General features: G+C 39.3%; 3 protein-coding genes across 5 annotated transcripts; 1 reads left to right on the top strand and 2 right to left on the bottom strand.

Annotated features, from left to right (window-relative positions):
- Window positions 1–8,691: 8,691 nt before the first annotated feature.
- LOC116504734 (tetraspanin-6-like) lies at window positions 8,692–14,188 on the top strand. The gene is made up of 7 exons (XM_032211983.1): window positions 8,692–8,866; window positions 9,961–10,149; window positions 10,996–11,070; window positions 12,094–12,189; window positions 13,118–13,267; window positions 13,717–13,800; window positions 14,048–14,188. The coding sequence occupies exons 1-7, from the start codon at window positions 8,774–8,776 to the stop codon at window positions 14,120–14,122; spliced, it is 762 nt and encodes a 253-aa protein (XP_032067874.1). The 5' UTR covers window positions 8,692–8,773; the 3' UTR covers window positions 14,123–14,188.
- Window positions 14,189–18,010: 3,822 nt separating this feature from the next.
- CCDC14 (coiled-coil domain containing 14) lies at window positions 18,011–43,565 on the bottom strand. 3 transcript variants are annotated; one of them, XM_032218391.1, is made up of 13 exons: window positions 43,477–43,565; window positions 39,474–39,529; window positions 38,076–38,148; window positions 35,225–35,297; window positions 34,991–35,131; window positions 34,220–34,465; window positions 34,024–34,121; window positions 25,740–26,319; window positions 23,656–23,794; window positions 22,200–22,279; window positions 20,951–21,169; window positions 20,719–20,851; window positions 18,011–19,241 (listed from the first exon to the last, which is right to left on the bottom strand). In XM_032218391.1, the coding sequence occupies exons 1-13, from the start codon at window positions 43,510–43,512 to the stop codon at window positions 18,260–18,262; spliced, it is 2,856 nt and encodes a 951-aa protein (XP_032074282.1). In that variant the 5' UTR covers window positions 43,513–43,565; the 3' UTR covers window positions 18,011–18,259. The 3 variants fall into 3 exon arrangements, with proteins under 3 accessions (XP_032074282.1, XP_032074290.1, XP_032074299.1); XM_032218399.1 differs by having other exon boundaries at window positions 34,024–34,118; XM_032218408.1 differs by lacking the exon at window positions 20,951–21,169.
- A 3,847-nt stretch (window positions 43,566–47,412) lies between these two features.
- On the bottom strand, window positions 47,413–57,071 carry LOC116523634 (ropporin-1). The gene is made up of 5 exons (XM_032238761.1): window positions 56,956–57,071; window positions 53,614–53,731; window positions 50,510–50,671; window positions 49,086–49,261; window positions 47,413–47,513 (listed from the first exon to the last, which is right to left on the bottom strand). The coding sequence occupies exons 1-5, from the start codon at window positions 57,069–57,071 to the stop codon at window positions 47,447–47,449; spliced, it is 639 nt and encodes a 212-aa protein (XP_032094652.1). The 3' UTR covers window positions 47,413–47,446.
- Window positions 57,072–68,998: the final 11,927 nt, after the last annotated feature.

Here is a 68,998-nt window from a genome sequence, read left to right as displayed (position 1 = left end):
ATGATAACAATACCTAAAAGATTTTTAATTTCACTGATATTTCCTGAAATTAAAGCGTTAAACAGTAATGTACTAGATCACTCAATAAACACATTAATGATACTGTGTTCATTAATGGATTCATATAAAGCAGAAAATATAATCAAAAGCAAAAATGCAAATTCCCAGGAAAAGGAGGGAATCCTAGTGGAAGACAAGAGTCCTTAATGGTGCGTTAATGTAATGCTGAATCATGGCTTTGTATTATGTCTGAAAAGCCTAGTGTGTCAGAAAGAAATCAGTCCACGTACCTTGAAAAAGTAGCAAATTCTATTATAGATAAGTATGATGCATGACCTTGTATAATTTTCTGCCTGTGTCAGGCTTAAAAGCAATCTGCAACTGATTCGGAAAAAGGACAAAACCAGCCTGCCCCATTTTGGCAGTGCTTGTATGAAAATGTGTGGGCTTTTTGGGAAAGAAAAATATATTTCACTCAAGCTGAGATACCCACTCTATAGAATTCCCTTTTCAGCCTCTTAAACATTATGAAGAGGCCTCCCTGTGACTTCAAGTGTTTTGTTCCACAGCCAAAGCCCGAGTCTCATTCTGACCGGGTGCATCCGTTGCTTCTCTTCCTTTGAAAAACAGCATGCAGAACTCTGCAGCCAATAGGATTTTATCACTTTTTTTTTTAAAAAAAGCATACATATAGTCCATGCATGCACCCTCATTACAGTGCTATTCCATTTTGGAATTGGTATAGAAATGAAACTAATAAATAATAAGCCAAAGAAATTAAAGGCAAGAAATTAGAAAAGAAATGGAAATACATACCTTAATATGTTAAAGTTTATGCCAAAACCATTTGCTATACTTCTCTATACATTCTTGCCAACCATTCTTACTCCTTTAACATCTGTCCACTGAACTTATATATGGTCTTTTGTTCTTTAAACTTCTCACTTCTCTCTTTCTGAAGGTTTAATCAACTGCATTCACTCAAATGTTCTTGGTTTTTCCTTTCTCTCAATTCACTCACTCTTTCTCTATAGATGCCTTGTGATTTGATCCTCATTCAGTTTTGTACTTCTTTTATACTGATCAGTAACTTTTGTGTTCAGTCATACTTATCCTATTCCTTGCTTGGTGGTTGACTAAGTTTACTATTCATTTCCACACCATTTACTTACTTCCGTCATAAACTGCTCTTATTACATTGAGCAACCAAACATCAACTCCAAATGTTTGCAAAACATGGCTTTAGTGAAGCCTGTTTATTCTAGCTTTCTTTCCCTTCCTTCCTTCCTTCCCTTCCCTTCCTTATTCTGCATTTAATCTCCTTTAGGTACAATTTAGGTACAAATTTCCTTTACGTACAACTAAAGGAAAAGCCAGAGAAAAATAAAGCCAACAAAAAAATAGAAATCATAAATATTATAAAAATGAGCATAAGTTTTTCAGTACTACTTTCAGCAAAAAGTTTGTAAAGGGTTACCTGAGCTTTACAAACCAACTTTATAGTCTTTATAGTCTTTCCTTTTACTTCTAACAATCCTGATCTTTAATTCACTCAGAAATTGTGAGAGGGTTGCTTCTCTCTTCAGTTTTTCTTTTTCCCATTCCAAAGGCTCCTTTGAGGATTTTTATTCTTCTTCAGCTTATATTATTCAGCAGATAAAAAAGCAGGAGAAATTGCTATACAGTATATTGCCTACTTTTCTGTAACACACACTTGTTGGGAAGTTAAGGAACTATATACACGCATTATGAATTATCTGCAGGGGTGAAATTCAGCAGGTTCTGACAGGTTCTGGAGAACCAGTAGCAGAAATTTTGAGTAGTTCAGAGAACCTGCAAAGGCCACCTCTGGCTGGCCCCAGAGTGGGGTGGGAATAGAGATTTTGCAGTATCCTTCTCCTGCCAGGCCCACCAAGCCACACCCACTAAGCCACACCACGCCCACCAAGCCATGCCCACAGAACCGGTAGTAAAAAAAATTGAATTTCACCACTGATCAAGGGCCATCAAGTTGTTGTGAAGCCTTAGTGGATAAATTTTCTCTGTGATGATCTATCCCTAACCTGCTTTTTCAGTCTTCTGAATACCAGAATCTAGTCTTCAGCATCCAGCTTTCAAACCCACAAAATGACTCCTTTCAGGTCATTTTAGAAATGGCCAACTGGAAATCTGAATGAAAAGATGAACGTGATAGAATGTGCTGTCATTAATGGAACCTTTCAGCCGAGCAGTTTATTAGAATGCCTCTACTGTTATACTTACCTCTCTATCACATGATCACTTTTCTCCCAAGGAAAGGGGCAAAATTAAATGTCCCTTTTCAAATCAAGGTTTAATTTCAAGTGTTGCTGGACCTTAACCCTCTTTTTTGCTTAGCCAGAGCTTGTGGGGGTTTTTCCCCTCCAGGTAGAGAACTCCTAGCATTACAGTCAGGGATCACAGTGCAGCTATTCTTTCTCTCTTTAATTGATTTTCTCTGAAAAGAGACAGGAAGGGAACAAATGGAGGACAAAGTAGGTTGAGCTCCTTGTAACATTCTTTGAATAAGAGGGGCATTATGCAATAACAGCCTCATTTTGGAAATCCATTGAGAGAGAGGGAGAATGCAAAAATTCCAATTTTGGCACACACACACAAAAATACTCTTTAGAACCTCAGGCCCAAAGAATGTTGGGGGCTGAAAGACCTGTCCCTTGCCAGGACTATCTATAACTTGTCAGCCACAAAAATTTGCATTTCAACACTTTTGCATATGGGTTGAGCTCCAGTCGTGACAATGATAATAATAGTAGCTTTGTACATTTGCTCCTTCCAAGACCGTGGCTGCCAGGTTTTGAATATAGCTATTATTGCTTTGGTTCACATACCTAAAAAGTTAGAGCCACGGATTGGGACACAGTGATAAAATGCTGGGAGCTAGTCCATAACTTGAAAGCAGAGGAAAACAGATTATGCTACAGTTGGTACAAGAGAGCCAGGAATTTTTCCATGCAGGTGCTTATGCTACTTTAAATTTTTTTTTTGCTCCAAACAGGTTGATCTATAGTTTATTGAGGATGTAAAACTACTAAATAGAGAATCTTTTGGATCTGCTTTTAAGAGAGAAAAAACCCCACCAATCATTTCTACAGCTTGAGTTCAATTGGAATTCAACCTTTAAAAATGTTTAAATTGAGCCAGGATTATTCTTCTCAGGATTACACCATTTCATATAGGACCAGCAAAACATTATCTTTCATCAGCCACAACTACTCAGTTTATTACTTAAGACAAAGCAACAGAAAATATGGGACTTGTGGCTTTAATAATCTTTAGTTGCATCCACTGCTTCCAGGAAGCAAAGGGAGCTGAGACATGTGTAGGTTTCAGATAGTTGGGGGAACGTTTTCTTGCAATATAATTCAGAATTGGTCAATGGAATATCAGATGGGGCAGCTGCCTCCGTCATTTTTAAAGCCGTACACAAATAACCATCACCAAATTCAGTAGAATTGTGACCAATCTATTTAAAACAGTGTTTTTCAAATTTGGGAGCTTTGGAATGTGTTGTGCTCAGGCTGGCTGAGAAATTTTGGAGGTTGAAGTCCACTTATCTTAAAATTGCAAAATTTGAAGATGTGGTCTAAAAAGCCTCTGTTCCAATCCATATTTACTGTTCTCAAAAACCAAGTGACAAATTTAACAAGAAACATCTTTTTTGGATGTGACAGGTTTGGGGGGAGATTTTAAATAAAGGAGGTAAGTCCTTTGGGAGGCTTCACATACTGAATTTGGACCAACAAACAAACCTCACCTTACTCCATTGTCCCAATTCTGAAAATATCAGCCCTATAACCCATTCACTTTCTAGCTTGAATTGAATCCTGCTTTTGGACTAGTTTGCTTATATTTCATTTGGGTTATACAAAAAAACAGTAGTTCTGCAACCAGTTGTACAAAAAGAAAAGAGTGACAATCTTAATCCCAGATCCATCAGCATAAATTTTGTGGGTTATTGTTTATGGGTCTGGAGAGTTTCTAGATTTTTTTAGGCTTTTCTTAAAAAAAAACACAACCATATCAGTGAAGCAAAGAAAGATCTAGAGTGCTGCAAATCTGTTTGAAAAGCAGATGATTTTGTTAATTTAAAACGTGTTTGTGATAGTTAATACAAATTACAGCTTGTAGCGATGCCACTGTGGCTTCTGGAAGAAACCATGGTTTAAAGTGGCTTTGTTCAGCTTTTAGAGATTGAGGAAAAATGAAAAAAGAAAGGCCTCTGATAGCAACAATTTTCCCACTTCAGGACAATGAAATCAGAACTTGGAAAAGTGTATTTGATAAAAGTAAAATAGTCTCCATAGAACCAAAGCAGTTAACAGAGTCCTTAAGACTCACAGAAACCTGAATATTATACTGTATTAATATAAAATACTAAACCTTTCTAGGCTGTCTTTAATACATATAAAATAAAGAATCAATTAATACTGCAGTCCAAGGCACCTGTTACTATGTATTCAAGCTTAAAGGAGAATTTAATTCAATTTCCTCTTTGGTGTGATCCCTGCCTTACTTATTTCAAGCTTTACCACCTGCAAGTTTTGCTTTTTAGCTTTTACTTGACTATTGTCTTTGTGCAAATTCTTATTTTGACATTAGCACTTCTGGGCAAAAAGGTCACTTAACAGTTGTGTTTGCACAACTTATTTATGTATGGTTAACTGAATCACACTTAGTAAAACAACACAATTCCCTATGTCTGTATGACATATTGACCCATAAACTTGCTCCAAAGGATAAGTTAGTCACACAATTGGAAGGTATCATTTAAATGCCATTACATCCAGCCTCCTATTCAATGCAAGAAACCTGTCTGAATAATTAGAACCTCTTTTTTTCCAAATTTTGAAATATGGGAAACATTGAATCACCATCATTTGTATGTATCCATTCTCCAAGATTTCTAAAAGGTTTAGAAAAGTTCAATTAAATAATCAGCTTTCTTTTCAGTTAGCTTTAAAGCTACAGCTCATGTAGTTTTACATCTGTGCACTTATTCAGAATAAACTTCCATTATCATGTTTTAAACCATGGATGTCAAACTTGCCCTGTGACATGTTTTGTGACATTTTTCCCATTTGTGGGGGTGGGCATGGCCTACACATGATGCATTCAGCCCGCAGGCTGCCAGTTTGATACCCCTGTTTTAAATGGACAGAATTGAAATTTATCAAGTTATCAATTCTATCCATTTATCCAGCTCTCCACAATTTCTTGTGGAACGTATATATTTGTTGGAGAGGACTACAACAAAATGGTAGTATAGCTCTGCCTTTTCTTTGTTACTGATTTAGATTTTGCTATGTTCACTGAGTAGCACGTAGTCTTGGAAATGTGACCATAATTTAGCCCAAAATTTATGTTGCTAAGTCAGACATTTGTTAAGTGAGATTTGCCCCATTTTACAGCTTTTCTTGGCACAGTTGTTAAGTGATTCTCTGTAGTTGTTAAATTAATAATATGGTTGTTAAATGAATCTGGATTCCCACTGACTTTGTCAGAAGGTTGCAAAAGGGGGATCACATGACCCTGGAACACAACAACACAAATATGAGTCAGTTGCCAAATGGCTGAATTGTGATCACATGACCAGGTGATCCTGTAATAGTCATAAGTGTGAAAAACAGTCATAAGTCACTTTTTCAGTCCCATTGTAACTTTGAACAGTCACTAAATGAACTGTTGTAAGACAAGGATTACCTGTACTGATTATTGTCTATTTATTTTATTCTGAACATATTTGAAGAAGGTCATTTGGACAAAGCCAACCATTGAATCCAGAGCTTCTGTAGAATGATACACAAAATTTGTGTTGTGATCTCACCCAAACAATAGCCCTCATGTATTTGTATGTAACAGTGGCACACATAAAGGTCCTATGCCTACACACATTTCATCATTTCCCCCTTGTTCTTGTTCTGCTTCTTTTGTTCTTCACCAAACTCAACTCAGTTCTACAGTTCTCTACAGTTCCAGATAATTTATCTGTATTCTTCCTTAGTGACTATCCTTCCTCTTCATCCAAATTGCCTCTTCTGCTGTCTTATATTCCTTTTCTTTCTGGAATTCTTTGTGATAGTGCTCTTAATGTTTGCTTTTTTAAGGAGCCCCCCACTCACCTTATTTTCCCATCAGGTTTCCTGGCATGAAATCAATTTATAGTTGTTCCGACTTCCTTAAAAGCTACCTTTTGAAGTTCAAGATAGTGCACACGACCACTTCCTCTTAATGCTCTTGCTAGTCTACTTCTTCAATTAAGTCTTCCCTGTTAATTGTTACAAAACAATCTTTCTCAACTGGAATTCCAGGGAATTTAGGGTTCCATGAGAATCAGGTTTGAAAAAATATCAACATAGTTTACAAATAGCACATGTTGTAAGCTGTAAATATAATCACTTTTATGCAGGAGTTCCTGAAATACTATTTCCTCCAGAGTTAAAAGCAAACTTGACAAAAATTGGTATACCATCAAAATTAGTTAATTCTTTTAGGCCTTCATCCCCTGAAGGAGGAAGTTGTCTACAAGACAAACCTAGAATTTCTTGTAAAGACCATGCTTCTTTATTCCCAACAGTAATTTGACTCCTTAGTATTATAATCATTAATACTATAAACTTTTTGAAAGGATTTGCAATTTGCTTTTGGAAACCATCTTCTGATTCTTCACTTTTTAGCTGGGGAACAGGAAATATAGGCAACAATGGTGATTAATTAATTCATCCACTTAACCCAGATGCTTCCTGCAATATCTTAAAGTTTATTCATTGAGTTTTAGCAGCTATTGCTTTACTACACTGTGTAACTTGTTCTACTACTTCTGTTCATTTTAAACAATTATATTCTTTGACTTTTATGTCCCAAATATAGGAATCTTCCAATAGGTTTCTGTTCTATTGATTACTTTATATTTGCCTTCCTGTGCTAAGAATTCCACCTCTCTTGTTTGATTTCTGAAATACTAAACATCAGCATGTGGGGAACAAAAATCTTGAGTCAATATTCTTTTAAACTTTTTTTTCCTACTGAGTGGATTAATTGTCTCCATTACTGCAACATTCCTATTACCTACTACAATACCGGAGCTTTATCTTAACTTTTCAGTTAAGGATTTTCATCTTAGTTAAAGTTTCATTTGAAAGGTCTCCTGATAAAACTCTCCATATTTAAAGTGAGCCATTTTTCACCCGTCCTTCATGAGGTGTTTATTCTGGTTCTTTATTCTTATTCTAATTGTCCATTCAGACAATGGATCCAAAATCGAAATCCTGCCAACATGATTTACATAACCAATCATCCCTCTTCTTCTTTCCTTTGACTTCCCTTATAAACCAAGATCATCCTTTAAGTTTCTTGAGCTTCCTTCCTGGCTCTGCCAAATTTATGGCAAACCACAGTTGGGGTTTGCAATATTTTTGTCCTTCTGTGGATTAGCAGTAAGGAACAAATATGTATGGAGTTGATCATCCTTGGCTGTCAAATCCTGATCCATGCCCCAGGCAGGCAGCACACTTCATAAGTACCTAGGCGAGCCTGATCAGCACTCATCATATCAGTTCTTATATAGTATTCATGTAGCAGTGAGTCACTACCTTTTTGGTTGTCTACTTGCAGGGCACAACTGTTTCTCCTGAGTTCTTTAGGAATCAATTGTCTTCTGTCCTATATTGTATCTTTTTGTTCCACTCAAGGCCCAGACCCAGCCTCTTCTGCAGAACACACCAAACCACAAATTAGCCAACTACATTTTAACTTAGAACAGTGATGGTGAACCTTTTCGGCTCCAAGTGCCCAAACTGGAACACACCTACATGCAGGCACGTGTGTGGGTGATGGAAAGTGCCAGCCAGCTGTCTTGGTTTCCAGGATGCGCATGTGCACCGGTCAGCTGGTCTTCGCATGGGCCAAAGCACCAGAAACCTGAAGACCAGCTGGCCAAGGTGCACATGCTTGGTTTTTTGGGCTGTTTTTCATGCCATTTTCAGACCATTTCCTGGGCCCAAAAAATGACCTGAAAATGCCCCCAAAACAGCCTGAAAATAGCCTGGAAAACCGCCAGAAAAATGGCCTGAGATAGGCCCAAAAACAGCATGTTTTTTTGGCCGTTTTCTGGCACTCTGGCCCCTTGAAGACCAGCTGGTTGGCACTGGAAACCAGAAGAGCAGCTGGCGATGGTGTGTGTGCCCACCGAAATGGCTCTGCATGCCATCTCTGGCAGGCATGCCATAGGTTCGCCATCAGGGACTTAGAACATTCTGCAAATCCATCTACTGATTCTAGGCACAAGAGCTCATGGTGCATGCACTGATAGGCTCTTCCTGGTTGACTGTTTATCTTCAGCTGCCTGAAATGCTTATATTTCACTTTGCATAAGGATAAGAACACTAGATAGGAAGAAAACCAATTGTACATGCATGTATATAATATATACATATACCATGCATAAACACACACACACGGGCTGCTATGGTAAAATAGCACACTGCTCCTGAAATAACTTGCTCTAGTCTACATGAAAGTTATTTCAGGACCAGTGGGCTACAATAACAGCCTGATTACTGTTTTAGTGAGGCTGCTGAAAGAAAGAAAAAACTGTTTGAGAACATTAGTAAATGCATTCCTTTTTAAGGTGATGTCACAAGCTGTAAATGGAGTTTTTGGTTGAAATTGAGGACACCTGTAATAATTGCAAACATTTATTAGCACAGGGCTATTGATCCTCATCATTAGTCTCATTATGGAGGTAGCCAGCAAAATGAGAGCAGAAAGAAGGATTACATGGAAGCGGTGCATTAAATTTGCTTTATGGATGACTGTTTTACTTTATTGGGTAAAGTATTGATTTGTTTATGTTTTTGTGTGTGTTTTAAATTTGTAAACGTGTCTCACTTTGTATGTAGAATATAAAATGTTACATTTGTTTTGGACCAGCTTCTAAATTCTGTTATGTGTTATAATAGTACAGTTATCAGCCCTAATAGGATAACTGGAAATATAGTAGTTTAGTAAATAAAGTTAATAAGATTGTGGTTGTGCTTGCACAACATACTAAATCATAAAGCAGTGTTTCTAAACCACAGTGGCAAAACTGAGGTTTCTCCCCCAACTTTCATAATTTAGCAATTAAAACTTATTGAGAGGCCACAATTTTTCCAAGGTGTAATATTCTAAAGAAAATTTACATTTTTCACTAAATATAAATGACTTAATTTAAAATGCTTTGCTTAAATGTTTCCTTTTCTTGTAATTCATACTATTTAACTATAATTTTTCAACCCTAGAATAAGTAATATATAATGACCTGATTCACTTGCACTAAACATGGTTTTTCTGAATTTGTATATACACAGCTGTGTTTTTTTTTAATAAACTCTGTTTAAATTGGTATAATGTAATGCTTAAGATAGCCTTGAGTATTTTACAAACAGTGGGTGGCTTTGCTATGATCCTTATAGAATATTTTCCTAGAAAAATCCATACAGATCTCCTTTTTACTGCTATTTTTTAGAATTAATTTCTTTTAAGAATATAGTAGCCTGATTTCTTCTACACTATTGATTTATGTGTGAAATTCTAAACATCCCTCCTAAAACTTTAAAAAAGTAAAATTTGTTATATCATGGCTTGTTTAATATGTACTGAATAATCCATGAACCACAGAATGGATTAGAAACCAAACAAACCGCATAATGACCTAGCTTGATGTTTAAAGCCTAGCCTTGGTCAGAAAGGGTTAACTCTACTATGAGCTTGGAACAAATGTCTGTGCAAGTAACAGTCAAGATTTTTAGCTATACTTCTTTCCCTTGCATGACTTTGAACATCCATGTTACAAGTAGTTTGAAATTAATTTGACTAAAAATACATTTGCCTTCATGAAGAATAACCTCTAGCTATTTTTCTTAATTATGCTTTAACCTGTAGGTTGCTGGAGTTGTGTTAATAATCACAGGTGTGTGTTTTCAAGTGAAACTCCACAATGCTTTTCTCGTACTGAATGAAGCTGCTTCAGGAGTAGCTGTGACCATAACAGTTATTGGTGCGCTTATTATCATTCTGTCTGGCTTTGGAGCAATTGCTTTATTCAGCTCTAACAAAGCTATGATCAAATTGGTAAGTGCAATTCAAATATTCAATTAAATACAACATAGAACATGTATAGAGTTAATCATGATTTGTTTAATGCATTTCAATGTGGTTAAGATTGAACCTCAATCTTCTTTGGAGTTGCTAGATGCCATAGCAATATCTCCTTAAGTTCTGATTCTTTCACAGATCAGCTCGTAAGGTATGACTGGACTAAACCCATTGCAGTCCCAAGCTCATATACATGGAAATAAATTGTATTGTGGTGTCAAAAAATTAAGCTAGAAATTCTGTAAATATAATTGTCCATTATTGAGTGGTAGTAAACCAATGTTTAATATATTTTTATTTGAATTGACTATAAAAATTCTATTTTGTAAGAAGCTACAATTATGTTAGATGGTTGTATGCCATTTATATTCCAGTTCTGTTAATGTGTTGGGGAAAACTATCCAATTATGCTGCTTGTTGATTTTAGTGCTAATATGCCCCAAAATATGTTGGCCTGGAAATGAAAGCATATAAAGCAGTCACTATATAACCAAAGCCAAGTTTTTACCATGTATGGTTCTGGTGGCTCGACTTGGACACAATCGACCTCTCAGTTACAAACTCTTTCTAATGGTGACTTCATCATTTTGACCTATCTGAGAAGATAAGTGACCGCAATAATGGATGAATGTTGTGTTTGGCTTTGCAGTTGTCCCAGAGTGAGGTTGATATACCAAGTAGGCTAAGAATTGGACCTCTGAATAAGAATTAGGGATGGATATAGAAGGGTAAAAATAACAGTGCTGTGTTCTAAAAAGCAATTCTGATAAATTGCTGGCTTTTAAACTAAACAACTCTTCCCCCCCCCCTCTCTCTCACTAGTTCACAGGTTTACTGGTGTTGCTCTTGATCACTGAAATCCTAATTGTTGCCACTGCCTATGCGTGCAGACTAAAGGTAAGGTTTGGGAAAGAAGGTTTCTGGTTCAAAACCCAAGTCTTATCTTCAAACTGGAGGGGAGGCAAAATCTTTTGCTTCTTGAGGTGTGCATTCTCAAAAGAAATGGAGAATTGCCATAATGGGAACTAATACTTAATTTCTGCTAGCTACCTGTATGTCCAGTACAGCATTCTGGACTTTGCCATTTCCTTAACAAAGGATGATTTTTTTTTATTTTGGTCTTCTCTGTCACTCTAAAATAGAGAAATGGAAAGAGAGGAAGTGGGTGACAAGATTTATACAAACAATGATTATCTGTTAGCTAATATTGTATGATCAGTTATTTTCCAAATCACTCTGGCAGACGAGGCAACTGCAATGGAGAAGAGCTTGACCTGATATGTAATTTAATATTCAACTGATAATAGTTCTATGCTAAAAAAATATAAAATAGAATGGGGGGGTGTGCAGTGTCAGTTGGCTGCTTTTTTCTGCAGAGTTAAGTACCCCAACGTTAAAAAGTAATTGACTAGAACAAGCTACCTTAAAAGGAACACCCCTGCCAATCATGTCAGGATAGTGTTCAGAACTTGCAGATAAAAGACATCTTTTAACATTATTTGATTTCAGATGAAGCAATCACCTTCTCTTCAAAATAATAATTGATTAACCTAAAATATAAATGGCTTTTCATTGCTATCAGTGGTGCAGTTTTAGAATATAGTTCATATGTCAATTGGATTCACAGCAAAAGGAGTATAAACAACTTCGGGTCATTTGTAAGCATAAAGATTTTGAAAATTGTATGTTCTAGAATTTCCATTTTCTTTCCTACCCAACAACTGAGAAAAGGGTAAGTAATATTTAGTTACTTCAATTTTAAGAATGTTTAATTCAGCCCCCCCCCCTACTAGAGTATTAAATTCCCAAATGTTTGGGGAGGCAGAACAGGAGAATAATAATTATCTATGAAATCAACTTGCCTCATCTTAAACTTCCAATACAATCTATGGAATAGTTAATTATCCTATATCTCCACAGCTACACCAGACTATATCCAAGGATTTCATGAGGATACTGAACAAATATGATAACAAAGTGCAGATCACCAAGGGGGTGGATACTCTCCAGGCAGAGGTAAGGAATCTCCCCCACCCCAGGAACAACTGAACCTAATTTAAGACAAACATTGATAGCACGAATTCTCACTTGCATTAGAGGAACAGCTTAGAAATTAAATGCTGATTCTAGTAAATAGGCTCAAACCTTTAGAATCAGTGTTGCTGCTGCCGCCGTTTTGTTGTTTTACAATTTAAAAGTTTGAACTACACAGTTTGATTAGACTACTGATCTGTATTCAGAGGCAGGGTTTCTAGAATCTCACTGGGCTAAACTGGAGCTAACTAGCAAATGGCTCACTGCCCTTGGTCTCAAAACATGTTTTCCAACTCAGTTAAAAGTTCAATATATTCTGCAGCTGGGTGATTACTGGGTAATGTTCAAAGGGAATGTTCAAATAGAATTGCTCCAAGTAAATCATCTCTGCGGATTTTATTTTTCATGCCTGTAGATATGTAGGGAAAATGACATGGGCATCACTAATGTGAATCTGAGTTGCGTCTAAGAAAATGTATAAGAAAATGAGAGTTTTCCAGAACTGCAAAGCCTTTTGGAATTTTGTCCAAGAGTCTTGTTCTCCATTTATCTACTACGGATGTTTAGATTATTTACTTAGCTGTTGTTGAGGCAATGTAAACCAATATTTTGACGATTCCAGAAGACATTGTAAATATTTAGTGAGGATGACACTTTTCTTATAGGGAAAATTGGAGTGGTTTACAATTCCAAAATCTAACACTAGTAGGGAAACAAAGAAAGGAAACTATCTTCTATTATCTGTATTGATTACATCATGTTTTCATCTTCCCATTTTCAAGAACTTTAAGAAAGATGTATGGCTAGACTGAGCAGAAAATCTCTGCATTTAGTTAAGGAAGTGAAGCTAGTGACTCATGAGACCCTATATTATCTGTTACCAACTCATATGCTTTCCTCCCTACTGTAGTTTCAATGCTGTGGTGTGGAGAACTATACAGACTGGCAAAACACAACCTTTGGACTGCTCTCTTCATCTGTCCCCAAAAGCTGCTGTAAAGTGCCCATGGAAAGCTGTGTTACTGATCTAAACCAAAATATAGTTGGCATTAATCAGGAGGTAAAACTCCATATTGCCATCATTCCTTTTGTTCAAGAAAGGATGCATTTGAATCTAAAGTGCTTTTAAATTGGTTACGGTTTTTACTGGAAATATATTGTAAAATGGATTAAGTAAGGAACCTTCTTGTTCAGGATGATTCCTTCCTAGTTGCTACATCTATGTAGTGATGATAGAATCTAACTCATGACAAATCTTGGTTTTAAGTGGATTTTTTTGCTAAATACCTGCTCTGATTAGAACTAGTCATTAAAAAAGGAGTAGAACCACTATAAACCCTCAATCCCAAAGTAAGCATAACATCTAACATTTATAGTCTATGCCTGTAGGTTCTTCCTTATGGCTCTCTAATGGTTTATCAATTTAATTGTTGACTGAATTTAATTTGATTAGCTTTTAAGAAACATCAATTGCAGTTATTAGAATGCATTCCCCACCTTCTTTCTCAGGGCTGTCTTCTAAAACTAAAGACCTGGACTGAAAGAAACATCTCTGCATTGGGAGGACTTGCAGTATTTGTAATAGTTGGTCAAGTAAGTATAAAAGACTTAAATAAAGAACTATATAAATAGCATTTAGTGCTTGGTTGGAGAGACAAATCAGAATGCCCAGACTTTCAAATAAATTTTTTTAGGGATCCTCAATACTGTTTCACTTGTACAATCGCTCTATCACGCTATTGCTTTCAGTAGAGCTTAGAGCTAAATGCCATGTAACTGGAATGATCTATTTCATTTTCCTACAGAAATCACTTTCTGCATTTTTGTACTTTCTCATCAGGTAACAGGGATCATGCTTTGCTATATTCTGCTGAAAGTAACAAATGAAGACTATGATATCATTGAACAAGCTTAAGAAGACAATATTCATTTTGTGACTGCAAAACTGAATTGAAATTGAAATATAATTTTTTTCCCAATTACGAAGAGCACCAAATAAAATGTTCTAAAACACAATTGTTGCATTGGTATTATTCTTCCCTCCTATTTTCGTGACCCCTATGGATTCTGCCTTGCTAAAGGCAATCTGCAAATATTTAAATTGCTAAAATGTTGAGATCCTACTTTACACAGGACAATCCCACTCAAATTTCCATGTAGATACAGTAACTCTCTTGTATTCAGTAGGGTATGTATAGGATGACAATCTTTAAAAAGAAGTGTGGGTTCAATACACTCAGACAACTGGGGTGTATAATAATTAGCAAGACAAAGCCTGGTTGGTTAGGTAAATGAATGTACAAGTATTGCTTAGCTGGGCACTTAAAGGAACTCTGCTAGTCATATAAATAGCAAGGGAAAATGGTAGATAGTAACATACTAAGAAGTAAAGTCAATCGAAATTTACACAGATATAGCCATGCAATTTTCTTGGAATAAAATGGGAATTTACCTCCTCAAAAATTTCAGCAATGGCAATCTATCCCACACTTGTTTTTTAGACTTGCGTCTACTTAGCTTTCTAGATCAATCAAAGTTGATCAGATGTTGCCTAAAATGCTTCATTAATGTAAAGACAACTAATAAGCTGGTGAACATTGTTACATAATTTATAGTGTTTTTAGATAGCACCAACCTAAAGTGATATTTTAATGACAATAAATCCCTTCAAAGTACTGGAGTAAATTAATAAACTCCAACTTCAAAAGCCAAGTATAGTGCAATATGTAAATAGTACATAAAGGACATCCTAAACCCATTCTTGTAATCTAGTGCAGATGCTTAAATTTTGAGTAAACATAAACGAGGGACATTCCTTCTCCTTTGCAGAAACAAGGTCAGCTATCTCCCATATTAATCTCTCTGAAATGAAGCCAGGCTCCTTAAAGTGACTTGGATCATAAATTCCACTTTTGACCTTCAAAGGAAATTGTTTCAAATCACTTGCTATTTTCACTCTTGTTTTCTACCATTACTTTTCTGGGTAGAAATTCCAAACCCAGATTATTAGAAAATATCTATACTAATGTCCCCCCAAAAGAACTGCACCGGCTGTAGAATTTCCTTTATGGGGCTAAATTAATGCCTTAGCATTTCTCCTTCCTGGCCTCCTGGAAAATATTCATTTGTTTTAAGTATTTGAAGAAGTCTGCAAATCTATCTGCTAATCAACTAGAAGGGTGGAGAGGATCTACTGTTTTGTTATAGCAACAATTTTTAAAGGAACACTAGAGTAAAGCATCTGATGTGTGTATGAGTCAAGAGATATTAAACAAATGTGTTTTTAGAGAAGACAAAGCAGTCTGAAGAGATTGGTGGTAATTCCATAGATTGTGAACTGCAAACAGAAGTTAATGAAGGTTTCCTAAATTCTGGATTTCTATATTTAGCACCAAAAATCCAGGTGGAATTGTCTAGCATTTTAGTTTTCAGAGAAAGAGCCCATTTCTGTTTCTAAGATGGTGATACAATTATGGCTGATGCTGGTGAAATATTTTTGAAGGTGATTTTTGTTAACTATAGTTTCACTATGGATAGGATTGGATTGGTGCTTCTGGGCATAGATGCAGATTAGGCATCCATGAGCAAAGCTAGAAGTAATTACACTCCTAGCTATCAAACTGAAAGACATTTTCCTCTATTAAGAATTAGTGGAACTCTACAATTGCTTAAATCACCAGTCAGGAGTAGCTGGGAAATTACAAACCTGTCAGTATAATGACCATACTGAATTAAGGCATCTAAACAGATTAACAAGCAGCACATTTATCAGTGCTTAGATAAGGATGCTACAATTAACAGGAACCAGCATGGGTTTGTTTTCTATCTATCTATCTATCTATCTATCTATCTATCTATCTATCTATCTATCTATCATCTATCTATCTATCTATCTATCTATCTATCTATCTATCTATCTATCATCTATCTAATCTATCTATCATATCCTATCTAATTTTATCCACTTTATTATTATTTTTAAATAACTGGAAGTTGCTAACACACAACTACGCCTTCTCCCGCCGCCTTGGCATTTCTCCCACAAACCTGTGAGGTGAGTTGGGCTGAGAACTTTCTTGCCTAAGAAAGTATCCTAGCTTCTAGTCTGGTGCCTAGCCCGAACAAGTTCTTGGACTTCAGCAAAGCCTTTGACATGGTGCTTTCTAATGCTGTTTCATAAAATATGGAATCGATGATACTATTGAGAGATGGGACTCACGTATTGACTAAATTACTAAACTCTAAAAGCATATATTAATGACTCTATTTAAGCAGCAGTGGAATTGCTGAATGGAGTGCCATTGGGCTATCCTCTCCTCAGCTATTCAACATTTTATCAATCACCCGGAGTTAAGGGAATACTTCAGTGGTGGGTTCCGGATTCTGTTCCAACCGGTACAGTTGGAATGGCCCCAGAGTCACCCACATGCATGCGCATGCTGCATGCGCACACACGCACAGTGCATGCGTGTGTCGTACTTGCCTGCAATGCTTCTGCAAGCCTCCGCAATGCTCCAGCTGCTCGGCGGAGCATCGTGCAAGCGCCATATGCACCCTGCGCGTAAGCGCCAAAAGCTTAAAGCACAGGTAAGGAGCGAGGGCGGGTGGGTAACCGTCCAGAGCACCATACCAGAATGGTATCCGGTGCTCCGGGCTGGCTCCGGTACACCCGTACTGGGGCGTACCACCTGCAACCCACCACTGGAATACTTATAAAGTCTGCAGATGACACAAAATTGGGAGGAGTGGTGGAAATTTTAAAAGATCTAAACCGTCTTGAACAGTGAGCTGATAGGAATAGGGTGGAAGATATATAAAAGAAAAATGGGTATGAGAAATGTAAGGTACAAATGTAGGAAGGAGTTGGTAGTCATGTATTATGAAGGGGATCTGAGGATCCTTGTTGACTAGAAATTAAAATTAGCCAGAAGTTTGATGCAGATGTTAAAATGATAACTGCTGCATTAGCAGAAACATAAGAACCCAGTTTGCTGGAAGAAATTGTATTGTGCTTAGTTCCAGCCTCCAGAAATTGTGTCTGATCCTGAGCAACAGGCTTCAATCAGACGAAAAACTGGAGAAAATTCAGAGGGGAATTGTCCAGATGGAGAAAGGTCTGGAAACTAAGCCAGAGGAAGAGCAAAGGATTTGGATGTTTTTTAACCTACAGAAAAATGTCCAGACAGATATGATCCCTGCCCCATTCATGTTGGAAGCACCATTTATGGCACTTCTAGGTTGAAAGGATTAGCCAGTGACAAGGAAGATATGATTACAATCTTCAAATATTTTAAGTGTCACATAGAAGGAGGAGTGGACTTTATTGACTTAGAGGGTAGAACTAAAACCAACAAAGTACAAGGAAAAGATGTTCATAGTTGGATATCAGGAGGAGCATCTTGATAATACAAGCTGTCAGCCAGTGGAAGAGGCTGCTCCATGACATAGTGAGTTCTCTTTTATTAGAAGTCTTCAGAGAAATAATCATCTTGTACACAATTTGCAAAAATCTTCTGTAGAGAACCCTGCACTGAGTATGTGAATGCATGTGTCTGCAAACATTTGTGGACTAGATGAAATATTTGGCTTCTCCCATCTCTGATTCTAAGCGTATAAATATGAAAGCACGGTAAGTATTTGCAAGATTGCATTTAAGTTATGGACCATAATCTTATTAGCCAAATCAACAGATTGTAATATTGAAATTTCTCTATTATGACATCCAGTGCAATATGCACATTCTAGATAAAATTACACTCTTTTTGTTTGGCCTTTATCAATCATTCATGAAAGCCACAAGAAAAACGGATTCTATTCCTTTAATAATACATTTCAAAGCAATTGTATATCTTTAAATATTAAAATTTGCAGATCCATTTGAAATTCACCCTGATTTTATCAGTAGGTTTTCAGTGACAAAACAGCCTTTTAATTAACAGCTGTTAATTTATTAGTAAGATATTCACTGACAAAGTTTTGAAAGATAACTTACTTATACAAGGAATTAAAAAAGGGTTACAAATCACAAGGCTTTTTAAAAAGTACATTTTCCCTAATTGTTCTGAACTATTGAAGTATTTTCAAAGTCTCCTTGTTTTTTCAAGCTATTCTGCAACGTCTTTTGCAGTCTTGCTATGTTGGCATCCAATGCTGCTAATCCATTTTTGAAGTCTTCTTCGTCTCTGGATGTGAACGTTGAAAAGGAAGATATAGTCCACTCAGATTTTCCTGACATCCAGTCAAGAGTTGAAAAACTGGAGTCAGCAGCAGAAATTCCAGGGTTCTTTTGCCCATTTCCTTTTTGAGCATAACAGTGTTTATCAGGCTGAAGTCTGTCTGGATTGTTCAAAATCACATTAGCAGACCCATTAGTTCTTTCTTTTGACTGCATTTGGAGTCTCTCGCTTTCCAGTTTCTCTATCTTCCCCAGAGTTTCAGATTTATTTTCAACAGTCATTTTTTGACCAAAGCTACCATAGAATTTATCACCGGTCTTAGTACTGCTCAGCATCCCAGCCTTGCTTGGCTGCTTAGAGTCACACTCCAGTTTGTGGGGAATCGAGTTCTGGTGTATGACTGTTTTCGTTTCAGTTGCTGTGACTGGTTTTTGAGATGGACTGCTACTCAGTGGAATGTAAATAGTCTCATCCAGCTCATGACTCCCTAAAGTGCTTAAGCAGCTGGCTGCTTCTGCATCAAGCTTTTGGAAGACAGGAAGATTTCTTGAAGTCACAGTTTCCTCCACTACCATCTGACTCTCTTGGGCAGGATGCTCATCTGCCCTCAAATCCAATACTTCCTTGGGCTCCTTCATCCCACCCTCATTTAAGAAGGGTTCCATGTTGGTCAGAACAGGAACCATTTCTAATTTCTTTAGATAGTTTATTATGGAATCACTTAGAGGGTATGCATTAGGCTCCAACTGTTTTTGGTGAATTTCCAAGAGAGCTTTCGACAGACTGCTGACTTGTCTGGGCTTCACCATATCCCCAGTGAGGTCTGACAGTAGTTTGGACATACTCCCTTGAAGAGCCCTGTAAAGCACATGATGTCAAAATGAGACAAAGGTGTAAGGGCTTGTACATATCTGAAAATCCAAAGCACTACTAATTGGGCTCATTTCTGAATAGATATCTATTCCAATCAGGGTATAATCTAATCAATATTTGAAGCATCAGGGCATCTAACTTGAAGTACTGTACATTCCACTGAGGAGAATGGGAAACCATTTTACAGCCAGAGCTTCCCTTTTATTTCTATTTTTCTCCATCTCTAAGGGCTGGAGAAAATGTATTCAGAGATGCCCAGATGGTAGTAGTAGTGGTTCTCAAGCATTGTTTTGCTGCTTCATGGTACTGTAGTGCAAGAAGTAGAATTTTAACAAAAATATGTTGCACCTTTTTGGAGCTAAAGCACATGGGAGAATTTTCAGCTAATAATTTGTGGTTTTCCTGTTGGCCTGGCACTCTAGGGGCAAACACATCAGGTAAAGGATTTACTGTATACTACTCACAATTCCCCATCTTTCTCATAGAACGGTAAATCATATATATTAGTCTATATATTTAATTTATTTTTTGATTTTGCCTCTCCTGTAGGAGCTCCTTATCTAACATCTTAACACCACACCATCCTTAGAGAATTACCTATGCTAATTTTCAAGACAACAAAATAAGGTTGAAATTTAAGGTGGACTATGACTAGAAACAAGTTCATAAATTAGTTTATAAACCCCAATTAGGAAGACATGAAATGTTTCTGTTTTATAAAAAAGTAAACACAAGATAATATGATCCTTTAATCATATTTGATTATGATTAATTATGTCACTATCAGACATAATTAAAGCCATCTTCCGTTTAATGCATACCTTCCCTCATCCTTTCTACTAGTCCTCTTTAGAATTGCTAATATTGTAACCTTTAGAATAGGCTTCATTAATATATCCCCAACGTTCAAGTCAAAATAAAGAACTGTATGCAGGATCACTTCCAGAGAGGATTTTTCATCTAACTGGGGCTACAATGTGCATTGTGGGAGCCTTGGAGTATTCTAACACCACTTGACAGCATTAATTAATATACCTGTATTGGAAATAAAATAGGGGACTAAAATCCACAACATAACTTAATAGTATTAATATACACTATTATTACAAAAGTTTTCTTTTTCTCAATAAATCAGGTTTCAATTTTCTGCATGAGTCACTGCCACCACCTTGTGGCTGACTATTATATTGAGAATTCATTTATTAGTAAAATAAATAATATTTCCGATCCTCCACCAATAATTCTGAGATATTGTCCAAATGTTTAGAATGTGAAATAAAGAAATCAATTATTATTCCATTTAGTAGCTTTTCCTTCCCCCAATCTAAATTTATTGAGGTTTTCATTTTTTTTTTTAAAAAAAGATGCATTTCTCAATGTATTATTCTAAATCTATGGGGCAGTGTACAATTTTGCTAAGGGGATTTGAAACACTAAGAGAAATAAACAAGGTTAACAGTACCAGGTCAATTCACGCAGTCTATTCACTTCTGCATCTCGCTGACGCAATGTTATGCCCAAAATCTGGTTTTCTTTCTCAGCCGCTTCTAACCTGTACTGGTAAGTCTTCACATTGGTCAACATTTCATCTGCTTCTAGAATATATTAATAACCAATGAAATTTAATTTCCATGATAAATGCATAAAGATTGGACGGACACACACACACACACAATTTGTCAACTCACACACACCTATTTTGAGTTTGGTTGAGTCAATATCACGCTGTTGTTTCTTTTCAAGTAGCTCTTGTTCTTTCTCATGGATTTGTCTAGTTAGCCTTTTATTTTCTTCTTTTTGGTTTTCTAGGATTTTAATGAATTCTTCATTTTTATCCTGCAACAACTCAATGCTTCTCATGGATTCATTCAACTGACTCTGCAATGTCATATTCAAAGACTGGAGGGACACAACTATAGGAGGAAAACAGTTCTTTCAGAAATATGGTCCATGGACAAATATTTCACTTGTTTGACTGAAAAAAAGGCACTTTCTTCTGATCTCTGAGATGTGGTCAGAAGAAGTCTGCATGAAATACATTGCTCCAGCAATACACATGACCATTACTGTGGTGGCAATAATGGGCATTTATTGCCTGGGGCGGGGGGGGGAGGCAGACTTTTAGCAATATGTATCATGAATAATGAATTGCAGACTCTTTTATGGTTGAGGATTTATGGTTCTATTTTATTATTATATTTCTCAGTACATTACATTGCGTTTTATGAGATGGAGGTAGTAAAACAGTATAAAGTACTATGGAGCCAATATTTTATGCCTAATCTCTGGAATGACACAATTTGCCAATGACATTCAATGCAAGTCAAGACAGTATGACAAGTGATAATCAACTCCTCTTTTTGCTGTTTTCAATGCATCTGGCAGATATTAATATTCTATATTACACTAGCAAGGTTTCTAGTCAAGGAATATAGTTACTCTGAAGGTAACTTCTAAAAAGCTATTAGTAGATATTATTGCTTTGTTTGTATCCAAACACAAAGAGGTTTTTAAACTGGGTGAAGAATAAGGTCATACCTGCAGTCTCTTTCTATTTTCTCTAATCATCATACACCCATCCAAAACTCTGAAGAACACCTGCTTTTACTTGAACTTGAGCATCTCTCTCTATACAACCCATAACTAGAATACAACCCAGTCCCACTATGTTTGGCTAGCTGCACTCAGAGACATATATAAATACAGAATTCTTTGAGATAATTGAGATTCATGTCAATTAGAAAAAACAAGTGGGGCCAGAGTGTTAACTCCATTGTCTTTCCAATCTGAAACATTTCACTCACCCAGAAGAATGTCTGGAGATACAGTCTATAGTCCAGAAAAGAAAAACCATTTCTGGAAATATGTCAAAATATTTCCAGTTCTCAGATGCTATTTAACATGATTTTAATACATGCTAAAACATTTATACTTGCTACTTACCTTCCAAGTTGCTATCCAAGCTACATTCCTTTTCAGCTCTGTTTTGTTCCCTCAGCTGTTGGTTCAAAATTCTTAGTCGTCTACAGTAAGAGGCAGGATTTTTAAACAAATACTTTCTTGTTAACAAATACATTTATTAGATTCAGTTTTAAAAGTGCCTTCTACAGCATTTTTTCCTCACTCTGACTGAAAAAAAAATAAAGTTTGCCCATCCTGAGATAAACTTTCTTTCTCCAAAACCTTCTTTCAGCAGAAAGCTTCCATTGGAATAATTTCATATTAAATAATAATGAATGAATTATATGAAAATAATTTCATATTAAAATCCTGCCTCCCATTTTCTAGTGCATAAAACTCTCCCAACTCACTTAAAGGGCTGGATCCAATTGAAATGGCCCACTTCTTGATTCTGGAAGCGAATCATTTCCTAACTTCTTGAGTTAAGCAAATTAAGCCTGTTCTTGGTGGATGGAATCTCCTTGTGGCCTAAATTCCCCTTCTCCATCAGATATGTATGTGTGTGTGTGTGTATGTGTGTGTGTCTGTCTGTGTGTGTATAACTGAGAAAGCGGTTAAAGTCCAGCCACTGCAACGACCTTCCTCCCCACCAGCCCACACTTCAAATTAAAGGCTTAAAAAACCCTACTCCATCACCATGTAGGATCTATTTCAAGTCTCTTGAGAAAAGTAGAATTGGCAATCCACTTGCAGATGGAGGATATTATTCTCCTGAATCTTGGTACTCATTCTGTTGTCATCTTCAGATAGCAGTGACCCTGGTGTCTCCCATGCCTGATTGCAATTTCCTCTAAATCTGATATGACTGGTGCTTGGATGCTTATTCACTTCCACAATGTTCCCAAAACCCTGAAATGTTACTTTGGAAATAATCTATTTGAAAGCAGTTTGATTGGCATTCACCCCCACCTTGCTCTCTTTCCATCTTCCTGAGCAGCTGCTGGACTATTCAATTGGGGTCTGAACAACTCTCCCTCCATGTTCTTGTTACTTGTCCAGAAAGTTAAAACTGCAGCAACTTGGGTAGTTCACTGCAAGGATGACTCTGAACTGAGGACAGACCTCAGTCATTGAATGCAGTGGTGCTGCTTTTCTTCTCACCAGCATAATATATACAGTCAAACACCAAAGCCTCCCTCCCCTTTTATTACATATCTGCCATTGTCAGAATGTGGCCTGGATTCAGTTTTATTCTGAGAAGAGAAAAATCTGGGAGTAGATTTGTTGCTATGCTCAAGAAGATACGGATTCACATCAGTCCAGATGTGATATTTGATTTTCAATTTTTTGAAAGTGCTTGACATCGAGCCAAAATAGCAAAGTATCTATGTATTCAGAATCCCAACACAATGCTCACTGTATTATAATTAGATTGAATTTGCAATCTGGCGAACCACCACTTTGCCTTAAGTACGATATTTTTCTCTTGTTTACTGACCTGCGCAACTGGGCGTTTTCACTTCTGAGAGGCTGAAGGGCAAGTGCTATTTCAGCTTGTATATTTGTATTCTCAATAGTTGCGGGCAAGAGTGACGTGGTGTCATCTATTTCATCTAGCACCCCTAATGTTTCTGAATCTTCAGTGAGAAAGAGGAAAACAAGAAAAAATGTATTTTCACAGATACCCAAATAGCCATTCTTCAAAGTATTATTGTAGACAATCAAGTTTATCATCCTAATATGAATGGGGTGAGCAGGTTTACAAGTGCATGATTCTTGGCATCTATGTTAGCTTTCTTCATCAACTGCCATATAAAATATGAAAAACGGCCCATTCTTCAAATAGGTTGCTTTAAGATGAGGACCAAGAAATGTGACAGGTTTCATTTATAGCATTGACAGTTCTTATCTGAGGTTTCAACACTCCCTCACCATCTTATACTTTTTATTTCAAAATGGTAAAAACATCACAGAACTGCAGCTTCAATAGTCTTTACTTCTATAATGATTCATTTTTGCAGATGGTGTAAGCTCAATGGGAAAGTAAAGGTGAATTCAAAAGTGCAAAATTTTTGTTTTGTCAATATAAAATCCTCATGATAGATTTTAGCATTCATTGGTTTGCCAAGAGCAGGGCAAGACAGGAACAAAGTTAATGTTTGTAATTGCCTATTTCCAATCCTCATCAAGTTTTTAAAAATGCTGCAATTGTCATATTTACTAGAAAATGATTTATGATGGATGGATTTAAATAAGATTATTAAATGAACAAATAACCCAAAATTATTTTGGTAAGATTACAAGTAAGTGATCTCAAAATAAGGAAATCAAATTAGGAAAGTTAAACAGAAGCTTATGTTGTATTAATAACAAATTTGTCTTTCTTGATGCAACAACCTGGGGTAGGTAGGGCTAAGTGGTCGTGATTGGCCTAAAGGCAGTGGTGAGATTCAGCCAGTTCACACCACTTCGGGAGTACCAGTTGTTAACTTTCTGAGCAGTTTGGTGAGCTGGTTGTTGGAAGAAATCATTAAGGCAGATAACCGGTTGTTAAATTATTTGAATCCCATCACTGCCTAAAGGCACCCACAGTGCTTCCATTTTGAGAATGAACTTTAAATTGGATCTCCCTGATTTTAGTTCAACAACTTAACCATTACATTGGTTATTTTGCTGCAAAGCAAGATAAAAATTATCAAAGAATATGTTTAATCCAGCATGCTATTTTTATCAGAAGATTCTGCTGTTTCATCAGTTTATTTTGAAGTTATCATGTTTGGCAGTGTTTTCTACTCACATTTAACTGAACACTTGTTCTGTGGGGAGTTGCTCTAATATGATGAAAATATCATTATCATCATTTTATCTCACCTTTATATAAGCAGTGAACATCCCTAATATAGATAGTCCTCAATTTACAACAATTGAACTCAAAATTTCTGTCATTAAGTGAAATATCTGAGTTTTGTCGCATTTTATGATCTTTCTTGCCATAGTTAAGTGAATCACTTCAGCTGATAAGCAAGTAACCCAGTTGTTAAGTGAATTTGGCTTCCCCGCTGACTTTGCTGGTCAGGAGGTTATAAAAGGTGATCACATGACCTTGGAACACTGCAACCGTCATAAACATGGACCAGCATCTGAATTCTGATCATGGGGATGCTACAACGGTCATAACTGTGAAAAATGGTCATAAATCATATTTTTCAATGCCGCTGTAACTCTGAATGACCACTAAAAGGACTACTTGTACTCTACAACTACGAGCTATGAACAAAGGGAGAGGGAGAGAAAGAGAAGGGGAGGAAGAAGGAGAGATGGAGGGGGGGGGAGAGGGAGAGAGCCTGGCCCAAAGTCATCCAGCTGACTTTCATGCCTAAAGAAGGGCTAGAACTCAGTCTCTCCTGGTTTCTAGGCCAGCACCTTAGCTATTACACCAAAGCACATGATATGAGCACCTTAAAACCATCTCTAACCAAGTCAGCAAGTGACACTAGTAGGCCATCTGGAGACTGATCATATTCACAAGTAACAAAATGCCCCCCCCCCCCCAGCAAATCATAATAAGAACAATCATATTACCATGGTCAGTTAGCAAGGCCTTGAGCTCTGTCAAAAGATACTTTACAGTTTTCACTTTTTGGACTCTTTTCTGCAGGCTGTTTTTTTGAGGCTTTAAGATTTCTGTGCTGAAACTAGTTTGGCAGCTTGTATCTCTCACAGGTGCCACATCACTGCCCTCTAAGGTATCCTCTTCACTTAAAGTGCCTTCATTGTATTCTTCAGTTATCTCTGGTTCTTTGGAAATGGGTGGCTTGGATTGCACTGGGTCAACATCTGGGCAATTTCTGACAGCCTCCTTCAACTCACGCTCCCTTTCCCGTGCTTGCAACAGAGCCAGCTGTGTTTGAATGCATCTGATCAACTCTGCCTCATTAAACTGTTCTTCGTGGATTCCTTCTGACATGGCCTCTCTGCCAGGAGATGGAACGAGGATGGCTGAGGATGGGAGGTTGCTTGGACCAGAGTGGGCCACATGCGGTGGAGCAGAGCACAAAGCTGATGGTTGTGTCTGAGCCAGAGAAGCTGAAGTCCTGAAGCCTCTGGATACAACCGGCCCCATTCGTGAGACACACTGGCTGCAGGTGTCCACAGAAAGGCCCTGTGACAAGTATATATATATATATATAAGCAAAGTTCTTCCATGCTGAAATCATACTGAACTTATATTCGTTTAAGTTAATTATAATTCAAATTACATTCTTACAATTAATTACAACTTTAAAAGGGAATAGGCGTTGGTCCTTACCTGATACGCTCATTTTCTGTTAGAGTAGAGACAGCAGCCAGACTGGGTATGCTCTGTCCATTAACCAATCGGACTGAGTCTACACTTATGATGTCATTGGGCCCTTGTGGCTCCTCCCCAGTTTCAGATGAAGGAAAACTGTAGACTCAAGTGAGAATTGTGAGCAAAAAGTGAAACAGTGGAAACAGCTATTGACCTTCGGTATGAATGTTGGGTCCAGTCTTAAGATAACTCGGTCTGGATGGAACATGCACAAGTCATGCCTGACTGAAAGAGCAGCCAAATCAGAAATACGTCTGGCTGAGGTTACAGCCACCAAAAACAGCGTTTTGAAGGACAACAGTTTCAAAGAAGTGGATCTCATAGGTTCAAAGGGCGCGGAAGTCAAAGCCTCTAGGACACGAGGTAAGTCCCAAGTCGGATATCTATGTATGGCAGGGGGATGCAGGTTGGACACTCCACAGAGAAATCTCCGGATCAAGGGGTGAGAAGGCAGATGTTTGGATGCCAGGCCGTCCAGAACAGAGGCCAGAGCGGCCACATGTCGGCGTAGCATGTTAGGGGTAAGTCCCTGATAAAGCCTCCTCTGCAGGAAGTCCAATATCTGTGGAATGGATGCCCTAAGTGGGTCAACAGTCTGGTTGAAACACCACAGAGCAAAGGTACACCATGTGGCGTCATAAATGCGGTTAGTAGAGCTTCTGCGTGATGCCTGAATGGTAGCAATGACGTTGAGGGAGATGTTATTGGCTGTTAAGGCTTGCTGCTCAATCGCCCTGCTGTTAATTGCAGCCACTGGGGGTCGGGATGACAAACTGACCCTTGGTGTAGAGACAGGAGAGACCATGGGATGTGCCATGGGGTGGAGATTGACAGAGTCACTAGGTCAGCCTACCAAGGCCAGCGTGGCCAATTCGGCACTAGCAGCAACAGTTCTGGCTCCTGCTCCAACATTTTTTGAATTACCCTCTGAATGAGGGGAAGAGGAGGAAATGCGTACAGGAGACCCCTGGGCCACTGGCATCTGAGAGCGCCTACTCCTTCTGCCATGGGGTCCATGAACCTCGAGTAATACCTGGGTAGCTGGTTGTTGTCTGCGGTTGCGAACAGGTCTAGGACTGGGATGCCGAACCGTAGTGTCAATCGATGGAAGAAGTTTGGATGGATGCTCCACTCTGCCTGATCTATCGTTGTCCGGCTCAGCCAGTCTGCTTGGACATTGGAGACCCCTGAGGTGTGTTCTGCCCTGAGAGATGACAGGTGAGATTCCGCCCACTGGCATAACAGGTTGGACTCCTGCATCAGGGACCAGGAACAAGTTCCTCCCTGTCTGTTTATGTGTGCCTTGGTTGTGATATGTGTCGGGCCTGAACTCTGTGATGGAAGTGTCTGAGGGTGAGGTGAATTGCCTGCAATTCTAGCCAATTTATGCTGTTTTGGCCCTCTTCGAGGGACCACTGACCCTGAGCCACTAGATCCCGCATGTGTGCCCCCCATCCTATCAGACTTGCATCCGTCATATGAGATGGCACGGCTCCCTGAACAAGATCCCTTGCAAAATCACCGGGGACTGCCACCATTTGAGAGTGTGTAATACCTGTCTGGGAAGGGGGACCCGAGAGGAGAGCTGCCCCTGTCGGCCTTTTTATGTGAAAGCATGAACCATTGAAGCCTCCTGCTGTGAAACCTGGCCCACAGGACAATCCTGAAGCAGGATACCATCTTGCCCAAGACTTGGGAGAGAAGAAGAAGGGATGCCTTGCATAGATGTAGCACCTTCCTGACAAATTCCCTCATACTGAGAATGCATCGTATTCATCGGAATTCTTTGGTACCACAAACAGGAGGGAATAAAAACCCTGCCCTACCTGATGGGGAGGAACCGGTTGGATGGCCCGGATCTCCAACAGGTGCTGAATGGCCTGTTCCTTCAGTGCCCTCTTGCGAGGACACCGAGAGACTGGGCATGGCACGAAGTGTTCCTGGGGGGTGGAGAGGAATTCCAGCATGAGACCAAATTTGACAGTTTTGAGTACCCAATTGTCTGTTGTGGTCTCCTCGCAGCAGTGGGCAAAGAATGCCAGGCGGCCTCCGATCGGAAGAGAGTCCAGATAGTCATTTCCTACGTGAAAAATGGCAGTTGCCTTCTCCACGGTAAGATTTCTTGGTGGGGAAACGCTGTGTGTTTCTATTGGACCAGTCCTGGTGAGATCCCTGTCTGGGAGTGTAGGATTGAAATTGTGGACAGGGAAGGAAGGTCCCCGTCCGCCGGTCGAAAGGGCGACCTCCTATAGAAGGGAGCGGGCTGACTGTCCTGTTTCTTGTAGATGGATGAAAGGACCTTGCGCTTGTTTTTAGATTCCGTGAGGTATGGGTCTAAGGGATTACCAAATAATTGGGTGCCATTGAATGGGGAGGCTGCTAGGCACCACTTGGTACGGACATCTGCCTGCCATGGCTTGAGCCAAAGCAGATGCCTGGCCGTGACCGAAGAGGCCATGGCTTTAGAGTCAGCCGCAAATTCAACCGCTGCCCTGATCTTGTTGAGATCCCTATGTGATCTAGTGTCAGTAGGAGCGATGCACTCCTGAAGCTGTTCAATCCAAACCAGGGCCACTCTGGAGAAAAAGGAAGTGGCCATATAGGTCCTAACGGCCCAGGCCCCAGCCTGATAGTTTTTGACTAAGGTTTGATCTGACCTTTTCTCCTCACGCTTGAGAACCTCCTCAGGGGCTCCAGAGACCATAGTAGTTGAAGACAGGGCTGCAACTGGTGTGTCCACTGGGGGAGTCTCGAAGAACTTGGTGAGGTCTGGTGCAATGTTGTAGAGACGTTTGTCAAGGTTGGTCGGCTGTGGGCCCGTGCCTGGAGACTCCCACTGCTTCTGGATGATGTTCAGGAATATCTTGGGAACAGGGATCACCTCTTTTTTCCACCGTTGGTTCAGTGAATGGGGTACTTGGACCCTCAGTTGAAGCCGGTTCTGCCAGTTTATCCTGTGAAGTGGAAGCTGAAGATTGTAAGTTAGCAGCTTTAATGGCCTTAAGTAGAAGGAACTTGAAACAATCAGTTTTGAATAATTCGGTAAAGGCAGGGATATCTGGGGTGACCATCTCATCATCAGACAGGTCTGAGTCTTGCAGGTTATCTTGCTCCCCGCCAATTGAGGCCTGAGAAGTAGAGGCAGAGGGATCAGGTTGCTGAGCAGCAGCAGAAGATTTATGTTTATGGCCATGTGATGGAGCAGGTTGGGGTTGCTGTTGTAGGCCAGCAGCCATGATCTGTTTAATGGTTTCAGCAATGATGGTTGCCATATCAGCAGGAGAGGTGTACATGATGTGGTGGGGCCCAGAGCCATGTGTAACCGGGAGGGAAGCCTGTTCAAAGGTGCACTCCCTATTGAGAGGGACATCAAAGAAATTGCTTCTGTTGTCAGGTTCCATCGAAGATGAGGACTCCGAAGAAGACAATTCCCCTTCTGAATAGGCCGGGGGTGTGTGTCAGGGCCCATGGGAGGCAAGACAGGTGGAGCTGGGGACGCCACTTGGTGATCCTCGGAGGGAGGGAGGGTTGGGCAATTAGATTATGTTGTTGTTTTTGGGTCCTGAGAAATTCTTCTGCCTGCGCTCTTCTGCCTGGTAGTCACTTTAGAGACCTTGGGGTTTACTTCTGAGGAAGGGGCCTCTTTGGCTTGCCTCTTCCTGCTGCTCTTTGCCCCTGATGGCCCTGCCTCCTCCTCCATAGCTGGATCAGCCATTTCCCCAAACATAAATGAACACCCCAATAAGATAGGCAACAGTCTCACCCATTAGCTGACCAGGCGCTCTTGATCCGGTCCACCTGGGGTGATCCCGCGTTGCTGGGCATTCCAAATGGCTGCTATACAGTTTGCGCCTTTTTTAAAAATGTCCAAAATGGCCGACTTTTTTTCTCTGAGGCTTTTCTGAGCCTCAAAATGGCCGCCGCTATCTTCACAGGCTTTTTCGACCCGCAAAATGGCTACTAATACTAAGTGTGGCCAGGCGATCTGCAGAATGGCCACTGGGCTTGTCTGGAACCGCTGCGCGCGAAACGGCTGGTTGCGCATCCCTCCGAGTGCCCAGAATCAAGGAGTGCCGCAGGAAACAGCCGTGGAGTCGTAGCTCCTGAGCTGGCCGATCTGATTGCAAGGCAGGCTTCTTGAGTGAACTTGTGGCCGCAGGCTGAGGAGAGGCAGCCTGTCGAATTTCCCTCCAATTTGTAGAATAAAGGATTATTTAAGGAACCAGTTTCAGTTTCAGTTTTGGTTTATTTGTCTGCCGCCCTTCTCCAGGAGGGACTCAGGGCGGCGAACAATTCAAAGGGGAAAGGGAACATAAACAACAGTACACATAATTAAAATACACGAAAATCACACAGCCATACCAGTCGAGAGGGGAGGGGAACTCATCAACCCCAGGCCTGCCGGCACAGCCAGGTTTTGACGGCTTTCCGGAAGGCCTGGAGAGAGGTGAGGGTCCGGATCTCCGCGGGGAGTTCATTCCAAAGGGCCGGAGCTGCTACAGAGAAGGCCCTCCCCCGGGTAGTAGCCAGATGGCATTGGCTGGTGGACGGAACCCGGAGGCCGACCCTGTGTGATCTGACGGGTCTTTGGGAGGTAATTGGCAGCAGGCGGTCTCTCAAGTACCCAGGTCCAATACCATGAAGGGCTTTAAAAGTTACGAGTAGCACTTTGAAGCGTATCCAGAGACCGATTGGTAGCCAGTGCAGCTCGTGGAGGATAGGTGTAACGTGGGTGTACCGAGGTGCACCCACAATCGCTCGCGCGACTGCATTCTGGACGAGTTGAAGTCTCCGAATACTCTTCAAAGGCTGCCCCATGTAGAGCGCATTGCAGTAGTCCAGTCTTGAGGTCACGAGGGCGTGAGTGACTGTTGCGAGTGCCTCCCGGTTCAGGTAGGGGCGCAACTGGTGCACCAGGCGAACCTGGGCAAATGTCCCCCTGGTCACAGCCGAAAGGTGATGTTCTAAAGTCAGCTATGGATCCAGGAGGACTCCCAAGTTGCGCGCCCTGTCTGAGGGGCATAAATTTTCACCCCCCAGCCTGAGTGATGGAATAATAGCCAAATTCTTGGGAGGAAAACACAACAGCCACTCGGTCTTGTCTGGATTGAGTACAAGCTTGTTAACCCCCATCCAGACCCTGACAGCCTCCAGGCACTGGCACATCATGTCAACCGCCTCACTGAGTTGGCACGGGGCGGACAGATACAGCTGAGTATCGTCTGCATATTGATGGTATTTGATCCCGTGCCGTCGAATGATCTCACCCAGTGGCTTCATGTAGATATTAAACAGAAGGGGGGATAGGACCGAACCCTGAGGAACCCCATATTTCAGGGGCCTAGGGGTCGACCTCTCTCCCCCAACTAACACCGACTGTGACCTGTCCAAGAGGTAGGAGGAGAACCACCGGAAAACGGTGCCGCCCACTCCCACCTCTCGTAACCGTCGCAGAAGGATACCATGGTCGATGGTATCGAAGGCCGCTGAGAGGTCGAGGAGCACCAGGATGGAGGAATGACCTCCATCCCTGGCTCTCCAGAGATCATCGGTCAGTGCGACCAAAGCGGTTTCCGTGCTGTAGCCAGGCCTGAATCCAGACTGAAAGGCGTCCAGATAATTGGCTTCATCCAAGGACCGTCGGAGTTGAGAGGCTACCACACTTTTTCAACAACCTTCCCAATGAAGGGAAGATTGGAGACTGGACGGTAGTTGGGTCCAACTAGCTGGGTCCAACGATGGCTTCTTCAGGAGGGGTCTCACCACCACTATCTTCAATGCCGGTGGGAAGAAGCCCTCCCGAAGAGAAGCATCCACCATCGCCTGGACCCAGCTCCGCGTCACCTCCTTGCTGTTCGTGACCAGCCAGGAGGGGCACGGGTCCAGTACACATGTGGCAGCACTCACCGCTCCCATGGCCTTGTCCACTTCATCAGGAGCAACAGGTTGAAAGTCAGTCCAGAGGTGGTGTTCAAGACCTTCCCCCGGTACCCCGGCTGGCTCTGCGCAATTGGAGTCCAGGTCCATCCGAAGCCGAGCAACTTTGTCTGCGAGGAACTGGACATATTCCTCTGCTCTACCTTGTAAAGGGTTATCCGCAACCCTCGTATTTAGGAGGGAGCGGGTCACCCTAAACAAGGCGGCAGGGCGAGACTCAGCGGACGCTATCAGAGCAGCAATGTGATTGTTCTTAGCTGTCCGTATTGCCGATAGATATGCTCCGATGCAGGTTTTCAGGAGTGCTCGGTCTGACTCGGATTTACTGGCCCTCCAGCGGCGCTCTAGGCGTCTCTTTTGGCGCTTCATCTCCCGGAGGTCCTCGGTAAACCAAGGAGCCCTCCTGGATCCACTGCTGCGGATCGGCCGTAAAGGCGCAATTCTGTGGAGAGTGTCAGACGCTACCGAGTTCCAAGTAGCAACTAAGGAACAACAAATTTAAAGGAACAACATTTTTTTTGGGAAAAATTCACCAATTAAAGATATAATTAAATAATTTGGAGGAGAGATTAATTCTCACAGCCAGTCCAGGTTGGACTGAGTCTGAAACTGGAGAGGAGCCACAAGGGCCCGAGGATGACGTAAGTGTCCATCAGTCCGATTGGTTAATGGACGGAGCAGACCCAGTCTGGCTGCTGTCTCTACGATAACAGGAAAATGGGGTGTAAGGTTCTCCCACCTCAAGCACCTATTGCATGTGCAAACAAGTTGGTATTATTAAAAAATATGACAATGGTCCAATACCCAGAGAATAATGCATGCTAGAAGACAGTGTTCTTTAGTAACTAATTAAAATTGGTAATGTTCAACAGTAGAAATGGCAAATATGGATAGGAATTCCAGTACTGGTGCAAATTAAAGAGAACTTTGAAAAATGCTGGTTCTTCTACAATAGCACGATATTATCTTTTACTTTTGTGTACAACTAAGAAAATGACTTTATTTTTTTCTCCATGGCAAAAATAGATGACATGGAATAGAGACAATGGGAATAGGAAAGTGTTTGGGCTTTTAAAACAGTTTTACTATCTCTCCCCCATTTCCTTTAATTGTAATGATCAGAACTGAAGAGGCAAGAGAAATTTTAGAAGTAACCAACAAATTCAATTTGCACATCTTTGAGAAGTTGCAGAATTTAGATAAACTGGGGGTGGGCAGGGAGAGGAAACATTCAGGAACAAATGAATAAATACAAAGAGCCTCAAAACAACTTGGTACAGGGAACAGCTGGATTTCTGCTTAAGAGGACATGTTGAATTTAAAATGAAATGTATCCCTGTTGCTTCTCATCTGAAGATAAAGATACAGTATCTGCTTAACTTGTGGATGAAAGCCCAAAGGAACTGAAGTTCAAGTGCCTTTTCTTTACCCATCCCAAATTCAATCACAAGTTCAGTCATGACTAGTGTGCGTTGCTTTACAGCAGTTCTATTTTAACATTTTGCTCTTAGCAACATGTTTAGGATAAAACAGGGAAATACAAATTTGACCATTTACTTCCAGTAGGAGGTTACTTACAGGGTGAACGACAGAAGGATTAACTGCCTGCTGTGGTGATCGTGCTGGTGTGGAGGTAGGTAAATGGCCGTTGAATGCTGTAGCAGGTTGATATGCTGCTAAAAGGAGGACAATCGCCCAACAGTTAACAACACTAAGGTTAATTTGAACAAATGAACACAGTGTATATCGACAGCCAAACTGCTTCCCTACTTACCCTCTTCAGGAATGGTGGAAAGTGGGACATCAGGAATATCGCTGGATTTCACTGGAGTGTGGCTATTTAACAAAGGCATTTGGAACTGTGCATGCTCACATAATTTCTGGTGCATTACAGGAGAATGCTGAGTGCAAGGTCCATGAATCGATTTAACAACAAAGGCTTGTTTGGTGCTTAGAGGAGTTACATCTTTTTCAGCAACAATTTCGTTACCTGAAACTACCTTTCTATTTAACTCAGATGCTGCAAAAACAAAAAACCCAGAATGGAAAATGTTTAGCTTGTTAATACCTTTAATATTATCCAAATGCATAACTAATTGTTTGGGTTCGAGAATCCTGTTGTTGCAAGTGTTTTTATAAGCTCTGGATTTTTACAGCTCTGGATTTGTAGCTATAGTTAAAAAAGCTTGAAGTAACATATTTATAAAGCAGAAACCACCATTATTTTTGGTAAGACATAAACTAAGATTTATGACTGTTATATAGTGATTTACATCTAGCTTAACAATGTCACTTAACCTCTTCCTATAAATACAAAGCATATTCAGTTGGTGGATGAAGGCACACATTCATGAAACAAATCGTAAAAAAATCCCTATGGAGTATTTTCAATGGTATGTTATCTATAGACAAAACCAGACATTCAGGTTTGGGAGGCAAAAATTATATCCTATAACTATTACGTAATTGAAGGCGAATGATGAATGAATGAATGAATGAGATAAATGCATGGAAAATAAATTAAATTTGAAGAAAAAGCATATACCTGTTTCTTTTTGCACATTTGCTGAAAGAGTTTTTTTCTTTATACCTCTCTTCTTAGCACCACCCATTTTATTCAGCAAAGGTCTGGAAGCTGCTCTGAAAGTAGTTGTTTTCACTGCTTTTTGAGAGCTGCCCGCCATTCCTAGCATCATTTGAAAAAAAAAAACCATTTAAGGCACAAGGTAAGCTATCAAGGATATGAACTTTATATTCAAGTAATGAAAAGGATCGTTACCTGGGGACTCATTCTGAAGAATGTCCCTTAACAAAGATGCACAGCGATCAAGGCCATGATGAATATTTGCAACCTCAGAAAAGATATTAAGACGATTACAAACAGAAGCTTCTAGCATAGGAAGCAAGCTCATTAATTTATCTTTATTCTCAAAGTGAATATTCTAGCAATAAAAAGATTCCTCCATTAAATTAGCTGAGTTCCAGGATCTGATTTTGATGAAACTTCAAATTGTTTAGGGAAAGTAAGGGAAAGTGATAGGAAAAAGGAGCCAGACAAAAAATATTCATTTCTGGATGACTAAAATTCCTGTTTGCATGATTCTTTTATTTAGAGAGAGAATCCAATTATATGGTTGAAATCAAATGTTTAAGAATATGCAATCTAGAAAAGGGACACATAAATATTGTGTTCTAAACAATTTTTTTGTTTAATACACATGTACTAAACAAAAAAACCCTCACGGCTATTGTATACAAACAATTCTTAGTTATCCATGGTATTCTCAGAGATTTTTGCCAAAATCCAAATTCAAAAACATTAATACTCTTTCTATCCTACTTCTAATTTCACTTTTCATAAAGCACATATGTTGCAGAAACAAAAAGAGTCTAACCTCTCTCCTTTGCTGACCTGTTACAACCTGCTGGCTCTAGACTATGACTCCCTGTCCTGTGTACAGGTAGTCCTCAACGTACAACACAATTGAGCCCCAAACATATGTTAAGTGAGAAATTTGTTAAGTGAGCTTTGCCCTATTTTATGACTTTTCTTGCCATATTTGTTAAGCAAATCACTGCAATTAAGTTAGTAACATGGTGGTTAAGTGAATCCGGCTTCCCCCTTGACTTTGCTTGTCAGAAGGTTGCAAAAGGTGATCATATCAGATTATCAGATATCAGATCAGATTATCTGGATCCCTTTCAGTCGGGTTTCAGGCCTGGTTACGGCACCGAAACTGCTTTGGTCGCACTGACCAATGATCTCTGGCGGGCCAGGGATAGAGGTCATTCCTCTATCCTAGTGCTTCTTGACCTCTCAGCGGCCTTCGATACCATCGACCATGGTATCCTTCTGCGACGGCTGCGAGAGGTGGGAGTGGGAGGCACGGTCCTAAGGTGGTTCTCCTCCTACCTCTCGGACAGGTCGCAGTCGGTGTTGGTTGGGGGAGAGATCGGCCCCTAGACCTCTCAAATATGGGGTGCCGCAGGGTTCGGTCCTGTCCCCCCTCCTGTTCAATATCTACATGAAGCCGCTGGGTGAGATCATACGCCGGCACGGGATTAAATATCAATATGTGGACGATACACAATTGTATCTGTCCACCCCGTGCCAACTCAGTGAAGCAGTTGAAGTGATGTGCCAGTGCCTGGAGGCTGTCAGGGTCTGGATGGGAACGAACAAGCTTGCACTCAATCCAGACAAGACCGAGTGGCTATTGATGCTGCCTCCCAAGGATGGTCCTGACATTCCACCTCTTAGCCTGGGGGGGTGAAATTATTCACCCTTTGGAGAGGGCTCGCAATCTGGGTGTCCTCCTGGATCCACAGCTGATGTTAGAACACCATTTGTCGGCTGTGACCAGGGGGGGTCTTTGCCCAGGTTCGCCTGGTGCACCAGTTGCGGCCCTTTTTGGACCGGGAAGCACTTCGAATGGTCACTCACGCCCTCGTCACCTCAAGACTGGATTACTGTAACATACTCTACATGGGGATGCCCTTGAAGAGTGTCCGAAGACTACAGCTAGTCCAGAATGCAGCCGCGCGAGTGATAATGGGTGTACCGAGGTACACCCATGTTACACCTATCCTCCGCGAGCTGCACTGGCTTCCTATTGGTCTCCGGACCCGCTTCAAGGTGCTAGTTGTTACTTTTAAAGCCCTACATGGTATTGGACCTGGCTACCTGAGAGACCGCCTCCTGCCATTTACCTCCCAATGACCAATAAAATCACACAGGTTGGGCCTCCTCCGGGTGCTGTCGACCGGACAATGCCGGCTGGCGGCTCCCCGAGGGAGGGCCTTCTCTGTAGCTGCACCGGCCTTGTGGAATGAGCTACCTGCTGAGATCCGGACCCTCACCACTCTCCCGGCCTTCCGTAAACTGACCAAGACCTGGCTCTTCCAGCAGGCCTGGGGCTGTTGATTAATTTCCAGCCCCATTTGATGGAATGGATGTTGTATTGATTTTAATTCTGTATTTTTAAATGTTTTAAATACTTTTTACTTGTTGTGAGTCGCCCAGAGTCCCTAGGGAGTGGGCGGCATACAAATTCTATTAAACTTTAAAGTTTAAATATGATTCCAGGACACTGTGATAAATGTAAATCAGTTGTCAAGCATATGAATGTAAATCACATAACCAATGGTCATAAGTATGAAAAATGATTATGTCACTTTTTTCAGTGCCATTGTCACTTTGGTCACAAAAGGAACTGTTGTAAGTTGAGGACTACCTTATAGATTTCAAATGAGGAAATGAGATGCTCTGTAATTCCTATTTTCTTAATGTCATTCCATAGCTTGACTTAGTTGATGCAGTCTAAGGCCTTTCTAAAGTCAGTGAAGTACATGCTAACTTCTTTTTGGTATACTATGGCTACCCAATAATCAATTGTGGATCAGCAGTATCTCATGTTCATGGCCTTTTCTAAAACCAGCTTGAACATCTGACATTCCTCTTTTCATGTAAATACTAATCTGCATTGGATAAATATAAATATTACTTTTAATTAAACCATTTAATTAATGTACATCTATGATACCATGTATCAGTTATAAACTATAACACAGATGAAAAGGTTGCAAACAAAATTCTTAGGATAGATTTTTGCATTACATTCTCTTTTTACCTGATCCTCTGAATCCGTGGAATACAGGGAATACCCATCAGATTCTGTGTATGCCACTTTTTGGGGAGTAATCCTGAAATATATAAATGATATCCTGATAAACTGTTCAACCAGCTACCAAAGAATAATTTGTAATTATTATAGAGAACCAGCTTGATCTAGTGGTTAAGACACCAGGCTAAAAAGTGGGAGATTGTGAGTTCAGTCTCACCTTAAGCGTGAAAGCCGGTGGGGTGATTTTGGGCCAGTCATTCTCTCTCAGCCCAACCCACCTCACAATGCTATTGTTGTGGGCAAAATAGGAGAAGGAAGGTGCATTTGATATGTTTGCCACCTCATGTTATTTGTAAAAATAATAAAGGTGGGATTTAAATAAATAACATTTATTATTAGGAAATTAGACATACTAACATTCAATTGCAGAAGAAGCTCTGTAAGCAATTATATTAGAAGAATAGTCTGAAGGTACTGTAATATCTTTTCAAGCATTCTACATTGTGTAATCCATAAACACACTTATCAAGAAGAGGACTATCTGTAGCAGATAGTATTGTGTACCTATCAAGATTTTTTGGATAGTTTAGAATCTTGAAAGGTACAGGTTTTATGGAGATAGGAGACTCTTTAAAGTCTTCTTTAGTTTGGTGCCCTGTTCTCAACATTTATTATGATTGCATCTTTGCCAGTGTCAGTATAGCTAGAGATATTAAAGTTGAACAAGACTTCTTCATCACTTTTGGAAGAGCCACAAAGAAATGATGGGGCAAAACATATTTTGTTAATGAATCTTAAGCATCTTAAATACTTTTGTTATCTGCAAAAACTTGGATTTTGCTAGATAGTAGGAACGATATCAGTAGCAAGCCCTGGGAATTAACAATCCTGGAAATATTGTTGGATTTCATCCTAGCATTTTAATCTAACACAGCCAATGATAGGACACATAAGTATAGCTTCATTTCTGACCTTGAAAACTAATAATTAGCTACTTTACATGCCAATGATAATATCAATATATACTAATGAAGATTTTGGTAAAGACTCCTGTGAATTCTTGGGAAAGCAAAAGTGACAAATAAGTAAGCATTGGAGCAAATAAAACCAGATATATTCCTGGAAGGAAACATCACAAAATTTCACCTTACTTATTTCAGCTATGTCACGCCATCAAATTTACTAGAAAGGGCAATTAGGCTTGGAATGATCAGTGAGGTTGCAAAAAAAAAAACCATGGTGACTAGACACCATCAAAGCTGACATTAGCCAGAGCATAAAAAAAATTGAAAGAGCCATAAAGATTGGAAAATGTGGAGAAAACTGATCCACAGAATCACCAAGAATTGGACACGATTGAACAAATAGCATCATTATCATCATCATTAATGAAGATATTCTTACTGTTTTTTCCTGTTTGTCAGTTTAGTTGATCCCGTCAACCTTCCTGAAGTCAATGCCTGTTGATTGTATGAGAAATGACTCATTTTCACATAATTTTTCCAACAAGACCATCACATCTGGTTTGCAAACAACAGCAAAGTTGTTTACAACAGCATAGTTATTTAAAATAAATATTTTATGAAGAAAAATTCCATGCCAGCATAGTAAATAATTAAAAATGCATGGGTCTATAGTGAAACATATATGACAGCATAATGCAAAGTAACCTCTAAACACAACAATCTGTAGCAATTTAACATCTCTGAATATCTATAAATATGGGTTAACTTAATTCACTTCTCAAGAGGGAATTAATTAAAAAACAAGTTTCTCATTTTAAATTAACATTTTCACAAAACAGTATGAATAATAATATCTTGTATAACAGATAGTACATATGAATTGGCAACCAAACTTCATGCTACAACAACTAAATATTCCATGCTACAACAAGAAATGTGAAGACCTGGGTAGGGAGGAAATATGAGGCAAAACAAAACAAGGAATGTGGTAAGTTTTTCCTGAAACTTTCTGGACCTTCACATTTTTAGCCTCAAAAAACAACTCTGCAATCTCTAATCGTATAACTAACTTAAGTGATAGAGCTTGCAGTTTTCATAATGTGTGGTTGTACCTACATAGTGAGATTCACATTAGATAAATATGAAATTACCCAGAAAGGCCATGGTGAGCCTGATATGCAGATGGCACTACTGCTAGAATGTCACCCTGCAATTATCCAGCAGATGTAGAAGGTGGGGTTGAAAGGCAGCTGGAAAGGATTATACTGTGTTTTTTTTTTATATTGGCAATTCCTGATCTGAATGTAGATAAACAACATGTATTTTAGGTAGTTTAAGTAGCCTAAGCAGTACTATTTAGTGTTTCAACAAATGGGATGCAAATGCCCTACAATCCTTTAAAAGCTGTTTGTTTCTATCTTTAGGATTGATAGACCTAAGGATCCTGGATGAAATATATTTCAGGTTGTCCAAATGGTTCTCTGAGCTGCTCCTTCACGAATACATTAATAAATGTGATACAAATGTGGTAAATTTATATATATGGTTTTACAGAAAACTAAATAAACTTATAGAGCTTTATAAAGTTGCAATTGTTTTGATATTTGTTTATTTGTTCTTTGTAAGCTGATCAGAGTTGCCTTATTGGTGAGAGGGGCAGTATCTAAATTACCGGTAAATCAAATAAAGTCAAGCTTAATGAAGTGTTGTGCTTCTGCAAGAGCTGGCTACTTTTGTCAGGATGACAAAAATAGCTTGATAATGTCATGCCACAATTAGTGCCCCTTTTGTATAACTATCATATCATGTCATGGACAAAAAGGGCAGTCACAATATTGTCATGGTTTTATTATTATCATGCCAAACTCAACCTCATCTCCAATGTGATAAATGCAATAGTTAAAGGGTCAAGAATCCATCGTCAACCAGACAAAGTTACTAGGGACTTGGGAGTAGTCCGTCTCTTTCTGATCTCACAGGGTTGTTGGGAGGTCCCTGTATAAAGTGGCCTGAACTACTGGTACCACTTCTAGATGTTTGTCTGATTGGCTTTTCTCTGGTCCTCTCATTGTAGACACTAGAGATCAACAGTTGTAGATTTTATTTTCTTTCTTACCAGAAACTTGAGATCCAACCAAAGGCAAGTGCCATATACTTAAAACAATTTTGAGTCCAACAATTTGCTTCCAACTGGTGAAATTTCACAATCCTGTCCAAAAAGTCACTCCTGGTTCTTGCAAATTGTCTGTACTTTAGCAACACAATGTTGCAAATATTAAAACAGGTGGAGTCAGAACTTTCAGTTGCTTAAACTTTAATCCCTCACTCCAGACACACACACACACTAGTCAATTCATTAATTTTACATGCCACACATCCAGTGACGTACGGTGAGGTTTATGGCTGGTGAGGCAGCAATTTTTTTAGACTTGTGGACTTCAACTCCCAGAATTCCACAGCCAGGCATACTCAGTTCCGATTTAAAGCGACAGCATTTGTTTTTCTCCTTTGCTAAATAAGTTTCCTTCTTTTTCTTCTCCCTTCCCCTCCTTCCTCCCTCCCCCCTCTCTCAAACACACACACACAAAGTTGCATCAGGAGGATGAAGTTTGAATTCCTCCCCCTCCTTCCGACCCACACGTACCTTTTCCAGCTGTTTCAGAGAGGATTTCAACTCTGCTCTTGCCTGCCATCATGAAAAGAAAAAAAATGTAAAAGGAAAAAGGCTGAGCTAGTTGCTGCCAGAGTCACAATGGATGACTCTGCTTAGTGCTTAACTGTTTAAAAAAGCCTCTAAAAAAGCACCCTCTACAGGAGGCGGCAGGAGTACGACGTGCTTCATCTACGTCAGGAATTTTTTCGGCTTTTAACCCTTGCTTAACTCTGCTCAAGTGATCATAAAAAGTCAGACTAGATGAGGCACGTCGTTCTCCTGCCGCCTCCTGTAGAGGGCGCTTTTTTAGAAGCTTTTTTAAAACAGTTTAGCACTAAGCAGAGTCATCCATGGCAGCAACTAGCTCAGCCTGACCTCAGCTCTTGCCTTTTTCCTTTTACATTTTTTTTTCTTTTCATGATGACAGTGGTGAGGCTCTGCCTCCCCTGCCTGCATGTCCCTGCGCACATCTCACTATTAAAGTAACCCTGAGCGGCTTACAAAAATAATTCACCTTATTTTTACCATTATTATTATCATTTTTAAAAGGTGTTGAATCCAGGTTTCCTCCCCCTGAAAAGAGACACTGCCTGCTGGAAGAAATCCAAGACTGTATCTCACCCTAAACCCTTTAAACCCTTTGTGTCATTTAAGGACTTGCTTTTGTTTCTTTCAATCCTGCTCTAAGTGCCATATCAAAAATGCATTGCATACCCCATTCAGAGAGTTAACTGTTGCTGTTTTGGCAATTAGCTTTCGTTCTCAAAAAGTTGAATAGATTAGAGCTGGAAGGAACCTTGGAGGTCTTCTAGTCCAACCCCCTGCTGAAGCAGGAGATCCTATACCATTTCAGACAAGTGAGTATCCAGTCTCTTCTTTAAAACCTCCAGTGTCTGTCTGTCTGTCTGTCTGTCTGTCTCTTTCTCTCAACTTCTGGAGACAAGTAGTTACACTGGAGGTTTTTAAGAAGAGATTGGACACTCACACCCACTTCTGGAGACAAGTAGTTACACTGGTTAATTGTTCTCACAGGAACTTTCTTGTTCTAGGTTGCTTCTCTCCTTGATTAGTTTCCATCCATTGTTTCTTGTTCTGCCCTCAGATGCTTTGGAGAATAGCTTGACTCCCTCTTCTTTGTGGCAACACCTGAGATATTGGAACACTGCTATCATGTCTCCCCTAGTCCTTCTTTTCATTAAACTAGACATCTCTCTCTCTCTCTCTCAAAAACTAGATATACATACCTTAATCAAACCTAAGGTTAAGGAAAACGCAAGAAGACCTCCAAGTTCCCTTCTATATATTCTTACATATATTACACAATAGAGCTGGAAGGGACCTTGGAGGTCTTCTAGTCCAGCCCCGTTCAAACAGGAGACCCTATATCATTTCAGACAAGTGACTGTCCAGTCACTTCTTAAAAAACCCCAATGATGAAGCACCCACAACTTCTGAAGTCAAGCTGTTCCACTGGTTAACTGTTCTCACTGTCAGGAAGTTTCTTCTTAATTCCAGGTTGCTTCTCTCTTTGATTAATTTCCAACCACTGTTTCTTGTCCTGCCCTCAGGTGTTCCGGAGAATAATTTTACCCACTCTTCTTTTTGCGGCAGCCCTTCAAGTATTGGAAAACTCGCCACCCTTTCTGCAACCAAAGGGGGGTAAGAAAAAAACCAAAGCAAAATATGTCTAGCACTTATTTCCTTGCACTCAGTGGAGATCTTCACACACCCCAAACGGGCTTATTCTTTCTTGCAATTTCTGTCGCTCCTCGAGTAAAGAAGCTTTTACCTTGTGGTGCTTCAAGCAACCTGGTCTCGCCATCATCACTCTGGGGGGGGGGGGGGGAGGAAGCAGCGAGGTAGTGCCGCGTCCCTAGACACGATTAGCAGTCCCAACGGCTCTTGGGGGGGGGGGGGGCGTAGGACAGGCTCCGCCCATTTAACATATCATCATTACGAGACGGCGGCCGTCGGAGCGGGAACGGGGCGAGTGGGCGGGGAAATCGGATTACCCGTGCCGCTTATTGGTGGGGAACAGCGGTGACGTTAGGCCAATAGAAGCAGCGGTGTGCAAACTCGCTGTGCTTAGTTGAATTTCTTAGCGGGTTCTGAGCGGTTTCGTTCGCAGTTTTAGAGGCGGTGGTTTGTCTGTTCTGTATTCTGAATGACTATGAATTGTCCGTCCTATATATGAATGCATATGAATTGTCCGGCTGTATATATGGATGGATTTTGCTATTAAAGGGATGCTATTATGTAGCGGTGTTTCGTATGTGTCCAATGAAAAACGATAGAAGTTCACGTCGTAATGCACGGAAAGGCAGCAAAGTTATTCAGATGCGAAATTTTAAGAATGAATTCAGTCGAGCTTCTGCGGAGGGAAATAAAGTTCAGCGTACGAACATGCTGTTTCTCTTTAAGGGACCAGAACGTTGTTATCCTTTGCTGCAAGTTTGTTACCCAAAGCCGGGTTCTGTTGCTGAAATTTCATTTTAATGTATGCCGATTAGTGTACTTTCAAAGTGACAATAAAGTAAGTCTAAAAGCGGGTTCATAGTTTCAAAGTGCTTCCCTTAATTAGATTAATCCAGAAAGCGATTCTTTCCAGTATGTAAAATAGAGTTGTTTTGCTAATACTGAAATATACCATAAGAATGTTTGGTTTACCTTTCTTTTAAAAATCTAAATTGTCAGATAACGTTTTTCTTAATGTTTCAACCTAAGTACTTTTGGGGAAAGTTTGGAACAAAATGGTGTGTTCAAAAGTTAAATGTGCCTCAAATCAAGCTTGATGCTAGTGATTGTATCCATGTGGATTCTTAGACAGCATTGGAAAATTAGTTTGCCACTGCCATTTTGGGCAATTTTTTCCAACTTCCCAACAATTGCTGGAATTCTCCAAATACAAGTAATGTTTACTAATGCTTAACTTCTGAGATAAACCACAGGCAGAGTGTTAAAATAAATAGTGTGTAGGTAAGATGGCAGTAGCAGCAGTTCTTGAAAGGTTAAGCAGGTTAGATCTGGTAAGCCTGTGGATGGACAAACCCCTAGCAATAGACAAACCCCTAGGAAACCTCTAGTAGGCTACAAAGCGGGGGGGGGGGCGCATTCTGGAACAATGCAGTGCTAAAAGCACACCTGAACTGCAGGGATATGTCCATGAAGTCACTGGGAATTAAGCTTGACTTAGGAGATTTCGTTTTTTTGCAAATGAATCTGTTTCAATATTGACTGCCCCTGTTACTAGCCGACCACGGAGCTGATCAGGCATCGGCAGGAGCACAAATGTGTGTGATTTATCAACTCTGATTCACCATTTAAGGAAGAGCCTAATGTAAGTGAAATATCCCAAAGAAAGGAATGAAGAATCAGTAGGGATGATATTTCAACACCAAAAGCTTAAATCGGTACCAGTAGATATTTGCTGACACTGCTCCCTTTCGTTAACAATTGACTTTGAAGAGAAGGAGCAGATACAAGTTGGTGTCATAAGTAGAAATAATGGGGTGGCTTGAAGACACACATTGGGTTGTATCTGGCCAACATCCACTCCCTCCAAAGAGGTATGTATGAGATGATTGTGTAATGCCATTAAATCCTTTATTAGTCTTTCACTGCATTTACAGCATTATTCTATAATTGTTGTCCAAGATAGCATGGAGGAGGACAGACTTATATCCTCTCGATGGTTGGTGAATACTGAAAGATGTTAGCATTAGTAAGGAAATAGTTTTGAGAGAACATAACATCTCACATAAAGCATTGCTTCCTGCCAAGAGGCCATTTTTGCTGACAGAGCACTCTGGCCTCCACAGGCACCCCCGACATGAGTGACATGCCCACAATGGCCACTTGCAGCCTGCCCCCCCCCCCCCGAGGTTAAACACAACCCTGATGTGACCCTCAATGAAATCGAGTTTGACACCTGCAATAGAGGGGGCTTCCTGAACGTAAAGATATAAGTCCCAATTTGTATAGTCTGTATAGTCTATTTGTATAGTCTGAAATACTGAGACCAAAAGATGAAAGAACAGCTGGGCATTCTTACAATAGATACCTTGGGAACAAACCCAATATTTCCAGGTTACCATTCTTACCTGTAGAAACTCTGTCATTGTTATTGTCACTTTATTATGAAGGAAAACGCTTGCTTAAATGGGAATGCACCAAATGATATACCTAATATGGCTAGATACTAGGCTCTATCATATTTCAATGCCATTGTTTATTAAGCAAGACTCAGGTATCATTCCTCAGAGGGTAAGATTTAGAACTCATCTGTTCACCAAAACCCAATATACCTATAATTCTGCTTTCCTAAGGCCTAGGGGAAAACTGTCCAATCTCTTCATTTTCAGCTGATTATAAGTAGTTCTCAACTTTACAATAGTTCATTTAGTGACTGTTCAAGGTTACAACAGCACTGAAAAAGTAACTTATGACAATTTTCCCCACTTATGACTGTTACATTATCCCCATGGTCACATGATCAAAATTCAGATGCTTGGCAACTGACTCATGTTTATGACGGTTGCAGTGTCCCAGGGTCATATGATCTTTTGCGACCATCTGACAAGCAAAGTAAATGAGGAAGCCAGTTCGCTCAACAACTGTTACTAATTTAACAACTGCAATGATTCACTTAACTATGGTAAGAAAGGTCATAAAATGGGGCAAAACTCACTTAACAAATGTCTCACTTAAAATTTGGGTGCAATTGTCGTAAGTCAAGGACTACCTATATTCATTTGCCCCTTCCATAGCCAATTTGTAAAAGATGTACTATAGAAAAAAAAAGCGGGAATGGAATATTCAACCTATACTTTGTTCACCATTGTTTAACTGTGGCTTAAAAATTACTGTATTCATACGATATAATTATCCATAGACATGGTTACAAACACAATACAGTATCTCAAATCCATTCCAATTTTGTTGTGAATTTGTGATTCAAGCAGAGCATTTAGAAGGATTACTTTTTCTCCTCTAGCTTCTCTAGTTTGGCATGAAATCATCAGAAGTAGTTTTTTTACCGGTTAAAGGGATTTACTGTGGAAAACAACTGCAGCACTATTTTTATGCTATTGTTTCACAGTACATAAAAATAGGGAAAACCAATACACTTGTTGCTATAAAACTGCCCATGGTTAACTACAAAATGAGTAGCTATATAAATGTTTTAAATAAAATAATATCCTCGCAAAATACTGGTATATGGAGAGAGCCCACAAAAAGTTTTAAATATGAGGAACTTTTAAACCATTATATTTTAGATAAATGATAATAGAATAGTCACTTAGAAGTATTAGAAAAACAAGCTTACAGCCTGATCCCAAGTTTACTCATTTCTACAATTGTAGACACCTTGGGAAAAATCCTAATATTCTTCTGTAAATAAAAGTTTTGAAATTCCCAACATGTTTGCATGGCAATGCCAGATAATTTGAATGCAAAAAAGGGGAGAAGGATGGACCTCAAATATATTCAATAGGTTTATACTCTTTAGTAGTCTGTGATATTTATTTGGGTGGACGTGTGTATATCAAAACACTATAAAATTAACAATAGACTGTGCTGTATTTCACTGGCACCTTCTCAATCTATGTTTTCATCTTTCTTAGTGGTTGCTTAACCAAACTGTTTATTAACAGACACAAAGGGAAAAAGTGACTGAGTGGTTGGCCTATTTGTTTAAGTCATTCTATTCTCTGTTTCTTCCTCCATCTAACATTGATAGTGTATGATGTACTGAGAATCTACTCCAGCCTGACTCGAGGATTCTGGGTAAAATCAGTCACCTTGATCAAGCCGTCTGGCCCGATGCTGTATGGAAAACATGGGGAAAAATGGCTTAGTAGTACTCTTGCTTATGAAATACACATTCTAAATGTTTCTCACATAAAGTTGTAGCAATATCCTTATTTTTTCTGTACTATTTTGATTCCAGGTTTTTTTGTTTTAAATCAGGCATGAAACTATAATCAATGTAGATTTTGCCCTGATCAGTCTTTGGCATCCCTTAAGTCTTCTCTTCCCCTTTAAATCTTTAAATTATAACCATATAAACTTCAGAATATCTGCATGGAAACCATCTCCTCTCTATTCCTCTCTTAGTTCTGATTATGAGTTCTTAAATACATACCCATATTTTTGGGCTATGGATTGTTGGAAAGGATTTTGTAAAATTTCTTAGGAAAGTAATTTACTATCAGGACACCGATTTTATAACTTCATTAAGCATAAGTCACCTAAGAATATTTAACTTAATATTTAAGAGCCGAGGTGGCGCAGTGGGTTAGAGTGCAGTACTGCAGGCCACTTCAGCTGACTGCTATCTGCAGTTCAGCGGTTCAAATCTCACCGGCTCAGGATTGACTCAGCCTTCCATCCTTCCGAGGTGGGTAAAATGAGGACCCAGATTGTGGGGGCGATATGCTGACTCTGTAAACCGCTTAGAGAGGGCTGAAAGCCCTATGAAGCGGTATATAAGTCTAACTGCTATTGCTATTGCTAACTTTTTTAGCTGTAAACAAGCAGTAGCAAATTCTATATCTCTCTATCATCTCCTAACTGAGACCTGTCTAGATAACATTGTTCTGTATCAATCCATATTTAAAAAGTTACAATTCAAAAATAGTTTTAGAAAATGTAATTATATAGACTTCTTGCTTGCATTGCAGATGCCTGTTCATTCTAACTCTTGCTAACAGAATGGGGCCTCACTTTCCTGGGCCTTTTATTTCCTCTCTCCTTCCATGCCCATCTCCTATTTTGGGGAAGTCCTCCAATCCTTTGGAGCAAATTTGAAAGTTAGAGGAAAAAGTTAATTGGATTGGCACTAGGTGACAAGCATAGCTGAAAACCACCACCGAATACCAATGCATTAAATGTGAGGTAAAAGATTTGCTCAGAGTTCCCCAAGTTATTGAGTAACATTCAAAAATGGATCTGCACGTCAGTTAGAAGCAGTAGTCTATGCCAGGGGTTGCCAACTCCCAGGCCATGGACCAGCATCGGGGAGCAGCATGCCAGAAACTGGGCCTTACAAACAAGCAAAGCCCCCTCTGTGAGATACAGGCAGTGCACAAAACCACAGCCCCTTCAGTCCCCAGAAAAGCCTATTTCCACAGAACCTGTCCCTGGTTGGGGGGCACTGATCTATACAGTTATTCCTATTTAAATAAATGGAATATGATTTCAGGAAGAATTTGTGAACATATTAACAAGAGTCAATGGATGTGTGAAATTTCTATGTACAAGCCTGTAAATGAATTTGGTATATAACTTAGCTATATGAAACCTATTCCATCTACTGCACATTTATGTTGGTTGCCTGGTATTGCTAACATAAGCTACATCTCTTTGACATTTACCTTATATATTAATGTTACTTACATCTCTTGTTCAATATAATTCAGCATTCGACTGACATGAGATGCGGAGATTTCTCCATCCACTTCCGCAATGTAAGTGTAGAGAAACTGGAAAGTACTGAAAGGGATACGAGCTGGACCACTTTCATTCTCGTTAGATAAAACTTCACATATTATCTTCAGAGTTTTTGCAATAGTCTTATTTTCAAAACAGAAAGGATATAACATTTGTTAGTATTAGTAACTGAATGAGTAGTCATCACATGTGTAACTCAACTACCCTTTAAAAAAATACTTGGGAATTCAAATTCTGTGATAGGTTAGGCAGGGCTAGAATGGAGTCTATAATTATGAAGTTTTTGGCATTAGGTATTTCCTTGGTGCTTTTCATTTGGGGTTTTTTTTTCTGATGGGCTACATCCATCATAGTGAAATGGCAAGTATTTATTTCCAAGTATCCAATCCCCTGCTTGCCCATCTCCTCCAATACCGCTAAGGAGATCCAAAACCATGATCCGAACATGCCAACGAAACGATTCGGGGAATTAACAGCATTATTGTGGGGAAAAAAGGACAGTGTTGTGTAAACAAAATATAGATATAAAATGATTGGGAGAAACTAATAGATACCATGATGGGAAGCTCAGGGATGCAATTTAATTTAAATATCTTTATATTACATGCACACCCACACATAATTCACAATTAATTCACTATAAATGAGGTTGGAAATTCGTATAGCTTCCAAGATTTTGCATATTTAAAACAGATCTTCAGCATAACCTATTGAAGACCAAATTCCTTATGAAAATTTATGATCTTGATAGATGAAGCTCTGGACAACCTGAATAACCTCGCTAAGTGAGGCTTAATTTCATTTTTTTTCCAGACTAGATTATTCTCCCCTCCTGATTTTGGTCAGAAGGAGCATGAAGCATTTTTTCAGATTAACAAATGCTATTAAAAGGCATGAGCTTGATGAATGTTTACTTCATTAGATTCATGGAATGACAAAAATAGAATTTAAATCTGGATAAGATGGTGGGGAAATATTTGTAAACTGTCTCACATGTCACATACATCTGCATAAACAACCTATCTTCCATTCACTCCCCTCATCTTAATTTAAATCCTACATCTGTTTAGCCATTCCATGCATCTGGTGCAGTGAGCTGTAGCTCACTGAAATAAATGTTTGTTAATAAGATGTGTTAATCAGAAATCATTTTGATTTTTGGTTTCTATAGATTAACATGTCTCTTCTCCTATTGACTAAATCTAAAATGCTAATATTGGACAAGCAGTTTCAGGGAAGACTGTTTAAAAATCTTAATGATGTACGATACGTTACACTATGAAGAACAGACAAATCACCTACCGAGAATTTAAATACTGCAAACATGCTAGACATCAAAGAAAAGGAAACAACTAAAATAATAAGCTTACAACTCCAAGAGAGCTACAGGCCAGAGCTAAAAACTTGAGCCATTCAATTTCTTCAGTAAAACGTCCAACATTCATGATACTTTCAAATAAATCTGTAGGGAGATTCAGCACTTTCCACATCTGGGCTAGTTCATCAACATGGATGATTAGCCTCCCACCCACCTGAAAAGAAATAACAGCCATTATAAGTGAAGAAATTAATGTGGGTTTATAGTTGCAAGCATTTCTTAAGGTTTTAAAAATGCATTTTAAGGATAGCAGAACTGAGGTATTATTAAGGAAATTGGGATATATATATATAACTGTTGATCACTTTTGCAATTGTGTTAATTACTGTTTTGAAGCAAAGAATGGGGCCGAAATACCATAATGAGCAAAATGAAAGTGGTCTGCACATAAATGTACTAAGTCATAATGTATCTCATTTCTTTGTCAAAGCTTAGCATCATTGTCACCCATGCCTGGAGGAGAGTCCATTCAGAATATGGCCCCAAATTGAAAATAAGCAGCGGGATCAGTACTTTTCATCCAAGGAAATGAAACAAATCAATTGAGGTATGATCTCAAAAGTTATTTCAGTATTTGAGATTTGGTTTCTCAGATAGAAGCAACAACCCAGAGATTTTTGATCAGCTGTGGTTGATATAACAACCATATCCCTTCTGAAAAGAAAATGACTTTAAATTGTGATCCTTGTGTTGCCAGCTTGAAATTAACTATTGTCGTATTGTTTACATGGAGCTGGAGCTGGTAAAAATTGGAATTGATATTGCTTTCTTTGTAATTCTTTGTAATTTGGAAGAATTACAAAGATGGCATTATATCAATGCTAAAAATATTATAGCACATTTTGTGATAGAGGAAAAATATGTGCTATTTATTATTTTTAAAGCTTATAGGTTTCAGGTTCAAAGACTTGGGAGAACATCTGTTTTAGGATGCTCCTCTTTTATTCACAGAAAACATCCTAGGAATAATTTTCCTACAGTGGCTCTGAGCTCATTTCATGACAACTTTCAGTCACAAATTGACTTCCATGGACCTTACTTCATACTTAAGTGGTCAGTAGAGGAAACGTGCATAAGTGCACTAACGTGCCTATCGTCCCTGTCATTGTATTTTTATTCTCTCATTCTTGTTCTCATTTTGTTTGACAAATTCCAATGAATAAATAAAATAAATAAACTTGGAAAATCCCAGTTCTTTCGGAGACACGTTTCTTTGGTTTAAAATCTTGCTTTTTAAAACCGGCTTTTATTTTTTAATTATATGTGTCATTATTACTAACAATGCTGGTTTTAATTTTGGGTGTATATATATTTTAAGTATCAAGCACCAGTGGTAGTCCTCAATAAGAATTACAGTCTTCAATAAGAATCATAGCAAATAAATACATAAGTTCATCTCCCAGCCTTGCAAAACTTCCAGAATTTTAGAAAGTTCCAGATTTGTTCAGGATGAATCATATGTGTTTTCACATGCTAGAATGATATATATGCACTACATAGTTTTCTAGGAAGGACCTTTATGACTGAACATTGGGATTTTGAATGAATTTTCCACTCTGAAAGCTACAACCTCCAAGAACAAATTAACCAATAGTAAACAGATTTATACATGTACATTAACATAGGATTTAGAAACCAGGAGGTCCTAGATATACACAAAATGCTTCAGGCTTATTTCTCTTTTCCCTCCCAAAACATGTAAAGGGAACAAATTCCTTGTTCCAGAAATATCTACAAAAAGAACATTAAGGCAGTCAAGATGATGTGAATACAGATGAAGTCCAGTAAAAACTTTGAATGGACTAGTTGAATGGAGATGTCTGGTATTCCCAAATATCCATTATTTTCCAAGTATGTGATTTTCATCAAGATACACCATTTTTGTGATGATATCATTATGGAAGTGGCATAAATTTTGGTAAATGAGTTCAATAGCTGCAGATATCATAAAATTAAGATAAAATTAATGGCCTCGCTGGACTACTTTGGATGGGATAGCCATATTTCAGAGGATATGTCCAAACAGAAATTTTATCTATTGCATCCAAAATTCACTACATGAGCATCCATTAGGTTTTATTGCACAACATATGACCACAACTGACCAAAATTTCTGTTGCTAAGTGAGGCATTTGTTAAGTGACTTTTGCCCCATTTTACGATTTTTCCTGCCACAGTTGTTAAGTGAATTACTGCAATTCTAATAACATGGTTATTAAATTAATCTGGCTTCCCCATTGACTCTGCTTGTCAGAAGATCGCATGACCCCAAGTCACTGCAACCATCAGAAATATGAGCAGTTGCCAAACATCTGACTTTTGATCACAAGACCACAGGGATGTTGCAATGGTAATTCAAATGTGAAAATGGTCATAAATCAGTTTTTTCAGTGCTGTTGTAATTTCGAACGGTCACTAAATGAACTGTTGTAAGTCAAGGACTACCTGTAATTATAACTTCTCATACAATTGCTAGTTAGTTATGATTCAATGTTAAAATAACTTAAAAATTATTTTGGTTGCATGTGTTAAATGTGTTAACATTGCCTCATCTAGAAAGTATTTTTTTCTTTTATCACATAAATGCCAAACTGTTAATGAGTACAGATCATCTGTACTAATCTTTGAATATAACCGTGTGATGCCCAAACCAGTAGAATGCTGCTTTCCCACATTTCTTTCGGGTAGTTATGATCAAGTTTTATATATGAGCTGCCGACCCCTATGAGGTTATTATATAATTTTGGTGAGTTCTCATATGTATTCCCTTTTTTCAAATTGGAAATTGCAAAAAGAATTTCTTTTCTGTACTGTATATTAAAAGCTGCACAAGATGCTATTAAACAAATGTTAATGAACTCTATGAATCTTTTAAAATAATATTTAAATATGGACTTTAACCCTTTAGCAATGCTCTTAGAACTTCTTGTATATCATGTATACAAGAAAGGCAATGCACCTAACATTAGTTCTAAAGCAGGTGAATGAAATTCATTAAAAAACACATAAAAGACACAAAGTAATTGGATGCATGTACACACAAACACTCAAATCTCTTATGTTCTTGCCCCTAAATGGAAAGTAGATATTTCTTACTCTCTGGTGTAAGACCTTCAAGAGCTCTGGAGTAAGCTCTGCATAATTTGATAAAGGCACCCGATCTGTTCGTTCTCTTACAGGAGGAGCCTCTCCACGGGCCATGGCATTAAAATAACTGGACACAAAGACAAAATAGTGTTTTCCTTTATCAACAGCTCTTAGCATAAATATGCATGAGACATTGGCTGATTAGTTGCTTAGACACCCAAAGCTTCCACTTGTTTGTAATTAAGTTGACATTAAAATTGTTGTTCTTATGTCAAATCTTTTGCATCTTAGTTTGAAGATTGTTTATTTTGCTATAATAAAAAAATATATCAGTGAAGTTTGATTGGAGACCCACTCATTGTGAATATAAATAGTACATATTTTAACAAAAGAACATGGTCTGAAGTATTGATGCTGCTATGGAAAGGATTACGAAGGATCATTTGTACATTATAAATGGACCCAATAATGTAGCAGAGATCAAGTACTTCAAGAAAATTGAATTATATGAAAAACATTAAAATTACTGGTGATAAAACACTACAAAATAAACGTCACTAAAAGTGAGGGACTTCCCCCCCCCCCTGCAAAAGTATGCTGTGTGCTATAAAATCTCCTGTTATTTTCTTCCAAAGTTACATTATTTAGAAATGTGAGATATTTGGATTGGAATGGTGGCTATTGGGAGATGGAAGCAAGAGTTCCTGCCTTGCTTTATCTTTTCCAATCAATATTGTCTCTTCAAGATGCTTTTTACATGATGCAGGAATCAGGGAGGGAAATTAACATACATCTGAAAATATGGAAAGGCACTTCTTCCAAATGGCAATATTCAAAACTAGAGGCTTCTCTGTATTTATTAAAGCAGGGGGAAGAAAATATGTTTCTTCCAGTAGCAACTCTTGTACCATATAGGTGCTTCTCTACCACAATCTTGTGAGGACATTTTTCAAGAGACACTCAGGCTACCCATGAGATTTTCAGCAGAGTGAAATAATTTTAGGAAGACAAGTCTGGAATATAAATGGCTTGTATCAGAATTTTTGTTGCCTTATAAAGTCCTAATCCCAGCACTGTACTCTACTGGAATAAACTGGCGTGAATATAACAGATACTCAAATAAATGTATTCATAAGTGATTTTTATAAGTTCAAAATAATTTGAGCTATTATTTCTTTTTCGCTTTTTGAGACAAGTAATACAACTCAGCTTCCTTTTAAATTCCATAGAGATTTCAGAACACATTTTAAAATGTAACAATAAAAAAAGAATAAGTAGGTTAACAGCCTTAGTCATCCTCATGCAACACTCAGTATTCCCTGCTAATAGTACAAACAAAATATTGGTCTGCTTTTGGAATATTTTGCCTAGTGTATCACAAGCACAACCAAAGTCCAATTTTATCACAAACATGTTCGAACACTATTCTGTACAAATTGTGATATTATACATCAATGACTTAGGTGGAAGCTGGTTGCTGAATGAATTAAAAACCAATGAAAAAGGAAGTAAGACATGTTGATAATAAATACATGGATAGCAAATGATTCTGCATTAAAATATCTCTTTAGATTGTTTATGAGTAAAAATGTAAGAATATCTGTGATGATATTATGAGTGTACCCTTTGGGTATGTGAGTGAATTATATATGTTGTAACTTATGTTGTTGATTTAAAGACTTAATGATGCATAGCAAATGTTAAATTTTATGATGCAGTAGAGAGTGTATATCTGAAAATTATATACACTAAGTATGTATCTAAGAAATGTACAATATGTGATAGTGTACGTTTTGTGTATTTTGTGTGTGGGAGAGGAGAGAGAGAGAGAGGGAGGACGGAGGGAAGAGAATAATAAATGCAGGGACATATAAGAATGATGTGCAAGATACTATAACCGATACAATTTAGGCTTGAGTAATTTTCAGTCGGGTTTCAGGCCTGGGTTATAGCACAGAAACTGCTTTGGTCGCGCTGATCGATGATCTCTGGCGGGCCAGGGATAGAGGTCACCCCTCTATCCTTGTGCTTCTTGACCTCTCAGCGGCCTTCGATACCTTCGACCATGGTATCCTTCTGCAACGGTTGCGAGAGGTGGGGGTGGGAGGCACCATTTTGCGGTGGTTCTCCTACCTCTCGGACAGGGTCGCAGTCGGTGTTGGTCGGAGGGCAGAGATCGACCCCAAGGCCCCTCAAGTATGGGGTGCCGCAGGGTTCGGTCCTGTCCCCACTCCTATTTAACATCTACATGAAGCCGCTGGATGAGATCATACGCCCAGCACGGGATTAAGTATCACCAATATGCAGACGATACGCAGCTGTATCTGTCTGCCCCGTGCCAACTCAGCGAAGCAGTAGAAGTGATGTGCCAGTGCCTGGAGGCTGTTAGAGTCTGGATGGGAGCAAACAAGTTGGCACTCAATCCAGACAAGACCAAGTGGCTTCTGATGTTCCCTCCCAAAGATTGTCCAACTGTTCCATCTCTCAGGCTGGGGGGCGAAATTATACGCCCCTCAGAGAGGGTTCGCAATTTGGGAGTCCTCCTGGACCCACAGCTGACTCTAGAACACCATCTGTCGGCTGTGACCAGGGGGACCTTTGCCCAGGTTCACCTGGTGCACCAATTGCGACCCTACCTGGATCGGGAGGCCCTTCAGACAGTCACTCACGCCCTTGTGACCTCAAGACTGGATTATTGTAATGCGCTCTACATGGGGCTGCCCTTGAAGAGTGTTCGAAGACTCCAATTAGTCCAGAATGCAGCCACGCGAGTGATTGTGGGTGCACCAAGGTACACCCACATTACACCTATCCTCCGCGAGCTGCACTGGCTACCTATTAGTCTCCGAATCCGCTTCAAGGTGCTGGTCGCTACCTATAAAACCCTACATGGCATCGGACCTGGGTACCTGAGAGACCGCCTCCTGCCGATTACCTCTCTCATACCAATTAGATCGCACAGGTTGGGTCTCCTCCGGATTCCATCTGCCAGCCAATGTCGGCTGGCGACTCCCCGGGGGAGAGCCTTCTCTGTTGCAGCTCCGGCCCTCTGGAACGAGCTCCCTGTTGAGATCCGGATCCTTACTACCCTGCCGGCCTTCCGCAAAGCCAACCAAGTCCTGGCTGTTCCAGCAGGCTGGGGGGAGCTGAGAAGCATCTACCTTCACAGAAATTGTGAATGTTGGTTTTGTTTTTAATATGTTGTCTTTGTCTCGTTCCCCTTTCCTTGTCTTTTGTGAGCCGCCCGGAGTCCTCCGGGAGGTGGGCGGCATACAAGACAAATAATAAATAAATAAATAAATAAATTTTAAATAAGCATGATACTGAAGTTGGCAAAAACATTCAACTTACTCAGAAGACCATTGAATCAGGTCTGGAGGTTGAGTTCGAATAGCAGCTTTTGTAAACTGCTTCAGCAAATCTGGAAGCTCTGGAGGAATACATACTTGTTTATCTGTCTGCGGCATAATTATTGTGCCTGTTAGGAATAACAGCAATTTTGGAAACATTGTTTACATAGAATAAGAAAACTCAGCTATTAAGAAATATACAAAGTACAGAATCCTGATTGTGAAAGACATTGCAGAGACCACATGTGTATGATCTGCATAGGCCAAACTTATATCTTCAGAGTCCTTGTGAAGATTTAGGAGCAAACAGAGATCATTTCTATGTTCAGTATACACTTTCATGGAATATTGCAGATTACTGAGTTACCCAAATACACTTTTCAGGGACAGCCCAGTTCTTGCTTTTAAAGCTATAGATTATATTTTAGTTTGATTCAATTCATCAGAATAAATTCTGGATCAAACTACCTGTTACATTACACACAAACAGAAAAGTAACTGAAAAAGTCTGGTTGCAAAACATGAACTACTCCAGCTAGGTATAAAGGAGGATAGCTCTTTTCTACCCTTAATAGCTATTCACAAAACACTATACTTGCTGAACTTCCCTCTTGAATGAACAAATATTACAAGTAAAGGAACTCTATATATCTGTTGAGGAAGAAGCATTATTAAACCAAAATCAGTTTTATATAACTATTGCATATTCATGGTTTATTTAATTCAAATTTCTAGCTTTGCATGAGCTACTGAACTGATCCCATGCTTTGATTTTGATAACATGCTAAGTAACCCGTATTTGACTTCCCTGTAAGTTTAGTGTTGTAAGAACCCAGCCAGTGTGGCTTATTGAGGAACATGGCCACCATTACAATGTTTTTGTATTTCATTTTATCACAGCATACTGATCCACAAACTAGTGAACCACATCCATGCGATGTAGGCAATTTTTCCTTGAGGATTTGATGAACAACGAGCAGAAGTTCACATATTTTAGATTTGGTGGAGAAGTTGGTAAACTTTGGCAACATTATTAGAAGCAGAAAAATAACTAAAGTGGACAGACAGGAACAAAGAACTTACAGGACTGTCCTTAGAAGAGCTTCAATTTATTACTGAAAATAGGCTGAAATGGCAAGCATCTGTCCATACAATCATAAGTTTCACTCAACCTGCTGGCATCTAATTAATTATTGGAAATAAACCAAATCAATAAAACATTCTCATAAAGTGATGTGATAATTCTTGTCCATTTGTTTTCCTGCTTGGTTTCATATAACTTCATATATATATTTTTTTGCTCTCATAGTCATTCAGATTTGAAACTTTGCATAACCTTTCAAGTATCCTGTCTGTGAAATATCTCCTTTGTCACACTTTAATCCCTTTTCAAAATATTTTAGATTAATCAATTATGTAAAGGGCTATGGAAGTTTCTGCAGTTAAGCTGTACAGGTGGAATTTCAACAAGATGTGGAATAAATGGGAGGAATATTTTTTGAGATTTGCTGCAGCTGCTTGGATGGAACAGCTTTATGGAGAGGAATGTGGATGAAAAATAGATATGCAGAAATGATTATATGAATATATGAGGCAGTGCTTTCAGGTTTACTAAAAGGAAAGGTATACAGTTATTTCCATGACTAGCTACTTTCCTGTTGAAGAAATAGTCTGTTCTCAGACAAATGTACCTCTAAGCTAAAAGACGTAAAATTTCTGAATGGATCTTGAACTATCCAAATGCTGAAATGATGAGGAGTGAATATCCCAATACTTGTTACAAGGAAGGATACTAATAATTGGGTTTAAAGGGGGGAAAAGAGAACATGTTCTGCTTTTATGCAAAATGCAAAAGCCAGTTGCTACTTCCTTTTTATAGAGAACCTTGTCTATTTCCAGATATATGTTATGATTTGGTTTGTGACTGAGAAAACAGGAATCCACAAAATCTGAATGATGAATTTGGATGACTGCATGCAGCAATCACCCAACCCTACAGCCATCCTAAAGATACCTAAAAGAAAGGTGGTACTCAAGAAAATGAAAAATATGTGCAATATGGCGAAAGAATATTATGCAATATGTCTGAAGTGGTTTTTTGCAGATTTTTTTTCCAGTGCCTACTTAGTATGACCCATTTACACTTGCCCATTTGCACATGTATATTTTCCAGGTGATCTATCCCGTTCTCAACAACCTGTCTTCCTTAATTCTATCCAGACTCTGGCAGCTGTTCCACCACCTCGGCATACTATCCCCCAATGATAAATCCCTCCTCAATGCCTGCCATAGGCTTTGCGTTCAACAGGTTCTTTTACTTCAGGGAGAAGCAAAGCAGGTTAAGAATTTGATCCAGATGGCTAGTTTCCTTCCTTTTTCTCAATTACCGGAGGCTGAGACGTCTCAGCCTCTTTGCGAAAAGTGCCCAGCTGCTGTTTTGGGACAGTCACACCAGGCTCAATCGGGATCTTCACGCAGCTCCCACTCACGATGGGCCCTTGCATTAAGTCAGGACTGGGACGTTTGTTTAACTGCAGCTCTAGGTATCCTAGCAACTGAGACTGTACCTCACAAAGGGCCTGATTCTGTCAGCTGCTCTTGCAACCAGTCAGGAGAAAGACTTGTGGAATGCTCAGCAGGCAGGGCAGGGCTTTTAATATGGCGAAGAGACCTATGTGCCCTAGACTTTGAGTGGGACCAGCCCCCCCCCCCACTTTTAGCCTTAGTAAGGAAAATAGTTGGGCATGTTCTGCCCCATCTCATGATCACTTGACATTTGGGGATCCGGACTGAGAGGATGATTCATGGGAAAGGCAGGGATCTAGTAAGAAGACAAGGAAGAAGAATTGTGATGCAAAGTAAAACAGTGTCACTTGGAGGGAGCAAATGAGTTGGCAGCATTGTTGTAGGCCATAGTATTCCAGTGGGCGGTGTGGCAGTCTAGTCCTCAGAAGAAGTTGCCAAATTTGGCCAGGGAGAGAATTGTGGCCAAGGCTGCGTTTTGAAGGACAGTTTGGCTGATGGATTTTTCTGCTCAAGCTGACAGTCTTGATGAAATGTGAAAAGCCACACATTGTTAAACTCCATTTGTATAACACTTGGGAGGAAACAAGAATAACTGGCAAATGTTTGCCTAACTGGTTGAAAATGATCCTAAAATGCCTAGTTGCTATAGCAGGTGCGTGCAACAATCATTGGCTGAAGGCTGCAATGAGGTTTGGCTAGAGTTAAGGACCTCAAGTATTGATGGGATTACAAGACTCAGAAATGAAAGGGATGATGCCTTGAATACTCTGGACAAGATAGGCAGCATATAAATCAAATAACATGCCTGCAAAACTCAGGCACTCATTTTTCTTCTTAAACTCTACAAAAGCATCCCATTTATGAAAGAAGCGGGTAAATTTTGAGTTCCTCTGAGGACCCAGAGAAGGGATTCTGGCACACTGGATTTTCTGCACCCTGAACTACAAGGGAATATGTGGAGTGAATCTCTGCAGCTGAACCCTTTGGGAAATTAAATAACTCCATCACTGATTCCCAAGGAAATCTCTCCAGCAATAATATATTTATTATGCTGTTGACAAACTGCAGAGGCCTAATAAATGCATGTATACACAGTAGAAAATAAGTTTCAAATACCCTTCCAATTACATTCAAGTCACAAAGGCCAGCCCTTCCAATCTGGAAAATAAAGACAGCCTGCGGCAAAACATATCAGTAAACTACCATACACATTTCTCTAAATTAAAAGGCAGGCTCCAGATGCCTCTTATAAAATAAATACAACAATACAAGGTCTACTGATCTATATTGTTGGAAATATAGAATACAGGTGAGGCTAATTGTATTTTAATACCTGGTAGAAGTAATTAGGATCCTCCATTTAGTTTTAGTAGTTGGCAACAAAGACTGTTTGTTATCCTATCAGTTTATGTACAGGTGTATTTAAAAAGCTTAAAGTCTTAGCTGCTGGGACAACACATTGTGTTCTATTGGAAAAGAAGATGGGATAACCTTACCTTGTAAGCCGTCCAGAGTTACCTTGTGAAGAGATAGGCAGCAAATAAATTTAATTAAATAATGGATTACATGAAATGGATGACTGTCTATGACAGTATGCTGTCATAGACAGCTTGCTTTCATAGTTCTGTATGAAAGGAAGTATATTTTTTCCAGGGCAAGAGGTAGTGTTCAACATATAAAGCCGACAACTTTCAACGAGCTTATATTCTTTTAAAAGGCAAAAAATGAATATGAAACAGAACACAACACTTAGGCTTATACTGCAAATCTATTGGCAAAAGAATGTGAGCAAAAGTTCTAACAGAAATATATACACTGTAACTTGAAGAGAAACAGCTTGGCAAAGCACACAGAAATCATCCACTAGGTTGAGCAGGTGGAATAATATTTTTCATTTGTTATGGGGAATAAGATTGAAATGTCTCAGTATTCACTCTCTTTCACAGAAACTGTATGATAAACTGACAAAGCAAAACAGGTTTGGTAGAATCCATTTGGAAGGATTATTGCCAAGAAAGCTGCACAAAGCTTCTATAACTATTGTGCCCTTAACACCCCACTACGAATAAAGATTATTTTATGGGGGAAAGGGGGGGGGTGTTCTTCATTTTCCGGATCCATTTGATTTAATCTCTGACGGTGTTACACTTAGAAGCTGGGGATATGAGGGCAATACAATACAATAGCAGAGTTGGAAGGGACCTTGGAGGTCTTCTAGTCCAACACCCCTTGCCTAGGCAGGAAACCCTATACTGTTTCAGACAAATGGCTATCCAACATCTTCTTAAACACTTCCAGTGTTGGAGCATTCACAACTTCTGGAGGCAAGCTGTTCCACTGATTAATTGTTCTAAGTGTCAGGAAATTTCTCCTCAGTTCTAAGTTGCTTCTCTCCTTGATTAGTTTCCACCCATTGCTTCTTGTTCTGCCCTCAGGTGCCCTGGAGAATAGTTTGACTTCCTCTTCTTGGTGGCAACCCCTGAGATATTGGAACACTGCTCTCATGTCTCCCCTAGGCAAGATACACATTTAGAAAAAGGGGATTGGGGAACCAATTTAAAAGGCAGTTTTGACATTCTACCCCCACAGTTTACAATGAACCACAGGTGGAAATTCAATATGTGGTTTATGTTATTTTAATTTATTTAAATCCTGCCTTTATTTTTTTTTATAAATAACTCAAGGTGGCAAATATAATGAATACTCATTTCCTCCTCCAATTTTTCTTCAGCACAATCACCCCTATGAGGTGAGTTGGGCTTAGAGAGAGTGACTGACTTAAAATCACCCAGCTGGCAGAGCTGGAACTACGTCTTCTGGTTTCTTGCATGGTGCCTTAACACTAATTTTTATGCCAAGAAAAAAAAGCACTCTGTGTGTGTGTGCGGGGGCTGAGGAGGAGCTGGAAGGAAGAGAAAGCAGTTACTAAGAACTTGGAAATAATTGCAGTGTTATTTTGTTCTGTACAGTGCACAGAAAAAGGAGAGCAGAAGGGCAAAAGAAGGATACTGATACAAGAATACTTTGCTGATCATCATGCCTTAGTAATTAGAGGCTTTCACATATATTGTTTTAAATTCAGTGTACCTTGGTAACAGTGCTAGCAGTTTAGACCTATTTTGGCCAAACACGTGCAACCAAACCCAAGCATGCTTGCCCTATTCTAATCAAACTAAGATCTTTAGTCCGCATAGTGGGCAAAGCCCACTATGCCACGGGTTGTCAAGTAAATAAGTAAAATCTTTTTTTTTTTTTTAAATATATTTTATTCATTTTCACATTCCATTTACAATCACTTATATACAGGGTATTTGCTATAAGAAAAAAAAATAAAAAAATAAAAAAAATAAAAAAGAAAACACAACTCATCATTCACAACCCCACCTGACACTTCCATCCTCCATACACCCCATCTACCCCCTCATAACTTCCTTTCCTCCCTCAACGCTCCCCTCCTACTTCCTTTCCCCTCAAACCTTCCTTCTCCCCTTACTCCCAACACGCCCTCCTTACATTCACCCTTACTCTTCCTTACTCCTCCCTCCTCTTTACCCTCTACCTCCCTCCTTGGGTATTCCTTATTCAAGTGTTGTTTATTAAATTAATAAAAAGTAAAATAAAACAAGGAAAAAAAAATTTAAAGAAAGAAAAGAGAAAAGAAAAGGGAAAAAAAGAACAACCATATATAAGTGCATTCTGGTTCTTATTGAGACTATGTTAACACCCACCCACCCACCCCCATATAATCCCATCCCTACTCTCCCGACTTCCCAGGGCCCACACCTGGCACTGCCTTCTATCTAAAGTATCTTATGTTCGTATGGATTAAAAATAAAAGCAATATATTAAAGGAAAAAAAAAACCAAAAAGGAAAAAAAAAAAAAAAAAAAGAAACTCTTTGTGTTAAGCTCAGACCCCCATATTTATCTATGCTTAAATAGTGTAAGTCATTCTATCTATATTTTATTCTCGTCTCTTGCTTCTTTGTTATTTACCCCGACCTCCTGTAGACTCTCCCATTCCTCTTCCCTAACCTTGTATTCAGATAAACATTTATCCAAATTTGTATAGACATCAATACAATCTAACTCAAAAATAATCCCTTCTAGTAAAATTTAAGCAGCGTGGATCATCACATATTCAATATTACTTTATAGAAGAATAATCAACACTTTCCCTTTCTTAACCTTAATTTCAAACAATAATTCAAAATATCTGACCAAACTTTCCCTTCTTAGTAAAGTTAAGCAGCGTGGATCAAGTATTACTTTACACAAAAATCAGTTTGCATTCTATCTTGAAATGATCCGACCATCTTTCCCTTCTAATAGGATTTAAACAACGTAAATCATTCCGCATGCATTTTGCCCTCATCCCTTGCTTCTCTGATATTTACCACTATCAAATTTATACAGACATTAGTTTAAAATTTAGCTCAAAATAATTTCACCAAGCTTTCCCTTCTAATAAAACTATTAATAGCATAGATCATTCCACATATTCAATAATACTTTCAACAAGAATCAGTTTACCTTCCGTTTTAAAATTATGTCATCCAGCTTTCCCTTCTAACAGAATTTAAACAACATAAATCATTCTGCATTCATTTTACATATATACATTCAGTATCACCCCACCAATATACGTAAATCATTTCCGCATGCATTTCACCCTCATCCCTTGCTTCTCTAACATCTGCCACTATCAAATTTATACAAACATTAGCTTAAAATCTAGCTCAAACTAACTTCACCAAGCTTTCCCCTCTAATAAAATCAAATAGCATAGATCATTCCACATATTCAAATAATAGTTTCAACAAGAATCAGTTTACCTTCTATTTTAAAATAATCTCTTTCAAACTTTCCCTTCTAACAAATTTAAACAACGTAACTCATTCTGCATGCATTTTACATATATACATTCAGTATCACCCCACCAATACATTCCGCTTTTTCTGCCGGAGAGAGGTCGCAAACCCCCATTCAATCCACAACTTTGGTGAATATTTTAGAATGTCTAAATCCTCAAACTCCGCTTTTCTGCTTCTCCGAGGGAGGGGGAGCTACCCCCTCCATCTTGCAGCCATGTGGTCTGTTGCTTGCCTTCTCCTTCGGCTTGTCTCTCCTCTTTTCCAAGTGAATCAGGAAGTCCCGCCTTCAAAGTCTTGTAATAGAAATCTCGAGCCTCCGAAACAGAATTGAGACGAAGTCTTTGATTCTCAAATGTGACCGTAATGCCGCTGGGGCCTCCCATTTATATTGAATCTGATGATTTCTAAGCTCTTTAGTTAAAAAGGTATAGTCCCTTCTTGCCTTTAACATCTGGAAAGGTATTTCTTTGAAGACAGTCAAGTCCTGGCCATCAACTCTCAATCTATTATTGTAAAAATTTTGCATGATCGCGTTTCTGGATTCTTTTGTGGAGAAATATATAATTATGTCCCTCGGGAGCTGTCGCTGTTCCGCTACCAACGAATTCTGGCGATAGATTTTCCGAATCTGCCAATCAAAGTTAAGTCCCGGGCTTCCCACCGCATGGCTGAGGGCTTCAACAAAGGTCTGTTTCAGATTCTCTCGCTCCTTTTCGCGGAATCCTCTGACTCTTATTGCGAATGCCTTCTTATTAAAGTTTATCATAACAAGCTGTTCTTGGGTGTCTCTAATTTTTTGTTGTAATATTTGAATATTAGTAGTCAAATTAGAATTAGCCTCCTCCAAACTTTCCAATTTATTCTCTATTTCAGCGGTATAATCTGACAGGGCAGACACGGCTGCAAACGTATTCGCCTTCATTTGGTCAATTTTAGACTTTAAATCACCATATAGCTCCAATACAAATTCCTTAATTTCTTGTTTAAAATCATTAAACATTTGAAAAAAAAATTCCTGTGTTAAGAATTCTCCAGTAGAGGGCGTAGGAGACAAGGGCTGCGATTCCAGTGTAAATTCTTTAAGCTCATTCACAGATTCTTTAGGCACATTTGTAGAGAGACGCTTCGATTTTGACCTGGGTGCCATTATAATAAACAAATAAACAGCGCTTTCGCTCCCCTCTGTTTCCAAAAAAACCAAAAAAAAGTTATTTTGTTAAGGAACGGTCTGCAGGAAGGTAAAACCGGCTACGTACATCCCCTATCAGTCACCAACGGAGAGAAATCGCCATTTTGAAGTCCGTTTAAACAAAGAAGCCTCTAAGACAAATGGTGCTGGTATTTAAGATAGTAATAAAAGCATAAATCTCACAGGAGTGGGACCCGCCCGTATTAATCCTAGCTTCAAACAACTTTGCTTTGTCCTGGGGGGGGGGTCGCCTGTCTAGGGCTGCAAAAAAAGGCAGCTGAGAAGAACTGGCTGGAGATAAAAGCTCCGCTCACGCTGGATCTAATCTCTATCCACAGCCAAAAAAAAAGAGAAAGGCTGTGAATTACGAATAGACCCTAACCACAGAGCTACTCCCTGCCCCTTTATAGCCAAAAAGGGGTAATATCTATGATCTTATTTAGATATACAGACCAGATCTCTGAGAGAGCTCGGTTGAGCCCTCCTCGGCGACAGGCTCCGCCCCCCCGGAAGCCCAAGTAAAATCTTTATTACGGTCAAAGACCAGCAATACACATTAGTTTACACATTAGAATGAGGGACATGGAGTTCCAAGAAGAACTAAATAGGTTGCCTCTCCACAGTAGGGACAGAATTAAACAGGGTGTGTGGGAATCGGCAAGATATCTAAATGACCTGATCTCCCCAAAACAAACAATAGCTTTCTTCAGAGCCAGATTTAACATTCTTCCTTCAGCACTCCTCCAGGGCAGGTATAAGAGAACACCTATAACCGAACGTGTTTGTATATGTGGTAAGGAGAAGTGGAAGATAATTCGCATGTTTATTACACTGCGAGCTATACAGAGCTTGTAGGTCTGCACATATCTCCCTTATTAGAGAGATTGCCAGGGAGGGCAGACCATTTTATCTAGGCTTTCCTCCCAGGACACTAACCCGGTTACCACGGTATGCAGTGGCAAAGTTCTGTGCTGCTGCAATGTCCATAAGAAAAAAAAATGGCTACATTTTTGTACCATTTTGTACCAATTATCTGGACATACCTTAACATCTTGGCCCATTATGTTATAATCCACTTTTAATGTCAATACTTTAAAATTATTTTTAATGTTAGTATTTTTTAATATAGTGTAAAACTAATGTGTATTGCTGGTCTTTGACCGTAATAAAGATTTTTTTTCACGGGTGTGTCAAACTGACGGCGTCATGTTGTTGTCACATGACATTTTCCCCATTGGTGGTAGCTGGATGAGCATGGCCTGTGTGTGACACATCTGGTGCGTAGGCCGCCAGTTTGACACCTCTGCGTGACTACGCTATTGCCCTATATCCTACCAACTAGGACAGGGGGTTCCAACCTGGCAATTGTAAGGCTTGTGGACTTCAACTCCAAGAATTCCCCAGTCAGCCATGTTGCCAAGTCTTAAAGTTGCCAAGTGTGAAGACCCTGAAGTAGAAGATAGAATGCAGCATGCAGTAATGATATCCTATGTTTTAGGGCTTCACGCCCTGGAAATATAGGGCAGAAGTATTTATCATGGAGGAAAATAAATGCAAAATAACTGAGTATCACCTTAACAGTGATGGTGAACCTTTTCAACACCAAGTGCCCAAACTGCAATGTGCATGCATGCAATGTGCATGTGTGCATGCACCAGAGCACTAAAAACCTGAAGACCAGCTGGCTGCTGTGTGCATGCCTGCTTTTTGGCCATTTTTGGCCATTTTTTGGGCCATATTCAGGCTGTATTTTGGGTTTTTAACCCAAAAATGAACAAAAAATGACTCCCAAAATGGCCTGGAAATGGCCTGGAAAACGGCTTGAAAAATGGCTTGAAAATGGCTTGAAAAAGGGCCTGGTTTTTGGCTATTTTTCAGGCCATTTTTTGGTCTGTTTTGAGGCCTTTTTTAGGCCATTTTCAGATCATTTTTCAGGCTGTTTTGGGACCATTTGGGGGCTATTTTCTTGTGCTCTGGCATCTGCGAAGACCAGCTCGCTGGCACGCATGTGTTTGCCGGAAACCAGAAGAGCAGCTGGCGATGGTGCACGTGCCCACAGAGAAGGCTCTGGGTGCCGCCTCTCGCAGGTGTGACTAATAATTTTTTTTAAGTTGAAATAGTATATTTTATTTTCATTTTCATACACTCACATGTATACACCATACAGTATTAAACAATAATTGCATCAATTCCTCTTGTCCACAATGCCCCAGAAAATAAAAGCCCAATATACGTCTTCCATTCTCCATACACCTCTTTCTTCCACCACCCTCCAACTTTCTATCTTCCCTCCATCATCCCCCTCTACCCTACTTCCCCTCCCCCTCTACCACTCCTCTCTCCCGATCCACTCCCTCCCTTCCTTCTCACCCTCCCTCCCATCCTCTCTCCCGCCCTCTCTATCCCTCTTTCTTCTATCCCACTCCTCCTCCCCTTGGTGTATTTCCATTATATGTCAATGTACTCAACCTGTCCTATTTTTACAGAGAAATTAAAGAGAAACAGTATACATGTGAAGTCACATTGCATTGAGATTTACCACATCGTGTCTAGCCTAATATATATCCCTCCCTCCCCCCCTCCCCCCTCACCCCCACCTCCCTTCCCCCCAACTTCCCAGAACCCCTACACGGTATAGATTTTTAACAAACACAGTCTTAAATCTATTGAGAAAAAAAATAAAAAAATTAATAACATCTCTACATTGATCTTAGCTTCTTCTTGCTAAGCTAACTTTAAACAATTTAAATCATTCCTGATCTTAAGCATAGGCTAACTGGAATTTCTTGGTCCCGTATTTATTTTGTATATAGTCAATCCATTTTTTCCAGTCTCGTTTATATCTCTCATTTGAGTGATCTTTAAGATATGCCGATATTTTAGCCATCTCGGCTAAATTTGTAACTTTCAATGTCCATTCTTGAGTTGTAGGCAGGTCTTCCTTCTTCCAGTATTGCGCCACCAACAGTCTTGCTGCCGTTATTAAGTGCAGGATCAAGTTAGTCTCTACCGCTGTAAAGTCAGTACTTATACCTAGCAAAAATAACTGAGGAGTAAACTTTATCCTTCTTTTAAAGATATTTTGCATAATCCACCATATTTTTATCCAAAATGCCTTAACCTTTTGGCAAGTCCACCATATATGGAAATAGGTAGCATCGAGAGAACCACATCTCCAACATTTGGGTTGTAAATTCGGATACATAGAAGCCAGCTTTTTTGGATCTAAATGCCATCTATAGAACATCTTGTAAAAATTTTCTCTCAGCTTGTGTAAATTTCACATTTCTTACCCAAATTTTTCCCCATGTAGCCAACATTATTGGTTCTTCAATATTTTGAGCCCACTTTACCATACAATCTTTAACTAACTCTGTTTCCGAATCTATCTGTATTAATACATTATATATCCTCTTTATATGCATTAAACTTTGATCTCTTATTTGTTTAAATAAG

This window comes from Thamnophis elegans, chromosome 1, assembly GCF_009769535.1.
Source record: "Thamnophis elegans isolate rThaEle1 chromosome 1, rThaEle1.pri, whole genome shotgun sequence".
In the NCBI taxonomy this organism is placed as follows: Eukaryota; Metazoa; Chordata; class Lepidosauria; order Squamata; family Colubridae; genus Thamnophis; species Thamnophis elegans.
The sequence above is the reverse complement of the archived record's forward strand: the minus strand, read 5'-3'. Positions and strand labels throughout refer to the sequence as shown.

Bases quoted from the DNA above. Each gene is read 5' to 3' on its own strand.
- LOC116504734 (XM_032211983.1), top strand. From the start codon at position 8,774: ATGGAGGTAGCCAGCAAAATGAGAGCAGAAAGAAGGATTACATGGAAG. The intron at 11,071-12,093 runs GTAAGGTTTGGG...ATATCTCCACAG, and splicing joins CCTATGCGTGCAGACTAAAG to CTACACCAGACTATATCCAA. The intron at 12,190-13,117 runs GTAAGGAATCTC...TCCCTACTGTAG, and splicing joins TGGATACTCTCCAGGCAGAG to TTTCAATGCTGTGGTGTGGA.
- CCDC14 (XM_032218391.1), bottom strand. From the start codon at position 43,512: ATGATGGCGAGACCAGGTTGCTTGAAGCACCACAAG. The intron at 39,530-43,476 runs GTAAAAGCTTCT...TACAATCAACAG, and splicing joins GTTGCTTGAAGCACCACAAG to GCATTGACTTCAGGAAGGTT. The intron at 35,132-35,224 runs GTAACGATCCTT...AAATGATGCTAG, and splicing joins TCTTCAGAATGAGTCCCCAG to GAATGGCGGGCAGCTCTCAA.
- LOC116523634 (XM_032238761.1), bottom strand. From the start codon at position 57,071: ATGCCGCAGACAGATAAACAAGTATGTATTCCTCCAGAGCTTCCAGAT. The intron at 53,732-56,955 runs GTAAGTTGAATG...CTTTGTGTCCAG, and splicing joins CTGATTCAATGGTCTTCTGA to TTATTTTAATGCCATGGCCC. The intron at 47,514-49,085 runs GTAAGTAACATT...TTTTCCATACAG, and splicing joins AATTATATTGAACAAGAGAT to CATCGGGCCAGACGGCTTGA.